The sequence below is a fragment of the Bos mutus genome, chromosome 24, assembly GCF_027580195.1.
Source record: "Bos mutus isolate GX-2022 chromosome 24, NWIPB_WYAK_1.1, whole genome shotgun sequence".
NCBI lineage: Eukaryota > Metazoa > Chordata > Mammalia > Artiodactyla > Bovidae > Bos > Bos mutus.
In genome coordinates, this window is record NC_091640.1 from 45,531,789 (window position 1) to 45,594,156 (window position 62,368).

General features: G+C 43.2%; 1 protein-coding gene across 3 annotated transcripts; it reads left to right on the plus strand.

Annotated features, from left to right (window-relative positions):
- Positions 1 to 2,399: 2,399 nt before the first annotated feature.
- On the plus strand, positions 2,400 to 26,881 carry SLC14A1 (solute carrier family 14 member 1 (Kidd blood group)). 3 transcript variants are annotated; one of them, XM_005892353.2, is made up of 10 exons: positions 2,400 to 2,482; positions 3,110 to 3,173; positions 8,356 to 8,509; positions 9,091 to 9,280; positions 10,468 to 10,596; positions 15,630 to 15,822; positions 17,790 to 17,937; positions 18,142 to 18,276; positions 23,114 to 23,163; positions 24,827 to 26,881. In XM_005892353.2, the coding sequence occupies exons 3-10, from the start codon at positions 8,374 to 8,376 to the stop codon at positions 24,998 to 25,000; spliced, it is 1,155 nt and encodes a 384-aa protein (XP_005892415.2). In that variant the 5' UTR covers positions 2,400 to 2,482; positions 3,110 to 3,173; positions 8,356 to 8,373; the 3' UTR covers positions 25,001 to 26,881. The 3 variants fall into 3 exon arrangements, with proteins under 3 accessions (XP_005892415.2, XP_070218163.1, XP_070218164.1); XM_070362062.1 differs by lacking the exon at positions 8,356 to 8,509 and having other exon boundaries at positions 2,468 to 2,482; XM_070362063.1 differs by lacking the exons at positions 2,400 to 2,482; positions 3,110 to 3,173 and adding an exon at positions 5,054 to 5,215.
- Positions 26,882 to 62,368: the final 35,487 nt, after the last annotated feature.

Here is a 62,368-nt window from a genome sequence, read left to right on the forward strand (position 1 = left end):
GGTTGCAAAACTTCATCACAGCCTTACAAAGGAGTCAACTTATTCAATTTTACAGTGAGAAACCTGAGGGCCAGACATGGTGACGCACCTCAGGGCACACGGGGACGAAGCCAGGATTCAAACTCAGGTCTGCCTGACTGGGAATCCCACGTGCTTTGTTCTACCTAGTCAGACCGTACAGCACGGCTGTGTTTTGTAACCAGCATTTAAGGTGTGCCTTTTCAAGGACCAGGGGAGAGGGCAGGGAGGAAAGGTGGGGAGGAGTTGGTTCCACAAGAAGACTTCAGACTCAGTAAACACCCTCCACCCCTGACCAGCCCACTCAGGCCACTGAGGCAGCAGGCGGTCTAGGTGCCGAGTGGAGCTGGCTTCAGGCTGAGGTCTAGAGATACATGTTGATGCTTGAGTTCATTAAGGTAATTAGTGAATTGAAGAAAAGCAACTAATGGGCAGAAGCTGGAAATACTGGATGATGCTAGGGTACAAAGCACGAACCTTGATGTTAAACCGGACAAGTGATTTAAATTCTGTGAGCCTGTTTGTGTTAGCTATTCAGTCACGTCCGACCCTTTGTGATGCCACAGACTGTGGCCCACCAGGCTCCTCTGTCCATGGAATTCTCTAGGCAAGAATACTGGAGTGGGTAAGCCATTCCCTTCTCCAGGGGACCTTCCCAACCCAGGGTTGGAACACAGGTCTCTTGCATTGCAGGCAGATTCTGTTTGCTCCTCTGCAAACTGGGAATAATGGCATTAACCTCATAGGACTTTTGTGATGGTTAAATGACTGACGCAGATCCAGTGCTCAGCTCAGTGCCCAGCACACAGAGTGCATGCCCAGCCATTTGTCCAATTCCAATACGTACTGTAACTATCACTGTTACTGTTATTATCACCGTCAGGGATGGTAGTCCATTTGCATAAAGAGCTCACAGATACACTAGTGTGATTCCTTTCGCTCCTATGCCAGGCTCTCAGTCTATCCTCTTATGATTCATTTTTCCCCTTCAGCGTAACCTGAGGAATCTTTACCAGGAAGAAAATGTTGGCAGGAGATTTGCCTGAACCTCAAAATTCTGGCCATGAACTTGGGTTTGTAGTTTTTCTCCCAGGCCCCAGATACACACATTGAGCCTCTGGGGACACTGGGAGGGAGGGAATCCCCAGGAAAGCAAGGAGGCTGTGGTTTGGCTGGTGTCCAGCGGGTGGAGCCAGAGAGTTACTGGCGGCCTCCCTGACAAGGGCTATCAGCTCGTCCAGGCAGGCAGGAGGCCCCACGGACACCTGCACAGCTTTCTGTGGGGTTTTCATTTTTCAAAATTGTGTGCACGACTGAGCGGCTTCACTTTCTCTTTTCACTTTCATGCATTGGAGAAGGAAATGGCAACCCACTCCAGTGTTCTTGCCTGGAGAATCCCAGGGACAGGGGAGCCTGGTGGGCCACAGTCTGTGGCATCACAAAGGGTCAGACGTGACTGAATAGCTAACACAAACAGGCTCACAGAATTTAAATCACTTGTCCGGTTTAACATCAAGGTTCGTGCTTTGTACCCTAGCATCATCCAGTATTTCCAGCTTCTGCCCATTAGTTGCTTTTCTTCAGAGTTGGACACGACTGAAGCGACTTAGCAGCAGCAGCAGAAGCATTCTACAGTTCACCTCACTTCTGTTTGTGTTCTCAAAACAGGCCACAAAATTGAAATTTAAGGGAAAAAATGAAGAAGAAAGGGATTTTTCTCTTGAATTTTAGATATATCTGCTATAGAATGTTTGCCTCCTGACTTTTAAAGGCAGCAGAGTTTGTCCTGGGATTCTCACCTGGAAAGAGGGGCATTCCAGGCCAACATTTATATTTTTGTTTCCCTCCTCACTGGGGAAAAGGGCAGGTTGGTTTCCAGAAAACACTCTGTGGACCCGGGTTCTCCCCACACTCACCCCACACCCATGGAACTTTCCTGGATTCCTACACCTGAGCAGAAACCACGTCAAGTCTAAGAGAACATTCCACCTGGGAGCTACCACTTAAACTTTAAAGTCTGCCGCACAGCAACCTGTCTCTATGTTTTCAGTTGAAGTGACACTCTGTTGATCCTTTTCAGTTACACGTCTTCCCCAGAACAACCCAGGGTGAGGGTAGGCTCCAGAGGAAACTGCAAGGGGAAGATAACCATGAGCTCAAGCAGGATTGCTGCTGGACAAAGACCTGGGAAGCCCCAGAAACGATGGCAAAGTTGCTGGCACCAAGTCAAGAACAGGGACAGACAGACAGAAGGTACAGGACAGGGGGCCCGCTCCTCGGCAGTGCTTTGGCCCTGTGCCTAGAGTGGGAGGAGACAGCCAGATGCACAGATAAGCAGAGTGGGTCCTGAGTGTAAAAGCTCTGGGTCCCTCCCCCAGCACCCTCCTCCTAAGCACCTCCCTTTTAATAGAGCCCAGCAGGGCTTTATCAGCCAGTGCCTTCTGCCCGGGAAGCCAGCTGCTATGTGAGTACTCCCCTGTGTCTGTTCATTTGCAACTGTTCATAGTGGGAGGGCTGTCGCCTTAGACCTCTCTAATTTTTCTCTTTTTAACGGAGATATATGTTCCAGATGATTGGAACTGAGTAAAAGCACAAAATTAGAATTCTGGTAGACTAGCAAACCATTTACCCAAATCACAGGCTTCTTCCTGGATGCTTGAAAGCTGTCTTGGTTCATAGTTTCTGCAGCAGGGTGGATCGGCACCAGAGCTCCGCGTGCAAGAGGGTTTCAGCGAGGAGTCCACTTGAGGTGCTCACCGACGCTGCATAGGAGTTTGAGGCTGTGTTCTTGAAATAAGTAAAATTGGAGATCTATCAATACGACTGAAAAAAAAAAGTGGGTATTGGGAATGGCCCTTTCCAAGTACAGTTTTCCAGATCACCCTGCATGTACCATCATGCTGGAGGGAGGACACTGGAACACGCTTTGGGAGAACGAGTCCCACTGCAAGCACAAATTTGGCAACTTCTTTTCAACTACACTTTCTGTTGTGGAATTCAGACCTCAAGGCTTCAAAGGGAGTGTGTTCCAAGGAGAGTGTTTTAAGCAAGAGACAGGATACCTGACAGCATTTTCTGTTTCTCATCACAGGTTTAGAGAAGGCTGAGCACTTCCCACAGCTTAGATTCAAAAACTGCCTAACATAACGAGTTCTGTAAGTATCACATAAATGTCAATGCTGAAGTCTCCTAATTATGACAGAGCATGAATGTTTATATGCTTTCTTCCATATCTATGTGCAAAACTTTGCATTATTTTTAAAACGGATACTTGAAGCATAGAAGTTAAAGACTCTCCGAGCTCTCTAATTATACAAATTTCTAATATATGCTGACAATAGAATGAGTTGTATTTCCTATAAGAAGTGTTGTTAAACTGAAATCTTGATATTTCAGAATGATGAGTCCTGCTTTGTGGCACTAAGTGATCTGTGCTATCAAAAGTGCTTTCTGACTTCTGTTGTAAGCTCACTGGGTGTAGCTTCTAGAATATTCTCGGGATATTAACCTCAACACACAGAGGCCTTGTTGTGGATATGTCTGTGATACAAGGGAGTGAGGCTTACTTGGGGGCATGGTGAGATGTTTGTTTGTCAGCAGAGTCACTGCTTCTGGCAAGGACACAGGGCGAAACAACCTTTGCTGTTGTTCAACACCCCCCTCCCCAGGGTTACGTCAGGGAGGCCATGAAGACAGACTGTGTCCACTATGTTACTGAGCCCTAACACCCGCTTGGGGACATCAGTATGTATGGTTCCAGCCTGGAAGACAAAGAACCACCAGGGCTTACCTGTTCTGTAAGGCTGTCCTGCTGAGTGAATATGGATGGTCCAAATTTTGGAGTCCAGTTTTTTCCTCTATAAAATGAAGGCTTGAACTATATGCTCTCCCAACTTCTTCTCTCTCTTGGCTCTTAGAAAATATCGATGTTGAGCTCAAGGATGTCATTTTCCCAGACATGAGTGATTTTGGTGCTGGGGAAACATGACAGGGGAATGTGACAGTCCTGCCTGTCTCTTTTCTTTTTCTTTCCTTCTTTCTTTCTTTTGTTTTTTAAACTAAATATGAGAGCCCTATTATTGGGTTTCTTAACGTTGCTCTTTGTCAAACAAAACTATGCATAATGCAACCCACCTGTTTGGTGTTAGCCAGATTGATTAACCATGGATAAATGTACATACACACACACACACAACTTTTTCCACAGACCTGTCAGTAAAGTTTTCCACAACTATGGATTTTTCTGAAACATTCTAGCAGAGTGTTAAGTTTTCAGATTTCAAACCAAGCCAGTGGAAGAAAGTAATTAAAGAGGAAGAAAAAAATAAATACCAAACATATGACTTTTCTGGAACTTCTAAAGGAAGAATGCTATCCTTGGATATAATGGAAGTTTTTTTTCTATTTTTTTTTAAGGGAAACAAAAGGTTGTCACACCTGTTGAATATAACTATGAATTGTTTGTTATTAACAAGGTGATGTCTGATTTTTACCAATTCTTATTCAGATAGAAGGAAAATAATGCCATTTAGCAGTCTCTTAGACTGGGGTTTTGCTGTGCAAGTGTGGCTAGCTAGCATCTTATTACAGAAAATAGAACCCATACCAGGGCTTCTTCTCACGTTTGTAAAGATCAAGGCTGAAGGAAATTGTGGCTCCATCCCGACATGGAGCCCTAAGAGTTCACCTGAAGTGTTTCAGAGCCCAAAGCCCACCACGCCCTCTGGAACAGGCTTCAGACCTGTCAGCTTCCTGCCAGTGGAGAAACACAGGAGCACAAGATCCGTACGTGGGTCGCGGTGCAGGATGGCTTGCCAGTTTTTTCTTCTGTTTTAAGCGAAGTAAAATGAACATTCGGTGTCTACAGTCAGCTCATCGTCTCTGCTGATGGAGCTCTAGCTGATGAAGAAGTCTGCCTTCTTTGTTGAGGTCTCCTCTCCCCAGGAACCCCCTAGGAGAGCTCTACCCTGCATTTCACATCACAGGCAGGGCACGATTTCTGCTGATTCATGTATTTTTGCCCTTTGTCGTATATGGAAAGAAAGGAAGGATGAGTGGACGGTCTTTGATTGGCGCTGCTGGTGACGCCTATCCTGGTCCTCTTTGGAGGGGCCCTTTTGGAAAAAAATCTGGTGAGGCAGCGCACAGAGTCTTCCCCTGGATAAACTTGGCCGTGGTCCAGGGGCCAGAAGAACAGGTATGCTACCTTCGTACAGCTTCTGTCTCTGTGACTCTGCTGTGTCTTTTCTGAACCGAGCCTGGGAAGTGGGGTCCTCATGCTCTGCTGAGCGGTGCAGCTTGGCCTGAGCCTGATGCACAGGGGTCTTGGTCTAGAAACTCACACGACACTCGTCTTGGTTTAGATGTTGGACCTTTGTGCTGCAGAGTTTGGACAACTATGGAAAAGCTAGGAAAAAAGCATTCTGGGGATTTTTATTTATCTTGCTTCTATTTTATAGAGTTCATTCCTTACATTTTCTTGTCCTGTCTTTTCAGGTGAAATTTAATGACCTACTTAGATTTGAGAAGTTTGAACTTAGTTCCTGCTTCATCACCTTGTATTGCCTACCCAATTAGGATATGTGGACTTTTAAAGTTCCCTATAGAAACACAAAGAGTGTAGCATGATTACATCCTAGGGTGAACTACAACTGTTACTGGTTTCTCACGACCAGTTGTCATGCCTGAGTTCTGGAACGACTAATCAGGATTCCCAGAGCTCTATAGTGTTCACTTCAGAATAAATGATTCCCTGGGGAATCAACTCATGAGAAGATCTATCCCTCTATTACACGGTAGCCCTACCACCCACCCCCATATATGGATACTAGAAAGACAAAGCATAGCAAGTCTTCTGTATGCTGGGCTGAAGATTCAGATCAATGGTTCAATCTTTACCCAACTTTGGGTGTCTGGGCAGGGAACTCTGGCCAGTCAGGTTCTCAATCGTGTCTGGCCAGTTAGAATATCAGGTTTTGTATCTGTATCTCCAAAATCTCTGAGGTGATGATGTATTGAAAACCCTCTAAAATAAATAAATAAATGCTGGGAATTTTGAGAACACGAATTTGTCCACCCTGGGATAACCCCTGTATCTACTTGCTTCTGTACTTAATGGAAAACGCCCACTTTAATCTTTTCATTCAGTGCTGCCTCTGTAGAGCTGGATCTACCCAGTTGCAGAAACTCAAGGCAGTTTCTTGTCAATGTCTGGACTGGAGCCTGATGCCTCTCATAGGATGTGTGACTTTGAGAACGGGGTCACGATAGCTAAGGAAAGGGCTTACCAAGCAATACCTTTAGTTACAATGTTTAAAGAGAGATAAATGAAAATAAATGATAGCTATCAGTTAGATTATGAAATAAAACCCAAATTTTTCATAATTTCTTAACAATTCAAAAGGTTTTCATTGTTTAACTTCAGGCCAGCTGAGCTCCACATAGACTTAGATTTGGTTCCTGTCCTCCAGCAGTTTTTAGTTTAAGAATCTCTTAATGCCAAGCTTCATTGGAAGTCTCACAAATGCTGGTTTCTATCACTATTTTGCCAAACCAAAATGACCTTGGTCTAGAATGCATTACATAAACAGCCTCTACTTTGTGGAATTGCTGGCCATCGTTTAAAAGCAGAATGGTTATTTGGCAGTGAATTAATACAATTGAAGTACAATCTTGACTCAATAAAAACTGAGTTACATGGATTTTTGTACTGGGATTAATAGAAGCCAAAACTGAAATCAGAATTGCAAAAAATAAAAACTTTAAAAGTCATAACTTTTATTACCTGTTAATTGGGCTTTAATAGCTTTTTGTTGGGTATGGTAAATGGAAGAACAGTGAGGCCAAAAATAGGCGTGAGAAACCCTTATTCACAGCCTGGTTGCAGGGAGAAGACGAGTTGGTTTAACTGCATGGGTTTTGGGTATTTCCTTGGTCACGTCTTACGTGCCTGTGGCTTCAGCATTCCACACTTGTGCCCCCTGGGGTCTGATGGTTTTGGTGTTCCCCTCCTGCACACTGGCCTGGCTGTGCTCTTTGCTTTTCTTGCAAACTCAAAGTGGTTTTGCCATGGTCTTTCTCCCTTTGCCTACCTCTGGGATGACATCATTGGTACTTTTATATCTCCCATCAGCACCATGAAACCTTCACTTTTGTCTACAGGGTACAATATTCTGATGATGCTGATGCTTTGTTATTGCACACTCAACATGAGAAGTGAAGAGTCTTGTAGTGAGCACAAGTTATGGTCATACTGTTAGTATTTCCCTGAGGCATGCTTACTGTAAGTATGCCCTGTACACTCTTAGAGTGTACAGCTCTTAAGTTGTAATTCTTTGGTTTTCAACAGCTAGCCCACTTCCACTTTTTCCATTTTCTATATCTTTGTGGAAGATTATTTTGCCAGTCTTTTTTCTAGTTTAGATTTAGTAAATTATATTTTTAAATGATACAGCCCAAATTCTCAATATTTTAGTGAACATACTAAATATATAATGTATATATTATGTATATAAATGTATAGTCCCCAATTTATGTCGATTTGCACATTTCATTTATTTAACTATTTTGCTCATTTAAACACTTAAATAAACACTTAAGTGTTATTTAAACACTTAAATAACAATTTCAAAAATAAAGAATATATGAAGCAGCTACCTGATGTGAAGATGTAGTCAGGACGTAATCTCTGATTTGGAGAGTGAATATTCTGTGGTGGGGCAGGGCACAGTTCTTAGGCTATATCAACACACACAAACTGTCTTGTAAACATTTCTTCTCTTTCAAACTTTTAAAACAAAGCCTGTTTTTGTAAAATAAAAATTGAATCTAAAATGGCTGCTTGTCTTAGAAAGTAGCTGGTTGGTCTGCATTAGTGAGCATCATTTTGTAACCTGACATCTGGCTCCTTTCATTGGAGCAAAAAGGTTAAGTACTTGATTGTAGCTATTTCTGTATCATTTTCTGACTCATTATGTTGAAATTAACTATTTTTAATTTTTTTCCCACTAGACTGAGCTCTTTGAGTGTAGGATATAGGTGCTCAATAAATATTCATTGAGCTAGAAACTGAACCTTATGAAATTAAAGACCAGAACCTTCTCATGGTGACATTAAAAACAGTGATGACAAAAGTAGCCTGGGGCTTGGGTTTTGATAATGATCTTCCTGACAATATTTCAAGAGGAAAATGGTGCTTTCTTAGTTCCGTGGGATTGTCATGGTCCAGATGAAGCGCCTTCAAACTCATCCTGTGTGGCTACTGTGGTCAAACCCCACACTGGCCAGTCCAAAGGGCTCTACATTAAGATTGTTCATGAGCTCCGTTCTTTCCTCAAGGAGCCAGAAGAGACATCCATGGATGACAACCCCACTGCAGTTAAATTGGACCAGGGTGGAAATCAGGCTCCACAAGGTCGAGGCAGAAGATGCCTCCCCAAGGCACTTGGCTTTATCACTGGTGACATGAAAGAATTTGCCAACTGGCTTAAAGGTATCTACGCCACCTTGGAGAAGTGGCGTTGGGGGAGATGGTTTGCTGGTTCTTCTACTAAAATCTTCAGTTATACTCCCCTATCTTCTACTGCTTTTCTTTCCATTTTTTTTAAAACTTTTTATCTTCTAACCTGAGACTTTCTTCCATTCTTTTTCTTTTTAATGGAGACAGTGGTCCTGTTCATGTCCGAGGAAGACACCTAGTTCCACCTTGTAATTTTGGTGCTTAAAAACTGAAATTTTACTCTTGGTGATTCATTCCTTTGGCTTAAGGGTGTAAACCTCTAAGCATACTAAATAAGTCCATTCAATGCTTTCTGGAACTGGGGTTCTAGTATGGACATTGTGGACTGAGCAGAAAGAGGATCTGGGTGTCACTAAAGCAGATCTGGATGCTTCCAAGGATCTGGGGGTCACTAAAGGGGAAAGAGTTCAGAGAAAAAGTTTCAAGGAATATCCAAAGTTAGCCTCACCTTGTTCTGAGGGGATTTTGCTCAGGGTAGGCTTGGGAAGGAGACTCGGGAAGGAGCCCCATTTGCCCCACCATTTCCTTAGCTCTGCCCATCTCATCTCTTCCAGACAAACCCCAGGCTCTGCAGTTCGTCGACTGGGTTCTTCGGGGGATATCCCAAGTTGTGTTTGTCAGCAACCCCATAAGTGGAATCCTGATTCTGGTGGGACTCCTGGTCCAGAATCCCTGGTGTGCACTCAATGGCTGTGTGGGAACAGTGGTCTCCACCCTGACGGCCCTGTTACTCAGCCAGGACAGGTAGGCATGTCCCTCCAAGCCTCTGCTTCTTGCTTGAGAACACAGGAGCCAACCAGTGACCCTGGGCAATAGTGATAAAGCCCCACCCTCCCTGGAGAATCAACCTTTATTCCACAGAATGCTTTATATTTGCCTTTAGTCAGCAATCAGGAAATCATTTATAGCCTCTTATTCATAGTACCCGAATAAGCAGCCAGATCCTTTTGGCAATACATGTGACCAGAATTAAGCTATAAGTAATTCTTATAAATAATAACTAAGGTATAAGACCCTACAGTCCAAAGGGAGTCTACTTCAATGATTGATCAATTATTTATCATCAGCATTTTATTTATTTGGACAAAAAAAATGCATATGAATTCAGGAAAAGTTTTAGTGGCTTAATAATTCCACTAATCCCATTATATCTTAGTTCCATGCTTAGTTTATCAAATTCATTCTTCCTGCACAGTGAAAAGGTTAGTTCAGCTTCCAGAGAGATAAATTTTAGTCCCCAGTTATGAAAAGGTACCATTTTAGCCAGGAGTAGAAACTTAATCCATAGGACAACATTTGGAAGTAAGGTTAAATGCTGGGAAGAAAGGGACCCAAGAAAAAAATTAGGTGCTAAAGATGCATATAGTTGAATGGAATAATTTGCCAAGTAAAAGGGATTGTTTTTCTTTGTAATAATTTGGAAATGTATATCTGGAAACAACAAAGTGGAAGAAGATGAAAGTATATTCTAAGTTGGAAGACTTGTGTTGATAAAATCAAAGACACTGTGGAGCTGAATTTACATTTCAAGAATCTTACACCTCTCAGCAAGGAAATCAGGCTTAGGGAAGAGTTTCAAATAAAAGCTCTATTCAAGTCAGAGACCCTAATGATTCAAAAGAAATAATAAATTTTGGAAGGAAAGGCTAGAAGGAAACAGACTACGTTGGCTTGCTGATTTCCTTTTCTCTACCCCTCAGCCATGTTGCCTCTGTAGTGGTTGTTCTATAAGTGCATTTGTATTTTATCCATGTATATTTTACTGTTTCATGCTTTGATTAGCATTTGGTTTCTAGAGACCTTGCAATAAAACCCTAAATATAATCTCTTTTTCAAATGTAAATATTACCTGGAAGTTAGAAGTGATATTCACGGGCACGTTCAGCCAACATCCGCCGGGGAGGTGTCCAAGCTGTGCCTCTCGCCCACAGGTCCGCCATTACAGCGGGGCTCCAGGGCTACAACGCTACCCTGGTGGGAATCCTCATGGCCATCTATTCGGACAAGGGAAACTATTTCTGGTGGCTGTTATTCCCTGTATCTGCTATGTCCATGACGTGGTAAGTTGTACCTGGTTTTCAAAATGCCTTTTTGAAAAAAAAAAAAATTGTCTAAGGGGCAGGAGGGGGTGGGGGGAGTTATTACCTAGTGAGCACAGGGTTTCTGTTTTGTAAGATGAGAAATATTCCGTGAACGGATGGTGGTGACGGTTGTATAACAGTGTGAACATACTTCGTACCACTAAACTGAACGTCTTAAAATGGTTTAAGTGGTAAATTTTATGTTATATATATGGCAATTTCTAGAAAATTATCTTTTTTATTTAGATTCAGGATATACCTATTGGAAACAGGAAGCGTTCAAACATACTGATGCACGTGGCTTCCCCTCACACCTCATCCCCCCCACCCCACATCCCCCCCCCACCCCCACAGTAACGTTCTGATATAATTGGTTTGGGGAGTTTCCAGGACACTGGGGATTTGAAGGCTCTTGGAGGATTCTAAAGTACAACCAAAGTTGAGAAGCACTCTCCACCATCAGGAGTCCTCAAACATGCACACTTTCAAGACCACCTACAGGGCCAGTTAAAACATGGACTACTGCTCCCTCCCTGAGGCTTCCTGATTCAGTCCATCTGGGATGGGGCCTGAGAATCTGCATCTCAACAAGTTCCCAGGTGGTGCTGAGGTGGCTGATCCAGGGACCACACTCTGAGAACCACTGTCCCTATGTAACCCCCCTTACCCACCTGCCCCTGTCCCCCTCAAAGCAATTCTTTACTAAATTCCATTCCCTCATAAGTCCTTCAAACTGATTTCTATATTGACACTGTCTTAAATCATTTTTTAAGCAAACATTTCCTCCTTACTATGATAGATTCAAAATATAAAATGCTGGCTCCACACACACGAGATGTGTGGCTCCACACACACGAGATGTGTGGCTGCATACACACAGCCAACCACGGACAGCGTGCCCACCCTGGCTGCGGCCACAGGTGCGTGCAGGAGAACCTGCCGGCACAGCCAACCTCCTCAGGAGAAACTCCCCACCTGTTCTGAAGACGAGGTTCAAGGACCAGAGGGATCACTGCACAGGGCCACCCACACCCTCCCCCGAGTTCAGGAAAACTGGGTGGGGGGGGGGTTCTAACTTCAAAGCCTTGGCTCCTTGATTGGGTCCACAAGTGAGGGAACGAAAAGGGCCCAGAGACCATCTAATCTGATATCCCAGTTTACAGGCAAGGAAACTGAGGGTACCTCCTTGCCCAAGGTCACACAGTTCAGCTGCTCAAGGACTTAAACCTCTGCCCTCCTGAGTTTACAGTCTTTTTCCTCCAGTACTAAGTTGAAGACTGAGGCTGCCTCTGGTGGGGAGGGAAGGGCATGTGATCAAGTAGTTTATACAGGGGCTTTTAACTGCTTAAACAATATTCTTTTCATCTGTCTTAAATACTTAAAAATATTTTTTTTTTCTTTTTTTAATATAAATTTACTTATTTTAATTGGAGGATAATTACTTTACAATATTGTATTGGTTTTGCCATGTATCAACATGAATCCACCATGGGTGTACATGTGTTCCCCATCCTGAACCCCCCTCCCACCTCCCTCCCCATACCATCCCTCTGGGTCATCCCAGTGCACCAGCCCCAAGCATCCTGTATCCTGCGTCGAACCTGGACTGGCGATTAGTTTCTTATATGATATTATACATGTTTCAATGCCATTCTCCCAAATCATCCCACCCTCGCCCTCTCCCACAGTCCAAAAGATTGTTCTATACATCCGTGTCTCTTTTGCTGTCTCACATACAGGGTTATCGCTACCATCTTTCTAAATTCCATATATATGTTAGTATACTGTATTGGTGTTTTTCTTTCTGGCTTACTTCACTCTGTATAATAGGCTCCAGTTTCATCCACCTCATTAGAACTGATTCAAATGTATTCTTTTTAATGGCTGAGTAATACTCCATTGTGTATATGTACCACAGCTTTCTTATCCATTCGTCTGCTGATGGACACCTAGGTTGCTTCCATGTCCTGGCTATTATAAACAGTGCTGCGATGAACACTGGGGTACACGTGTCTCTTTCCCTTCTGGTTTCCTCAGTGTGTATGCCCAGTAGTGGCATTGCTGGGTCATAAGGCAGTTCTATTTCCAGTTTTTTAAGGAATCTCCACACTGTTCTCCATAGTGGCTGTACTAGTTTGCATTCCCACTAACAGTTTAAGAGGGTTCCCTTTTCTCCACATCTTCTCCAGCATTTATTGCTTGTAGACTTTTGGATCGCAGCCATTCTGACTAGTGTAAAATGGTAACTCATTGTGGTTTTGATTTGCATTTAGAGGAAAACAACAGAATGGGAAAGACTAGGGATCTATTCAAGAAAATCAGAGATACCAAAGGAACATTTCATGCAAAGATGAGCTCGATAAAGGACAGAAATGGTATGGACCTAACAGAAGCAAAACATATTAAGAAGAGATGGCAAGAATACACAGAAGAACTGTACAAAAAAGATCTTCACAACCCAGATAATCACGATGGTGTGATCACTGACCTAGAGCCAGACATCCTGTAATGTGAAGTCAAGTGGGCCTTAGAAAGCATCACTACGAACAAAGCTAGTAGAGGTGATGGAATTCCAGTTGAGCTCTTCCAAATCCTGAAAGATGATGCTGTGAAAGGGTGCACTCAATATGCCAGCACATTTGGAAAACTCAGCAGTGGCCACAGGACTGGAAAAAGTCAGTTTTCATTCCAATCCCAAAGAAAGGCAATGCCAAAGAATGCTCAAACTACCATACAATTGCACTCATCTCACATGCTAGCAAAGTAATGCTCAAAATTCTCCAAGCCAGGCTTCAGCAATATGTGAACCGTGAACTTCCTGATGTTCAAGCTGGTTTTAGAAAAGGCAGAGAAACCAGAGATGAAATTGCCAACATCCACTGGATCATGGAAAAAGCAAGAGAGTTCCAGAAAAACATCTATTTCTGCTTTCTTGACTATGCCAAAGCCTTTGACTGTCTGGATCACAATAAACTGTGGAAAATTCTGAAAGAGATGGGAATACTAGAACACCTGATCTGCCTCTTGAGAAATTTGTATACAGGTCAGGAAGCAACAGTTAGAACTGGACATGGAACAACAGACTGGTTCCAAATAGGAAAAGGAGTTCGTCAAGGCTGTGTATTGTCACCCTGCTTATTTAACTTCTATGCAGAGTATGTCATGAGAAACGCTGGACTGGAAGAAACACAAGCTGGAATCAAGATTGCTGGGAGAAATATCAATAACCTCAGATATGCAGATGACACCACCCTTATGGCAGAAAGTGAAGAGGAACTCAAAAGCCTCTTGATGAAAGCAAAAGTGGAGAGTGAAAAAGTTGGCTTAAAGCTCAACATTCAGAAAACGAAGATCATGGCATCCGGTCCTGCCACTTCATGGGACATAGATGGGGAAACAGTGGAAACAGTGTCAGACTTTGTTTTTCTGGGCTCCAAAATCACTACAGATGGTGACTGCAGCCATGAAATTAAAAGACGCTTACTCCTTGAAAGGAAAGTTATGACCAACCTAGATAGCATATTCAAAAGCAGAGACATTACTTTGCCAACAAAGGTTCGTCTAGTCAAGGCTATGGTTTTTCCAGTGGTCATGTGTGGATGTGAGAGTTGGACTGTGAAGAAGGCTGAGCACTGAAGAATTGATGCTTTTGAACTGTGGTGTTGGAGAAGACTCTTGAGAGTCCCTTGGACTGCAAGGAGATCCAACCAGTCCGTTCTGAAGGAAATGAGCCTTGGGATTTCTTTGGAAGGAATGATGCTGAAGCTGAAACTCCAGTACTTTGGCCACCTCATGCGAAGAGTTGACTCATTGGAAAAGACTCTGATGCTGGGAGGGATTGAGGGCAGAAGGAGCAGGGGACGACAGAGGATGAGATGGCTGGATGGCATCACTGACTCGATGGACGTGAGTCTGAGTGAACTCCGGGAGTTGGAGATGGACAGGGAGGCCTGGTGTGCTGTGATTCATGGGATCGAAAAGAGTCAGACATGACTGAGCGACTGATCTGATCTGATCTGATCTGATAATGAGTGATGTTGAGCATCTTTTCATGTGTTTGTTAGCCATCGGTATGTCTTCTTTGGAGAAATGTCTGTTTAGTTCTTTAAAATGGATTAAAGATCTAAACGTAAGACCAGAAACTATAAAACTCCTAGAGGAGAACATAGGCCAAAACACTCTCCGACATAAATCACAGCAGGTTCCTCTATGACCCACCTCCCAGAATATTGGAAATAAAAGCAAAAATAAACAAATGGGACCTAATTAAAATTAAAAGTTTCTGCACAACAAAGGAAACTATAAGCAAGATGAAAAGACAGCCTTCAGAATGGGAGAAAATAATAGCAAATGAAGCAACTGACAAAGAACTAATCTCAAAAATATACAAGCAACTCCTGCAGCTCAATTCCAGAAAAATAAACAACCCAATCAAAAATATTTTTAAACCTAGATTTATAACTCATTGTGAGCAACCCCAGAGCATAATTTTCCACAAGCCAAATAAGCTGAGAGTTGACTTTTTACTTTGCTGCTAAGTCGCTTCAGTCGTGTCCGACTCTGTGTGACCCCAGAGACGGCAGCCCACCAGGCTCCGCCGTCCCTGGGATTCTCCAGGCAAGAACACTGGAGTGAGTTGCCATTTCCTTCTCCAATGCATGAAAATGAAAAGTGAAAGTGAAGTCACTCAGTCGTGTCCGACTCTTAGCAACCCCATGGACTGCAGCCTACCAGGCTCCTCCGTCCATGGGATTTTCCAAGCAAGAGTACTGGAGTGGGGTGCCATTGCCTTCTCCAGCTTTTTACTTTATGTAAGAATTATTTATGACAGGATTTATTCCAGGTGTGTTTGGGTTTGAGTATTTTTTTTTTCCTGTCAAAAGTTTGCCAACACAACACTTTAAGGACATATTTGCTAATGAAAAAAAAAAGCCCCTCTATAGCATAGATATTCCATTTATCAGTGTGGCTTGTCACATGCATGTTCCTCCATTCTATTCTGTTGTTTTTAGTCCAGTTTTCTCGAGCGCATTGAACTCCGTGTTGAGCAAATGGGACCTGCCTGTCTTCACTCTGCCCTTCAATATGGCGTTGTCAATGTACCTTTCTGCCACGGGACATTACAATCCATTTTTCCCAAGCACCTTGATCACACCTGTCACCTCAGTTCCCAATGTCACCTGGCCTGACCTCAGTGCCCTGCAGGTAAGATACGCGATCTTCTTATATCCCGTTCCGCCTCCCCTGGGCTCTGGAAGACACTTCCTGGTTAATTGTTGGTGGACATCAGACCTTACGAGACTCAGCTCTGGAGTACCCTTGTCAGTTTCTCTTGCTGTCTAAGAGCTTATTCGTTCTACTCCAAATCTTTGGGTTCTAAGGGATTTTTTTAAAGGACTATGTGGTCAAAACTAACTTTTCCTACTCTTTTCCTAACACCTGCAGTGCTAACTCCAAAGTATAGCTCCACTGGAATCCTGACACTTTGTTCCAGACTTTGCCCTTATTTTGGAGGGGCAGGGTATCTGACGGGGGCCAGCCCTTGAGGCAGGGGCCGGCAGCCTGGGGTTCTGTCCTCCCTGACTTACCTTCCCCAATCAAAAGAACTGGTTGCTCACTGTTAGATCCCATCTCAGAACCTCTCTATTTTGCTTTTTCTTATGGTGGATCTCCTAAAATATGTACAGTACTTCAGATTTCTTGACCTTTAGGGGCATCAGAGTCATTGTTTTTTAAATATTAACACAAGTTCCATCTCACACTCCCTAAATCATAATCATTGGGGTGGAGTCTAGGAATCTGTTTTAACAAGTTCCCCAAACAGTGATGTGGGCCAGAGTTTGAGAACCATTCTCTTAGGATGTATGCTGTAAATATAAATATGTATAGGGACAGTACTATTTTTTAAAAGCCTGCGTGACCCAAATAAAATTCCAGCTCTTTGTCTTGGTGTTTATTTAATAATGTTGTCTAAGTTTTCTCAAGTATTAAAAAATAAAGAAAACATTTGAAATCAGAAGAAGATCAACCTTACATTTTTTAGTGTCAAGAGACTGCCTTTCCTGCTCTCAGGTTATTAAACCCCTCTGCTGTCCTCTTTGCTGGGCAGTCAAAGCGTGAGGAGTTCAAATAGCCTTTTCTTTAGCTTTTGTACAGAAAATGAATGGAAGTATTTGGAAATAACTCAGAAGGAAAATTTAAAAATTTATCAGGATTACCCGTGAAAAAAGTAGCATTAGTTGAGCTGTCTAAAACTGCCCAATACAGAAGCTATTAACCCTACATAGCTATTTTAATTTAAACCATTTGTTAGCTTGAATAAAACCTTGTGCCTTCTTCTTAAGAACTCCCATTCTGTGAACACATTATCTGAGTTCAGAACTCAGCCAGAAAGCTATAATTAAGATATTTAAATATATTTTTGTGTTCTAAGGACTAACAGTTGTTGATAACTGAAACAAGCTATCTTGGTTTAAATTAATACATGCTCTCTGAAAAAAAAGATAAAAAAATAAATTAAAAGAATTTTAATTAATTTGTAAGATAAAATTATAAATAAATAAATTTTAAAAAATAAAAAATTTAATTTAATTAATGAATGTTCTCACTAGCAACAGAAATGTAAATATGGTCCTGATTCATGAACCTGCCAGTAATTGCTTCTGAGCTGTTCATAAGATAATCTGACTTTGGGTCTCTGACCGTAGCACTGACAGCTGAATTGCAAGGGAGTAATAACACTTCTATTGACCATAGAGATGCATTGATGTATTGGCCTGAGAACTGATGGAGAGTTGAGAATAGAAGTGTAAGAGGTGGTCCCTACCATCCTCGCTGGGAGGTGTGGCTGATCCTCACAGTGGGGAGCAGGAACCCCACATCGGGAGCTTATCAGCGACCAAAACTAGGTGTCGGTGCAGGCCACAGAGCCAGCGAGCGAAGGGATCTGGAGAAGGAGGGCCCAGCGTGCAGCAGGGAGAGCTGGTGGGTCTCTGGGGGTAAAGCGACTGAGACTTTTCTGTAGAGCAAGAGAGAATTGTAAATGTTAGTAACTCTGATCTTGAAAGATAAGATACGCTAAATCTAAAATGACATTGCACTGTGTTTGTGGGTATCCTATGGATTTCTGTCCAGTAGTTTTAATGGCCGTGTTTTCTAAATCTTTTCCTCAGCTGCTGAAGTCCCTGCCTGTGGGTGTGGGTCAGATATATGGCTGCGATAATCCATGGACAGGGGGCATCTTCCTAGGCGCCATCCTCCTCTCCTCCCCACTCATGTGCCTGCATGCTGCAATCGGGTCCTTGCTGGGGATAATAGCAGGTGAGTGTCAGACTTGCTCCCAGATACTGAGCACTGCCTCTGCCCCGTTGCTGTCTCAGGTATCTTCTACATTCCAGACCTTTCTTGAAGGCCTGCTTCCAAGGGACCAATGGGAGTTCTCAGACGCCTTCCCCACCCCCAGGCTCCTTCCAGAACATCCTGCCTTTAGTCCAAAGCTCTGACCCCTCCTGTCTTCTCTAATAGGACTCAGTCTTTCAGCTCCATTTGAGGACATCTACGCTGGACTCTGGGGCTTCAACAGCTCTCTAGCTTGCATTGCAATTGGAGGAACGTTCATGGCACTCACCTGGCAAACCCACCTCCTGGCTCTTGCCTGTGGTGAGTATTCCCTGAACGTGGGGAAAGTTGCTCGTGACTGTGGTATCAAAATCCAGAACAAACAATAAGAAAGGACTGTGTGAGAAACTACAGCTGGAGTTCTAGTGTGAGCCCGTGATACCTGCTAAGTGTGTCACCAGGGCAATGGGCCTCCCCTCTCAGGGAGGACCCAGGTCTGCTCTGCCTACCTCATTGCTCATGTTGAAGACTGGAGAGCCTGCTGGGTCATATTAACCATTTTACAATATGTATTTGGTGGGGGATACAAACAACTTCTCTATGTTCTTCATACTAATTGTTTGACCCAAGAAACTGAAAGGAAACAAGCTAAATACAGCCAGTTCTCCTGGCAAGTCTGGTGGTATTAACGGGTCCTTAGAGAATCACATTAATATGGCTGCTCTCAAACGGGAGCAAACATCAGAATCTCTTGGAAGCCTTGTTAAAACCCAGATTTCTGGGGCCTATCCCCGGTCCCGGACTCATTGTCTGTTAGAGCCGACCGGGGAGGCAGGGGAGGAGCTTGCATTTTTAACAAGGTGCCAGGCGGTGCTGATGCTATTCCTCTGGGGACCACATTTTGAGACCTGTAATATTAATCCTTTCCGAGCTCCAGGCCAGACTCAGGCTGTCAGAGCTAGAAGGGGTTCTGGAGAGCTCCATGACATCCTTCTCGTTTTACTGTTGGAGTTCTAAGAGCAGAGAAAGTGATGCACTGAAAGGCATCCATTAGGGGTAGATGTAAACCCAGAGTCCATACTTGCTAACAACTTCCAGAGTTACTCCCACTACGCTACTCTCCCTTCCTTCAGTACCATTCAAGCCCTTAGGTAAAAACAGACCTCAAGTGCTTCAGATTTGAAAAGCTAATGCATTTCCCAGGCCATTGCAAGGGGTGGCTTATTCACCCATAGCTTCCAGCATCCCTAATTCAACACAAGTTACAAGTATGTAAGATAATATGCTAGAATGAAAGGAATGATCCTTCCTGGGGGACAAAGGAGTGGAAGGATATTGGAACAAGCAAGAGTTTCTGTAATCTCATGGAAATATTTGCCAAGATTCAGTTAATCACCAAACTAATCAATCATTAGTTGGATGATTTATCACCATTAATCCAATAATGGCTGGATTTATCACCATTAATCAATCCAGCCATTATTAACGTGGTGGGCCACATGTCAGGCAGGATTTGGAGTGAGTTCTTGCATTGGGCAGGATGTGGGATAGGACCAAGGATTTCTAAGGCTTTATTCAATTTTGATTATCTGATGCTGTAGCAAGATTAACAGAACTCAGATGCTCTGGAGTTGCCATTCACATGTTATTTTGTCAGTTTCTTTATAGTTACATAACTGTTTCACCTACGAGCCGTGTCAAACCTTTTGCTCACTTGTTTACAAGCTTAGGGCAAAGGAGAAAAGTAGAGACAGATTATGTGGCCTCCTGAGCTCACGTGGGATAAACCCTTTTATTCTGAGATGAGTCTGAGGTTTCAAACCTTTATCTCAGGTGCAAACCAGTATCTTTTCTCTATTGGTAGCAGTAGAAAATATGTACTAAACATTCGTAGTACAATCCAGACAGTACTAGGAAGAGCTAGGGGTTCAGAAGCTTTAGATCCTAGGTGGCTCCTGTGTACAGACAGCAGAAGCCAGGCAAGTAAGAGAGAGAAGCCCGTGGGGACCACATGATGCAGAACCAAGAGACTCACAGGCCAGGAGTCCCTGGGGGAAATACAATTCAGAATCATCCAAAAGCACCTCCTAGAAAGGGTGGCTTTTCTGTAAGTCCTAAAAAGTAAGAGGAGGAATTCCAGTTGTTGCAAAGCAGGGTCTGGGCCAGTGTATGGACAGTCTGAGCACATCCTTAAAGATCAAGCAAAAACTGTCTTGGTCGCAGAAGTTGCTGATAAGGTCTATGAAGGTCTTTTCACAGATCATGGAAAAGGAGAAGACAAAGATGTTTACAAATGTGTTTCCCCAAAGCTGAGATATTTTCATTATTTTCTGTCTGTAATTTTATAGTAGTACAGAACTGTTGTACAAAACAAACAAAAATTCAATCAATACAGAAGAGTATAAAGCAGGTGAAAACACTTCATCCTACTCCCTAGATAGAAATTTCCTGCCTCCTTCTTATAAGGACCTCATGATTACATTGGATCTACTTGGCTAAGGTTAATCCCCTATCTCAAAATCTTTAACTTTATCATAGCCGCAAAGTCCCTTTTGCCATGTAAGGTAACATATCACAAGTTCTGGGGATCAGGACGTGGACATCTTTGAGGGCCTTCATTTTATCTATTATACCTACCTTCCTTTGGATAGATCCAGATTTCCTTTATTAGTTCAGTGGTTGAGTCAGTATAGAATTAGTTAAGAGCCCAGACACTGGTGCCAAAATCCTAGCTCCCCGTATTTTCAGCAGATGCCAAATGCACCCGACAGAGGCCGTGTGAATTTGCCGTGCCACTGGCAGGGTGTGGGAGCGCTGTTCCATCCACGCTGGGCACAGTCCTCAGTCCTTTTTATCTTCGGATGTAAACTTTTGAGACAGACCTCCAGTCCCTCTTGTAAAGCAGATCTCACAGTAAAATACACAGCAAGTTTCTGCCTGCCCATATCACCAAACAAAAGATCAAACTTGTCAGCCAAGGTAAATAAATAAAGACATTTATCATAGAGCTCCTCTTTTATTAACTCCTGTGGCTTTATCAGGAAGCAACATGGGAGTCTCTGATAGAAGCCTGGTATATCTGCCTTCCCTGTGCCCCTAAGCCAGAAATTGCACAGCCAGAGAACTCCTCAATTTTGTTATTTTCTCACTGCAAACTGTAAACACATTTTGGATCTCTTCTTACAGGTTGCGTTATCATCGTAGGACTTTCATATGGAGGTCTGTGGGGAGGGATGTTGTCTGTGAAGAACTGGGATTCAGTCTTCCCTTCCATTGAGGGAAGCAGAGGGCCTTTTCTCTCCCTCAGCTACTGAACACACTGTTAGGGGCATCACCTCCAAACCACGATGTCCAGAACTTCACCTCTACTGTAAGGCTTTTCCAGCCCAACTCAGCTCATCTTAATGATGGGCAACAACTATTAGCTAGTCTGATACTCTTACTATAGAAAGAAAAGCAACATGGAATTGAAAGAGCTTAAGCACCAACAGGGTGCTGATAGGTATGAAGCTACTGTACTCCTAGGAGAGAAATGCAGTGAGGACTCATGTGCTCAGGGGCGTGTCATAAAAGAGCCGGTGCTCAGGAGAGCAGGGTCAGGGCGTCTCCATACTTAGCCAATGGCTAGTGAATATTTCTTGAATGAATGAATGAACTAAATGGGGAGGGTGGGGATGAAATTATCCAAGCCAAGCAGAGAAAATCTTCCAACCCTTCTGCTCAGAGCAGTACCTCCTTTTCTATGATGACAGAGATGAGTTTATAGCTGCTGCTTGTGAAAGTACATAATTTCATTTAAGAGTCATTACTCCCTATAAAGAACCTCTTCCAGCTGCCTTTTTACAATGAAACTAGATTCCTAGTTCAGTGACCTGTTGTCTAACAAACAAAATGGCAGAGCTGCGATTTGAAGCCCAGACCATTTCCAAAGATGAGCCTTTCCTGTTAGCATGAGACACTTCATATGTGAAAGAACTAGGTATAATATTGAACAAAAAACATCAGGATAAAAAGATAAAATATCAATAAAAGGATGGAAATCTATAGTAAAGTAAAAGATCATAGAGTCTCTCCCACCACCCCACCCAACTCCCCCAAGTAGCAGATGTGTTTCTTGATGGACATGAAGACCATATGGTGAGTGTGGGTGGCCCAGTTGGCCATGTGGCCATTATAAGAAGGTCATTCTTCAGGTGGTCTCTGTGAACCCTAAGGGCTTCCCTGAGTCTCCTTGGACCCAAGAATTGAGAGTTAGTTAGCTGAGCTCTTTGTTTCTGTTATTTTACATTGAAGGCCATACATATACTCAAATTCAGTCAGTTCAGTTCAGTCGCTCAGTCATGTCCGACTCTTTGCGACCCCATGAATTGCAGCACGCCAGGCCTCCCTATCCATCACGAACTCCCAGAGTTCACTCAGACTCACATCCATCGTGTCGGTGATGCCATCTAGCCATCTCATCCTCTGTATTCAAATTACCTACTCTCAAAAATTCATGCTCAAAGTAAATAAAAACACAGGATGTTAACTCATTGACATGTATGCTGACCTTAACGGTTTTAGGGAAAATGTTCATACAAAGAGGAATCCAGGTCTGTGGTCAGTTTCTGCTGATTTCTGAGTTACTATCTCCTTCTATATACATATACCATGGCTTTTTTTAAGCTGTGATTTCTAACCATTGATCTGAGAATCTCAGATGCCGTGAGATTGTATGTTACTTCAAGGAACATTCATAAGTTTCATTTTAATTATGCTTGGGTAAAATAATGGGGAAATGTATTTACTATGGAAGGCCTTTTCCTTAAGTATTATATTAGCAATAACAGCAAAAAAAGTAAATAGTACCACAGAAAAGCTACCTTTCTTGAGTACTTACTGTGTGCTAAGCCCAAGCATTACCCTCTTTCACACTCACATCAACTCTTGAGAGCAAGGTTTCCATTACCCCCTTGTACAGGTGAGGAAACGGGGGCTTTGAGTGGAGGCTCCAAGTTCCTAAGGGGTGGAGCCTGGATGCAAACCCAGAGCTGCTGACTCTAAGCTCAGACTTGTCACCAGGGTGCTGGGCTCACTGGTAAAATGCACAAGTTTACATTCCAGGGATTTATATTGAAAGGAGTCCAAGCGCTCTTTCTTTCCCTTTTCTTTCTCCTAGCCCTGTTCACTGCCTACCTGGGAGCCAGCATGTCACACGTGATGGCTGTGGTAAGTTTGCTCTAATCTCACTTTCTCATCCGTGTGATTGGTCAGTTTTCAATGATACAGAAACCCTCTTGAAGTCCACCTCAATGGCGTCCCAGGGCAGGATGCTTGACAGATAATCACTGTAGTCCATCTTCTGGACCCACCTGTCCTCATTTACCCTCCAGCATCACAGTAAACCTTAGCCCAAACTATAATCGTCAGGCTTGCTAAAAATATCAGATTGTTTGTCTTAAAGAAGTGAAACTTAGCATGTATATTATCAAGTCCATACTTTAACTCTGAGTGTCAAAAAGTTGACTTTAGAATATCTTTTACTTAAACAGAAAGCTGGGACTATGTAGAGGTTGAGAAATCAGAAGAGGAAAGAAAAGGATAATTGGCTAAAGATCCAGATTTCTTTTTAATTAAGCCAAGACTTTTTTTCATACCCTTAGTCTTTAAAAAAAAAATCCCCAGTCGGTCATCAGTAAGACTTTTTCAGACCCCTGTCCTAAATTATTTAATAAGCAAAATCATCACCTATTAAGTGCCTCTGGCCACTTCTCCTTCCTTTTCAGTACTGTTCAGCCCTTTGACTTTCTCCTTCCCCTCCCCTGAGGAGCCCAGTACCCCCGGCTGCTCTGGGGCCCCCCACCTCTCAGTTCTCTTCCTCACCCACCAGTGCAGGGGATGCCAGGCCAGTTCCTGGTAACTGCCCATCCATACAGACGTGGTCATGGCTGCCAGTGGGGCAGGACCGCATCTAGTCCTCTTCACAGCAACACAGAGAGCTGACCTGGGAGGGTCCTTCTGGATACACAGTTATCTTTATGGTGGAATGTCAAAGCCCTGTTACAGGCATGATGAGATGCCTTAGAGCTTGGGGGGCCCTTCACACCCCAACAAAAGTTCACAGACCTTGGCCTGTGAGCCAGAATTGGGCAGGCTACAGAACGGAGTCAGCTAGGGAGATTGTGAAAAATCCCGATCCTCGGGCCCTGTACCTTGGCATTTCTGGTAGAGTAGATCTTATATGATGCTTGGTTATCTGTGTTTTTTTTAAACTCTTCCAGATGATTCTGACGTGCAGTCAAGTTTGGGTACCATCACGCCCGGGTTGGTGGCAGGGGAGTCTATAGGGCCAAACCTAATCAAGTACATGATGTATGCTCAGAATTGCTTGAGTTGTCATGGACGCACAGAAGGAGGAGCTACCCTCAAGGAGTTTAGAGTCTGTTTGAGAGATGAAACAAAAAGAAGTAAAGCAAATAGATTCCAAGACCTGGTCTGGGCAGAGGCCAAGGGGAGAGAGAGCTGAAGTCATCAAAGACAGCCTCATGGACGTGATGAGTGGTCGGGAGCTGTTGGTGGTTGCTAAGTATCATCTCTAGGGGCTAAGTGTCATCTTTGCACATTCGCTGGAATGTGCACATTCGCAGGAAGTCTGACTGTGTAAGAGGGAGGGCAGGGCATGCATCATCCCTAAGGAGTGCATGCTGACATTTTAGGAGCCGAATGTCCTGAGATCTTAGACTCAGTCTCCATGGGGACAAGCGGAGTCCAGAGTCGTGCCTCCAGAGAGTTATCTCCTGAGCTGAATGACAGTGGTGTGAAGCCTGTGCTTTGTGCAAGTTAGCTTTCCAACAGGATCTTAAAGAAGTGTGTGGCTTGTCTCTTTCTGCAGGTCGGATTGCCATCTGGTACCTGGCCCTTCTGTTTAGCCACACTACTGTTCCTCCTGCTGACCACAAAAAACCCCAACATCTACAAGATGCCCATCAGTAAAGTCACTTATCCTGAGGAAAACCGCATCTTCTACCTACAATCCAGGAAAAGGACGGTTCAAGGGCCTTTGTGAATGCAACCCCCATCCACAGCCGTGGATGGTCACAAGTCATTTCTGACGAGCTGCCCCATTGACTTCCAGAGCTTCAAAACTGTTGTTTTTACTAGTAACAAATTTCATACTAAACCATTAGTGATCTGTTCTTATGCTCACTTTGTATCTCCTTCAGACTCCAGAACATCCCTGAACAAGTGACAAGACACACAAAGGTGATGTCCTCTGGCTGTGGAATTTTAAACCCTAGTGGGGCATTGGCGCTAAGACTGTACTATACTTATAGAGTCAGAATGTTCCAACAGAAAGAGGAAGGAAGACCAAAGCTAATTATTGATATTTATTGATATTCTTGGTGTTTGACTGTACATGAGGTTAACAGTATTAATTAAAAATTAATCTCTATAAAACCAATCTCTTATAATCTTTATAAGCCTTAAGTGAATGGAATTCACAGTCACAAAATCAAAGTCAGCCTACAATTCGCAGACAAGCCATTGGGCAGATTTAAAATCAATGCAAGTTACTCATTACAACTGTGGTCAACATCACAGGGCCCATCACTGAGCTCCCTCCCCAGGTCCTCAACAGAACAGCCTTCACGCTGTCCCCCGTGTGTGGCATTCTCTTACAGGAGACAGTGGGTTTGTTTCAGGCTGGCAGAGCTGCAGGAGGGAGAATGGGATCCCATCCATCAAAATTATCCTGTATTATCACTTTTCTTGGTTATTGCAAAGGGTTTTTTTAGGTAGCTTATTATCTTTTTATTGTGAGAATGGATTTGTTTTCAGTGAGGTAAAATAAAAGAAGTTCCTGGCTATAAAGCCTGGCTATAAAGTTCCTAGATATTAAAGAAAAGTTAAATTTTTCTAAAATATTCAGCATAGCTATTTTCATTTTATTCCCCAAATTGATTCTGTAAAGGCCACAAAAACAGGGGATCAAATATCAAATCATCAACATCCAAGGGCCCTTTAAAGCCACATTTTCAATTCATCTAAGGATGTCATGTATTACAAAGACTGAAAGTTAGTGTCAGATTGCTTCTGAGTGCTTAGAAGTTGCTTAATTCTTACTTTTAAAAAAATTCACTATTTTCTAAACACTTACAATATTCTCACTCAAAAACCAATGGTATTTGAACCACCAAAAAGAAATATGGATAAAGAAGCCTCCAGTGGTGCTTTGTTTGTGTAAGCTCTCAGTCCTGTAAAGATTCTATAACCTAACGTGCTGAATACAGCAGTGGGAAGCTTCAGAATTTTAGAGGATTGGAAAGTGAAACTGGAATCTTAAAGGTTTTTTCTTCTTTGAGTTTGAAGTAGTCAGTGCAAACTATAGGAACAGAAGGGAAGTAAACCCACAATTATTTTAGGGAAAAGTTCACTTTTTCATTTTCTCAGGAAAACACTGTTTCAATTTAAAAACCCTGTGACCTTTTGAAACCATGACTTTGCAACTGTCATAGAGTCATGTACATTTCTGTGAAAAAAACTAAATTTTCAGTGTTTGAAAAATCTCTTTTGTTGGGGAATTTGAGAAATAGGAGTTCAGAGGGGACAGACAAAAAAAGCAAGCAGACCAAAGATCACCAGCCCTGGAGACCCTGGGCATGGCTAAGCGAACCAGAGCCTCTTTGTGTCTCCAAGCCCATCTTCACACTGAAGCCCTCGCAGGCTGACTTTCTTCCCATGCCCACACACAGACTTGCAAACAGGAACAGTTTCAAACCTTCTAAGTTGTCTAAATAGTATTCATTTTCTCAAGCTATTTTTGTTACTAAGTATTATCCTAACAATTTTAGCAAATATTTTATTGATTTTCTTAGGGGGCATTTGTATTCTTTTCTATTGCCTGTATAATAAATTTCTATGTAAGAATATGAATAAATTATACTCACAGCTCAGTTTTGTGTGAATTTTGTTTCAGTCATATGTCTTTTATAGCTATTGTACATATTAACAATCACCTGCATAGGTGTGTATGTATTAATACTAGAATCCTTCTCCCTTTCTTTATACTTCATAATAGCACCAGATGCATAGTTGAAAAAACCATGTTCAATTTCTGATTTATGAGCTCTTCTCCCTCAATATCCCCTCAACTACCCACTGGTCTCCTTACTCAAGAATTAGAATGCATTCCTGAGAAAAGTCACAGATGTTCAGGGCATGCTCTTAACACTTTGAGAAGAAGATCCTGGGAGCCAGACAGGCCCTGGGCACCCATCAGGACTGACCATGGGCCATGACCTGCCTCAGGGGTCAGTGTTCCAGGATAAACTACTGTTCAGAATGTATTATCCTCTGAGGATAAATGCCAGTGCTTGTCTCTGCCTCCTTTCTCCCAAGCTTAGCATGTGTGAAAGAAAACAAGGTAAAAATGGAAATTTAGTCCAACCACTTTCAAACGTTGCCCAAACAGGAAACAAAAGGAGGCTACAGTGGGCTGGTCCCTTGAAGTGCCCTCTGTCAAACAAAACCACTCCCACATTTGGTTTCAAGATAGTAAATCTACAAGAGTGACCTGCCCCCTTCGGTATGATGTAGAAAACAAAGAGATCACCTCCCAGGCAGTTCCGTGGTGAAGAATCTCCCTGCCAGTGCGGGAGATGCAGGAGACAAGGGTTCAGTCTCTGGGTGGGAAGATCCCCTGAAGGAGGAAATGGCAACCCACTCCAGTACTATTACCTGGAAATCCCACGGACAGAGGAGCCTGGTGGGCTACAGACCATGGGGTTGCAAAGAGTCAGACACCACTGAGCAACTGAGCACACAGCACAGAAAACAGACAGAAGGTTTAGACGCTCTTTTGCTAAAGACTCCAGACACCATATTCCTTTAGGAGTTACAGGTCCCAATCTTCTTGTTACCCAGACCCCTGATAACTGTGGCATACATTGAGATGGAAGGTTAAGTTCCAGGAGATCAGGAATTTCCGGGGGGGGGTAGGGGGCGAAGCTTGCAAGAATATTTTTGAGGTTGCTAAGTATTAATATCCCCTGGAGAAGGAAATGGTAGCCCACTCCTGTATTCTTGCCTGGAGAATCCCCATGGACAGAGGAGCCTGGTGGGTTACAGTCCCTGGGGTCGCAAAGTAAGACACAACTGAGCAACTAAGCACAAGTATTAATACAGAATGAGGTTTTACACATGTGAATGTTGTCAGCCTCCCCTTTATCTAACATCTTTCTTCCAAAAGGCTTTAATCTTTAGTTAAACATCCTTCTTAAACCTGCACTGACAACCCCCAGACCATTAGAAGGCTTGTAGCTTCAGAGAGTTCCATATGATAAAACAATTCTAAAAGTAGGAAGTTCTGTTCCAAGTTCCACGCAGTTGCTCAATGATGTCATCAAAGATGTGATCTCTTTCCATCATCAGTCTCAGCATCCTCAGACAGCTTCACTTGCATCCCCAGGTTTTTTACCTCATGGTTCCAAAATAGCTGCCTTATTTGCAAACATCACAACCTTATCAGGAAGAAGAAGGCAACCAGAGCTGCAAGAGAGTCAGTTTTTCATGTTTCTCTCTTATCAGGGAGAAAAATCTTTCCCAGGAGCTCTCTAAAAATACTTTCACTTGAGTCCTTCTGGCAGAACTGGGTCATATGGCCAGTCCTGGTTACAAAGGAGTCTGGGAAAGTGACCATCTGGCATGCCTCTTTTATATATGCAGGACACTTGTCAGCCTCTATTACTGCAGAGGTGGTGCGCTCCTCCATATTGCAGCAAAAGCAAGAGGAATGACTATTGGACAGGTGCCAACATTCCTGCCCTGGTTGGTATATGGCACCACCATACAGCACACAGCGCCTATGTGCCCAGGGCACACTGGTGAGAATCCATGATGACAGACAAGGCTGTCTACTGTGGGATTCACAAAGATTTGGGACAAAGACCTCAACTAAAACCTTTCAACACAGTGATTCTTTGTTGAATACTTACTGAAATATTCCAGAATACCTTAGATACCCCAGCCTCATACAAGGTTTTATAGCCTCTGACTAATTGGATTCTAAACAAAGGATGAGACAACCAGCGATAATTATCAAAGCTAGGAAAGTTTAGGGTCCATTCATGTTCCAATCAGCCTTCTTAATCTAACAGTTGACTCCTCTAAATCATTCCACATTGGAAGTCCTGTTTGGAAATTGTAGAGTTTAAATTCAGTTCTGAAGTATTGAAAACAAGTGTCTTGACATTTTCTACTTCGTGGTTCCAAACAAACAATGAAAAAGCCAGTTTCCTGTTTGGATTGGGTCCATGGGATCCTAGCCCATAGTAGCTTTGAATTATAGCACAATGGCATGCAAGGACTTAAAGGGGAAGAAATGAAGCTCAGAGGAAAGCATGGGCACAATACCAGGAAATCTGGCTGAAGTTAAGTCCATCAGACCAAGGAAACAATAAAAGCCAAGACACGAGTTACTGGCCCAAGAGAAAATGCATCCTAGGGCAACGAGAGCACACGTGGGCCAGCCCCAGGAAAAGCCAATCTAATGAGGCCTTTCTACACTATGAGACCCCAGGTTGGCTTCTCATCAAGAGGCTAGATCTGTGAAAGCAACTAGCCACACACAGCACTTGAAATAGGGAAAGTGTTAGTCGCTCAGCTGTGTCCTGCTCTTTGCAACCCCATGGATTGTATAGCCTCTGTCCATGGAATTCTCCAGGCAAGAATACTGGAATGGGTTGCCATTCCCTTCTCCAGGGGATCTTCCCAACCCAGGGATTGAACCCAGGTCTTCTGCATTGCAGGCAGAGTCTTTGCCTGAGCCATCAGGAAAGCCAGCCTAAATAGATGTAGGCTTTAAGGATACACACTGGATTCAAGCATGAAGGACAAAAAAACATGTAAAATTTCTTGATAACTTTTTGACTGAAAGTTGAGATGAGAACACTTTGAATACACTGAGTTAAATGAAATATTAGTATATCATTAAGTTAATTTTACCTTTAAAAAATGTTTAGTGTGGCCACTAGAAAAATTTAAATTATATATAAGACTTGCATTTGTGACTCACATTGTATTTCTGTTGGGCAGTGCTGGGCTAGACATTACCCAAAGCCTTTGTGGGAACTCAGAGAGCACTGAGTTGTTGGTTGGAACTCAACTTTCAGAGAATCTGTCCTTCCCTTCAAAAGAATGAATGAGTAAAAAGCCTTTTCTCTATTACACTGCTAGCTAATTCTTGAGTCTTTATCTCAAACCTATGAGTTCAAAGACTATAAACATTCATTTCAGGCAAAATTTTATACCTTTCCAGACTACTCTGTGCACATCAAAGGTGTCATTTAAAAAAAAAAATTATTATTATACAGCTACAGAATGAGGAGACTGATTTTCTTGTGTGTGGTATGAAGCTGTTCTGAAGTTAGAACCTGAAAAGCATCCTCAGAAGCACTCAGAGCTCGGGCAGCACCACTGGAATAAAGGGTGCCTCCCAGTGTGTCCATGTGAGGGATGCCATCACCCAGATGTGCCAGGGCCCATCAGTCACAGACTAGGAAGAATGGACCACCAGGGTATAAGGCATCAGGGAATGGTGGGGAACTGTGGCAAACTGAAGACTATACCACTAAATGCTAAATTTCCTCCATGGGCTCCCTTTTGCAAATTCTATTCCCCGGCACCTCTTATAAATGCTCTACAAAACTTCTTGACCAAGGGCATTTTTTCAGAATTATGGGTGAAGAGCCTTTGAAAAAATGCAATTGCCCCCATCCCATCCTGGACCCCATGAATCTTTGGTGACTCCACGGATGATTCTAATGTGCCCTCCTACATAAAAGTGACTGCAAGTTCAGAAAACTCAGACATCCTTGGAAACTGGAGTAACTAAGAACAGCTTCCTAGAGATGTGACTCTGCCCTTTTTCTGACAAGTTCCCTCCCTGGCTCACCTGGACTTGACCTTGGAAACTCATTTGGGTTCCTCCTGGATTCCCTGACTACCACCCTTTCCAGAAAAATTGCTAGGGTCCAAAGACATGATGCTCTTACCAAGGGGCCATGTTTTGATGGGCCCTGATGTTGACAGTGTAGACATGTATACAGAAAGTGGTCAGGGAAAAAAGGAAGCCCCTGTGGAAGAGAATCTGTTTCCTTTAAGTGCGCAAAGCTTACATACGTTGTGTCAACTGGTATTGACCATCATTGCTATCACACTCTCACGCTTAACCAAGGCAATGGCACAGAGTTCATCTTGCCCACCTTCGTGGGCTACTCCTTTTCATCTGTAAGAATGTCCTAGAAAGCCAAGCAGATTTTACATAGATGCAAGAAAGTCAAAGAGAAGAAGACTGATACTGTGATTCCCCAGGCCCTGCCCCTTCCTCTTTACCCCTCTATTCATCGTGTAAGGAAGACTTGAGCTTCTCTTTCCTTCTACTAGGGACCTCCCTCAATATCCACACCTGTCCCACCTTTCATTCCCCAACCAATCACTTGCAGCCCTGTGTGTCACTGATCATCACAGGACCTTCAAAGGCTTCAAGACACAGGCTTATTACAGTGAGAGGATCCCCTTTCTCAGCATCCTGGATATGATTGGCTGGTACCCTGACCAGACCAGTTGATAATCTTTTCGAATATCGACCTGGAATACATTTGGTCAAGTGAGCCAATGCAGACAGACTTTGTGTGTCTAATGCTGGTTATAATTTAATGCAAAGCATTATTTCTTTCCCGGCTGTGAGGTGGGGTCTAAGGACCCAGGATTCAGCATTAGGTGCTAGAGGGACGTGTGGTTACACCTGGATCTGATCAGGCCAGCACTACCACGATCTAAGTAAGAGGAGCCAAGACCCTGAGATGCTTCGACCAGCAGGCTTTCACCTTCCCTTAGAGCCTGAAATTTCTCCATTGAAGTCTCAGTGAAAGAACATTACATTGTGACGACAGCCATTTATTAGGATCTGAGATATTAAAGCCCTAGGGGAATTAGTTTATCTGGTCTCTTTTCACCTAATAGCTGGTAAGAGCAAATCCTATAAGCAAAAGACTCTAGAAGGATTAGTTTTGATGGGCAAATCCAAGGAAGATGGTTATCTAGAACTGAGAAAGTGATTGTACAAAAGAAAGAGGAGGGGAGACAAATAAAAAGAAAGCAAGAACAATGCATGATTAAAACACATTCCCCACTGAGCACAGCAACATGAATTGAAAAGGCAGTAGGCAAGGACCAGAGAGTGCAGTCAGGTGTGTGCCTGTGCCAGCAGTGTATGGAGTCCACGTGGGCTAAGAAGCAGTTTTCCTCCTCATGCCATTTAGAACATGATTACTTCTCGTAATCTTGAAACCCCAGCTTGCCTGACATAAAGGCCATTTGTTGTTTTTATCTCCCAGACGTAACTTCCCACTTTCTTCTAGTAACAGCACCTCCCTTTCCTCAGGAAATGTTTCTTCCCCATCCATGGGATTCTCTCTACCAGCCTCAACACGTTACTCTTAGGCACAGAGGAGTCAAAGGACTCAGACCTGGTTTACCAAATACTTTAATCCCCTGGCCACAGGGATTGGCCCAGGGGAGAGCCACCTGACCCAAGCAGGAATTCTTGATTCAGATTCTGCCCTGCAGGAATTTGCAATCCAAGCAGACATCCCAGGATAGAAAGAAATTGGATTAAGGTCTGACAACAGTGATCTGGAGGAAGCCTCTGAAATACTCAAGTCAGCATGGCTTCTTCCCTCAGCCCATCCCCTGAGGCCAGATTACTATTACTTTCATGTAGTGAACTATCTCATCAATTCAGTTCAGTTCAGTCGTTCAGTCATGTCCGACTCTTTGTGACCCCATAGACTGCAGCACGCCAGGCTTCTCTGACGATCACCAGCTCCCAGAGTTCACTCAAACTCATGTTCATTGAGTTAGTGATGCCATCCAACCATCTCATCCTCTGTCATCCCCTTCTCCTCCTGCCTTCAATCTTTCTCAGCATCAGGGTCTCCAATGAGTCAGCTCTTTGCATCAGGTGGCCAAAGTACTGGAGCTTCAACTTCAATATCAGTCCTTCCTATGAATATTCAGGACTGATTTCCTTTAGGATGGACTGGTTGGATCTCCTTGCAGTCCAAGGGACTCTCAACAGTCTTCTCCAACACCACAGTTCAAAAGCATCAATTCTTCAGCACTCAGCATTCTTTACAGTCCAACTCTCACATCCATACATGACCACTGGAAAAACCATAGCCTTGACTAGGCGGACCTTTGTTGGCAAAGTAATGTCTCTAGGTTGGTCATAACTTTCCTTCCAAGGAGTAAGCGTCTTTTAATTTCATGGCTGCAATCATCATCTGCAGTGATTTTGGAGCCCCAAAAAAGTTTGACACTGTTTCCACTGTTTCTCCATCTATTTCCCATGAAGTGATGGAACCAGATGCCATGATCTTTGTTTTTTGAATGTTGAGCTTTAAGCCAACTTTTTCACTCTCCTCTTTCACTTTCATCAAGAGGCTTTTTAGCTCTTCTTCACTTTCTGCCATAAGGGTGGCGTCATCTGCATATCTGAGGTTATTGATATTTCTCCCGGCAATCTTGATTCTTCTCCCAGCTTGTGCTTCTTCCAGCCCAGCATTTCTCATGACATACTCTGCATAGAAGTTAAATAAACAGGGTGACAATACACAGCCTTGATGTACTCCTTTTCCTATTTGGAACCAGTCTGTTGTTCCATGTCCAGTTCTAACTGTTGCTTCCTGACCTGCATACAGATGTCTCAGGAGGCAGGTCACGTGGTCTGGTATTCCCATCTCTTTCAGAGTTTTCCAGAGTTTATTGTGATATACACAGTCAAAGGCTTTGGCATAGTCAATAAAGCAGAAATAGATGTTTTTCTGGACTCTCTTGCTTTTTTGGTAATCCAGCATGTTGACAATTTGATCTCTGGTTCCTCTGCCTTTTCTAAAACCTACTTGAATATATGGAATTTCACAGTTCATGTACTATTGAAGACTGGCTTGGAGAATTTTGAGCATTACTTTGCTAGTGTGTGAGATGAGTGCAATTGTGCAGTAGTTTGAGCTTTCTTTGGCATTGCCTTTCTTTGGGATTGGAATGAAAACTGACCTTTTCCAGTCCTGTGGCCACTGCTGAGTTTTCCAAATTTGCTGGCATATTGAGTGCACCCTTTCACAGCAGCATCTTTTAGGATATGAAATAGCTCAACTGGAATTCCATCACCTCCACTAGTGATGCTTCCTAAGGCCCTCTTGACTTTGCATTCCAGGATGTCTGGCTCCAGGTGAGTGATCACACCATCGTGATTATATGGGTCGTGAAGATCTTTTTTGAACAGTTCTTCTGTGTATTCTTGCCACCTCTTCTTAATATCTTCTGCTTCTGTTAGGTCCATACCATTTCTGTCCTTTATCGAGCCCATCTTTTCATGAAATGTTCCCTTGGTATCTCTGATTTTCTTAAAGATATCTCTAGTCTTTCCCATTCTGTTGTTTTCCTCTATTTCTTTGCATTGATCACTGAGGAAGGCTTTCTTATCTCTCCTTGCTATTCTTTGGAACTCTGCATTCAAATAGGTATATCTTTCCTTTTCTCCTTTGCTTTTTGCTTCTCTTCTTTTCACAGCTATTTGTAAGGCCTCCTCAGACAGCCATTTTGCTTTTTTGCATTTCTTTTCCATGGGGATGGTCTTGCTCCCTGTCTTCTGTACAATGTCATGAACCTCCATCCATAGTTCATCAGGCGCTCTGTCTATCAGATCAAGTCCCTAAATCTATTTCTCACTTCCACTGTATAATCATTAGGGATTTGTTTTAGGTCATAGCTGAATGGTCTAGTGGTTTTCCCTACTTTCTTCAATTTAAGTCTAAATTTTGCAATAAGGAGTTCATGATCTGAGCCACAGTCAGCTCCCAGTCTTTTTGCTGACTACATAGAGCTTCTCCATCTTTGGCTGCAAAGAATATAATTAATCTGATTTCGGTGTTGACCATCTGGCGATGTCCATGTGAACTATTTCATACCTTTCCATTAAACTTACGTGGTACTTAGGTGAGTCAGAATCTGTTTCTGTTGTTGCAACCAACAATCAAAACTGATACAGAATATTGCAAATGACATATCTAGAAGATGAAATAAGCTAAGTCAAGATGGGGTGGGGAGCTGAGGGAGGACCCTCACCCTCATAGATCCCCATCCCAGGCAAGGAATATGATAATCCCTGCTACATGGTTAAACTATTAACCATGTATGATGTATATCATGACCCAAACCATGTGTTCTCATGGTTAAAGCTTTAGAAAACACTTGGCAGAAAAATGTTGGCACACTGGAATACTCTGGTTACTTTTGTGTGCTTACATTAAAGAAGGGTGCATGGGCTTGTTGAGATTCTCTTTCTGCCTTCAGCGAATGCAACAGAGCCCTGGGGTTGAATAACTGTGCACTCTCCTGTACACGTTTTCAAGCTATTGTCTCCCAGTTCCAGATACATCCTTCTGCACTCTGCTCTGTGATGCCGGGCTGGGACTCTGAAACCCCTATTTCTCCTTTGCCTATTGATTTCTGCTGATGAGGTGGGTCAGAGAGAGGCTAGGAGGCAAGATGAAGGGAGAGGGATTTGCCATTTTCAGCAGTAGTCTATAGTTTTTTTGATCACTCCCCAAAATCTGACCTAGCAGGCTCCCTAAGAGGTCCCTTCCTCAGCTGAGTTCTGTCTCTGTGCTGAAATTAATGTCCTGACTGGGAAACTATCTGGGAGGATGAAGAGAAATAGGGAAGTCTGATTCCCAGGCTAAACACCTTCTATTATAAATTCACCCCAGTTTCTAGCCACGATTGTATCAACTGCTAGGAAGCAGCCTGAGGACAGAAACAGTACTGGCTTTAGACCTGAGCAAGAAAAGCCCTGTCTTGATCACACTCTCATGCTTTAAAGCGTCCTACTCTGACCTTCCTCTGGCCATGCCCTTCCCCATGGGAATAATAGCCCAGGCCCACGGGACACGTCCACCTGGAGCCTGGTTCCTCCTTCGAGACATGCTTCAAGCACCTCAGGTCACAGAATGTCCTTCCAAGTGTCCTGCGGCTGCTTCCTGGGCCTGTGAAGGCCACTGCCCTACAGCATTCTTCTGAATGGACCACGTGCTTCCACGTTACACACCCCTTGACCTGCTGCTGCTGAGAGATGGCTGACGGAGGGCGGGGCAAACAGAGCTTGGATATACCCACTGAGTTGACTACATGCGGGCATGAGGCCCTGTTTAGCAGAGTTGAGTGGAAGGAAAAACTGGGAGACCATGGGCCTCTTTTTGAGCTCTTGCTGCAGCCCCATAAATGTTAGGGGAGGGCCTGACAGGAAGCAGATGGTCCTGGATCCAAGGCAAAGGCAGACAAAGCCATTAAAATTAAACTGAGGACGGGGGAAGTGAACTAGGAGATAGAAATGGAAGGCCTGGGTTCAGACTCAAACACCATGACTCACCAGTCAATGAAGCTCCCTCAGACGTAACCAGTGAGAATTTTATTAAGCTTTACTGCCAGACACTGCAGGCTGGACACACAGGAGCTTATGATTTTCAACCTTAAGGCAAACTCGGGCCCCAGAGCCAATGCCAGGAGGGAGTAGGCCTCAAGGCAGGCTGGTCCCAATAGCAAAACCTGCCCAGTTGCCCCTCAGGTGTGGCTGGGGCGCGCCCTGGGAGGAGAGTCAGCCTGTAGAGCACAGGAAGGCCACACTGGCTGACCGAGGACTCACCCTCGGCCAGGGCAGTGAGTCAACAATCACGTCTGCGTACTTAACTCACCGTTCCTGGCCAGCCAGGGGCTGTCATCTCCTCTTGCCTTTCCCCTGTTTTAAGTGGAAGCTTTCATTGTTCTCCTGCTCCTCCCCCATCATGGCTACATATTGGCTATGCTGTGGGAGGCACATTTATCCTTTCTCAAGATTATGAGGAATATGTTTACCCAGACCTAAGGAGAAGGGTATTCGATGGACTTCTGATTTCTCCTGTGGTAAAGAGGTCTGAGCAGCATGGTTTTCTCTCAATCAGGGACACTTCTGAAGTTGTGTATATGGGAAGAAGAGGGTGTGTACACTGAGCAGCAAAGTGACCGTGGTCTTTGTCCAGTGTGTGCCCATCTCTCACTTCTGACCCTCTGGTCACAGCCTTAAACCCCTGACCACGGAGGGCCCTAGGAACCAGGTTAGAACAATCACTGCACTTAATCACAGTTGTAGATTCAGAAGGTAATAGGACAGCAGCTGCTGGAGCTGGTGGGGAAAGAGCTCCTTTCTTGCTGATGCAACTGCTGTCAGCCGCCATGTTCCTCAGTGTCAGAAAGTCCCCCCAGGAATAAGAGAGATAGAGGAACAGGTAGAGACAGAAACTGTGTTCTAGAAGGCTCAACTCTCTGATTCCACCCCCCTCCCCGAGGCCCCTATAATTCCCCTGATTCCTACGCATCTTCCTCACCTTTTGATTTTTTGAGCTTCCTCACCTTCTTTGCTTAAGCTCATGTGGAAAGACAACTTGTCTCTTTCACCTAAGACTCCCAACTAATCAATCAATGCTGAACATTTGAGTTGAACTTTCTTAAGCCATGGCCTTTTACAAAGTTATTCATTCTGTATGTATGTCTTTGACAACCAAATAAATTTTACTGAGCTTTAATTTCACTAGTTTGTATTTCAAAAGAAAAGAGATATTTGTATTAACTAAAATTAAGTAAGAGTACAAGTGATGGAAACTGAAAATAACAATGACTTAAACTGGAGGGATGTTTCTCTCTCCTTGGTGGAGAAGTCTAGAGGTAGGCTGTCCATGACTGTTGCCCCCAGCTGCTCAAGAGTCCAGGCCCCCTTCTGTTATTCCCAAGGGAACCAGTGGTTTCGCCATTCCTGGTCTCAGGGTGACTGTTTTAGATCAGCAGTTCTCAATCAAGGGCATTCACCCCACTCCAGAGGACAATAGGCAAAGTGTAGAGACATTTTTGATTGTAACAGTGCAGAGTGGGGGAAGGGGGAGCTGCCACTGGCATCTAGAGGTAGAGCAGCACATCCCAGAGAATCACCCACACCCAGAATGTGAACGGTGTCGGTGCTGAGAAAGTGTTCCAAGTCTAGCTAGATAGCACCAGCGATCCAAGAAGCAGGGAAGCAGACAGAAGAACAGGACAAAAGGCATATGCCAGTTTTCTTTTATGGGATGTTTCTAGAAGCTGCCACACAATCCAATTTAGATTCCATTCACCAGAACTTAGTCATAGCCACAGATAGCTGCAAGAGAGCTGCGAGAAAATGCAGCCCTTATTTTCAGCAGTTTGTGCTGAAAACATACACGAGCTGCTGGGAATGAAAAATCGGGGGCCAACGATCAGCCTGTGATGCAGTAATTACATTGGTCATGATATTTTTCAAATCACATTTGCCTTCCAGAAAATGTGTTAATCCTAAGAGTTGGAGGAGTTGGAGGACACTGGTCAGGAGAACCAATACACACTAAGGCCTGGAAGTAAAGTATCCAGTGTGTGACCTGTAGGCAGTTCAGTTCATCTGATCAGGTAGGAGGCTGTGAGGAGTAACTCCAAATACGTGTAGAGAATGGCCTGGGGCAAAGCAGTGCTCCAACTAGGGAGAGCAGTCAGAAAGCCAGTGCAGTGAGCTGGTAAGAGATGATGGAGGTCCGATCCCAGGATATGGCACTGGAATAGATAAAACACTGGACCCACACACCTACAACTGATTAACCTTCAGCAAAGGGGCAAGAATATACATCAGAGAAAATACAGTCTCTTTGGCAAGTGGTGCTGAGAAAGCTGAACAGTTATATGTAAATCAATGAAATCAGAACACACCCACACACCATACACAAAAATAAGCTCAAAATGACTTAGAGACTTAAATATAAACATAATACCATAAAACCCCTAGAAGAGAACATAGGCAAAACATTCTCTGACATAAATTGTACAAAAGTTTTCTTAAGTCAGTCTCCCAAGGCAATAGGAACAAAAGCAAAACCAAACAAATGGGACCAAATCAAATTTACATGCTTTTGCACAGCAAATGAAACCATAAACAAAGAGAAAAGACAACCTATGGGATGAGAGAAAATATTTGCAAACAATGTGACCAACAGCAGTTTGACTTCCAAAATATACAAAAAGCTCAAATAACTCATCAACAAATAAAAACAAACAACCCAATCAAAAAATGTGCAGAAGACCTACATAGATATTTCTCCAAAGAAGACATACAGATGGTTAACAGGCACAAGAAAAGATACTCAACACTGCTAACTATTAAAGAAATGCAAATCAAAACTATAGTGAGGTACCACCTCACACCAGTCAGAATGGCTATCATTAAAAAGTCTACACTCTCGATCTGATGGAGATTTGATGATTTGATGGAGGTTTGATGCAGAAATCAAAAGCCTTACAGACAAGCAAGAGTTAAGACAACTCAGCACCACTAAACCAGTTTTACAACAAATGCTAACAGGACTATGTCTCAGCTGACTGTGCTTGGATCATGAACTTCCTATTGCAAAATTCAGACTTAAATTGAAGAAAGTAGGGAAAATCACTAGGCCACTCAGGTATGACCTAAATCAGATCCCTTTAGATTATACAGTGGAAATAACTCAAGGGATTCAAGGGATTGTATCTGATAGAGTGCCTGAAGACTTATGGACGGAGGTTTGTAATGCTGTACAGGAGGCAGTGATCAAAACCATCCCCAAGAAAAAGAAATGCCAAAGGGCAAAATGGTTGTCTGAGGAAGCCTTACAATAGCTGAGAAAAGAAGAGAAGTGAAAGGCAAAGGAGAAAAGGAAAGATATACCCATCTGAATGCAGAGTTCCAAAGAACAGCAAGGAGAGATAAGAAAGCTTTCTTCAGCGATCAGTGCAAAGAAATAGAGGAAAGTAATAGAATGGCAAAGACTAGAGAGCTCTTCAAGAAAATTAGAGATACCAAGGGAACATTTCATGAAAAGATGGGCACAATAAAGGACAGAAATGGTATGGACCTAACAGAAGCAGAAGATATTAAGAAGAGGTGGCAAGCATACATAGAAGAACTGTACAAAAAAGGTATTAATGACCCAGATAACCATGATGGTGTGATCACTCATCTAGAACCAGACATCCTGGAGTGTGAAGCCAAGTGAGCCTTAGGAAGCATTACTAAGAATAAAGCTAGTGGAAGTGATGCAATTCCAGTTGAGGAATTTAAAATGCTAAAAGATGATGCTGTACTCAATATGGCAGCAAATTTGGAAAACTAAGCACTGGTACAGGATTGGAAAGGGTCAGTTTTCATTCCAACCCCAAAGAAGGGCAATGCCAAAGAATGTTCAAGCTATCGAACAATTGCATTCATTTCACATGCTAGCAAGGTAATGCTCAAAATCCTTCAAGCTAGGCTTCAACAGTATGTGAACCAAGAATTTCCAGAGTACAAGCTGGATTTAGAAAAGGCAGAGGAACCAGAGATCAAATTGCCAACATCCGTTGGATCATAGAAAAAGCAAGGGAATTTCAGAAAAACACCTACTTCTGTTTCAATAACTATGCTAAAGCTTTTGTGTGGATCACAACAAACTGGAAAATTCTTCAAGAGATGGGAATATGAGACCACTTTCCCGCCTCCTGAAAACCCTTGTGCAGGTCAAGAGGCAACAGTTAGAACCCAACATGAAGCAATAGACTGGTTCCAAATTGGGAAAGTAGTACGCCAAGAATGTACATTGTCACCCTGATTATTCAACTTATATGCAGAGTCCATCCTGCGAAATGCCGGACTGGATGAAGCTTAAGCTAGAATCAAGATTGCCAGGAGGAATATCAACCACCTCAGATATGGAGATGACACCATGCTAATGGCAGAAAGTGAAGAGGAACTAAAGAGTCTCTTGATGAAGGTGAAAGAGGAGAGTGAAAAACCTGGCTTAAAACTCAACATTCAAAAAAACTAAGATCATGGCCTCTGGTCCCATCACTTCATAGCAAACAAATGAGGAAGAAATGGAAACAGTGTCAGACTTTATTTTCTTGGGCTCCAAAATCACTGCAGACAGTAACTGCAGCCATAAAATTAAAAGATGTTTGCTCCTTGGAAGAAAAGCTATGATAAACCTAGGCAACGTATTAAAAAAGCAGAGACATCATTTTGCTGACAAAGGTCCATATAGTCAAAGCTATGTTTTTTCCAGTAGTCATGTACAGATGTGAGAATTGGATCATACAGAAGGCTGGGCACCAAAGAATTGATGCTTTTTAATTGTGGTGTTGGAGAAGACTCTTGAGAATCCCTTGGACTGCAAGGAGATCAAACCAGTCAATCCTAAAGGAGATCAACCCTGAATATTCATTAGAAGGACTGATGCTGAAGCTGAAGCTCCAATACTTTGGCCTCCTGCTGAAAGAGCCGACTCATTAGAAAAGACCCTGATGCTGGGAAAAATTGAGGGCAAGAGGAGAAGGGGATGACAGAGGATAAGACTGTTAGATGGCATCACAAATTCAGTAGACATGAGTTGGAGCAAACTCCAGGAAACAGTGAAGGACAGGGAAGCCTGGCCTGGTGCAGTCCACGCGGCCATGAAGAGTTGGACATGACTTAGCGACCAAACAACGAAACAAAGGAATTTCTCCAGGAAGAAAACATAAGAGAAGGAAAACACCTACAAAAAATAAATCATAAATCCAAAACAATTAAGAAAATGGTGATAGGATCATACATATTGATAATTATGTTAAATGTAAACGGATTAAATGCACCAACCAAAAGACATAGACTGGCTGAAAAGGTGAAAGTGATAGTTGCTCAGTCATGTGTAAATGATGTCTCTGCTTTGAGACCCCATGGACTGTAGCCTGCCAGGTTCCTCCATCCATGGAATTCTCCAGCCAAGAATACTGGAGTGGGTAGCCATTCCTTTCTCCAGGGGATCTTTCCAACCCAGGGATCAAACCCAGGTCTCCCACATTGCGGAAAGATTCTTTACCATCTGAGCCACCTGGGAAGCCCAGACACTGGCTGGGTGGATACAAAAACAAGACCTATATATATGTTGTTTACAAGAGACCCACCTGAGACCTAGGGTCACTTACATTGCAAGTAAGTGGATGGGAGAAGATATTCCACATAAATGGAGCTCATAAGAAAGCTGGAGTAGCAATACTCATATCAGACAAAATAGACTTAAAAAAAAAAAAAGAACAAGTCAAATAAACTGCCAGAGAGCTTCACATTTTGGCATAGTCTTCTAAACTTGGTATATTTATCTACTCCAGATCTGGATTCTGAATCCCGTACGGGTCATGGGTTATTTGTCAATATCGTACCATCCACATTCCCTTCCCCTTCCCTCCTGGAAGCTGATGCTACCTTTCCAACAGATAAGAGGATCCTCTTGACAGTACGCCCTGGGAGCTTGTGACTGGGTAGTACTACAAGTGCTTCTACTTCTTTGGCTGGGTGATGAGCTCCAAGTTTAAGTGGCTGGAAAATTTTGTGACATAGAAATCCTCTTTCTCCACAGATGATACAGTTTCAAGAAAACCCGAATGAAAGAAACACAAAGTTACTGGTGGCCTTGCATGTCGTTAGCATACTTAATACATAAAAAGGACAGAAATATTTTTTTAAAAAGGCTACAAATAACAAATGCTGAGAGTGTGTAGAAGGGAACCCTCCTACACTGTTGGTGGTGATGTAAGTTGGTGCAGCCTCTATGGAAAACAGTATGAAGGTCCCTCAAAAAAACTAAAACTGGAGTTGCTATATGATCCAGCAATCCCACTTCTGGTCATATATCCAGACAAAACCATAATTCAAAAAGATAACATACACCCCGATGTTCATAGCAGACTATTTACAATAACAAAGACATAGAAGCAAACTAAATGTCCATCAACAGATGAATAAAAGAAAATGTGGCATATATATAATGGAATACTACTCAGCATAAAAAAGAATGAAATAAAGTTATCTTTTTTAGCAACATGAATGGACCTAGAGAATATCACACTAAGTGAAGTAAGAAAGAGAAAGAGAAATACCAAACATAGCATATGTGATATCTACTTACATGTGGAATCTAAAGTATGACACAAATGAAGTTATTTATGAAGTAGAGATAAAGAGAACAGACTTGTGGTTGCCAAAATAGGGGAATGAGGAGGGATGGACTGGGGAGCTGGGATTAGCACTTGCAAACTGTTATATAAAGAATGGATAAACAACAAGATCCTACTGCATAGCACAGGGAACTATATTGAAAATCCTATAACAAACCATGATGGAAAAGGAAGAAAAGCTGAAAAAGTGAAAGTGACTCAGATAGATAGTAGAAAGGAGAGGAAAAAGGGAGCCATGGAGTCCCTGAGGCTGCTTCTATTTGGGGAACACAGTGAGGTAGAAGAATCAGCAAAGACAGAAGGTAAATAAATTTGAGTAAATTATAACTTAAACACTTTAAAAAAAATAAAGCAGTTTGGGATATAGAATTAGGATTTAGTGATCAATTTCACATGGGAAATAAAACAATAGGGATAGTCAAGGATGACTGTCCTGGACAACTAAGGTCGTGGTGACATTCACTGAAAAGTGAAACACAGAAAAGAATCAAGTTGCTAGAGTTGGGGCAGCAAAATCCAAATATGTAGAGGCTTTCCAGAGGCAGTGGCCACAGTGCTCTGAGCCTTGGGAAAGCAATTTGGACTGCAGGTGATAATTCAAACCACAAGTCAATAAAATGACCTCAAGGGAGCATGGGGAATGAGAAGATGAACAGGGGACCCCAGAGAAAATCAGCCTTTAAGCTACAACAGAAGGAAAACAGCACTAGAGAGGCTGAGGAGTAACCAGGGAGGTGAGAGAAGACCCAAGAGTGTCGGCACCATAGAAGCCAAAGCAGAACAGATTTAAAGAAGAGAGTACTGATCGTGGCTTCTGTTTCCAGAAGAGATTGTCCATGAGATTCTGCAACAAGGAGGTCCCTGGTGACCTTGGGAGGAAGAGCTTAGCATGGTGGGAGCAAAATCTGGCGAGTCCTGGATTTATGGGGAATGGGGGATGCAAGTAGAGACAGTGAGTTGGAAAATGTTTGCAAATCTGTAGTTTCTTAAAAGAGAGACAGAGTGCAGTAATTAAAGCTGGATGAGAGAGGAGACAGCAATTACTTTAAAGATGGGAGACACTTGGGATAATTTAAATGACTTAGATTTTATTGAGCACTCATCTGTGATCTCATTTGAATCTCATAACAACCCCACCTACAGATATGACAAATGACACTTAGAAAGGCTGTTACTTTAGCAAGACGATGTGATTGGGAAGAGATGGGGCCATTTTCATTTCAGTCTGTGCTCTCAGCCTCTGTGCTAAGGAGATCCTCAATAAATGTTTATTGGCTGACTTTTCCTTTTTTATTTCTTCCTCTTAAAAAGGTAGCAAGTACCACCAAGTGACCTTCATGGACTCTGCACGGAACAGAAGAATCACCCAGCAGAGCCCCAACCCCATTTCTGACCCACAAAATCATCAGGTAGAAGTGGTTATTGATTTAAGCCACTGAGTTTTGTTGTAGCTTGTTCAACAGCAACAGAAAGCTGGGAAACCCTCATGAGGTCTGAAAAAGCTACCTCCTCATGTGTGCTCAGTTGCTTAGCCATGTCCAACTCTTTGTGACCTCATGGACTGTAGCCTGCCAGGCTCCTCTGTCCATCGAATTTTCCAGGCAAGAATACTGGAGTGGGATGCCATTTCCTATTCCAGGGAATCTTTCAAACTTAGGATCGAACCTGCATCTCTTGTGTCTCCTGCATTGGCAAACAGATTCTTTACCAGTGGGAAGCTCCCCTCCTCACAGTTGGCACATAACGCTTTTTTGTTTTATAATCAGACTGTACATTAGGCAAAGTTTGTGTCTAGTGCCCTCCCAGCTCCTTGTCAATGCCTTTGCCCAACACTCAGTACTTTTTTACTGCCACACCCCAGTATCTCCCTGAAGACACCCTCCCATATCTCCCTCCCCAAGATACCCCACACCTCAGAATCCTTCTTATCTCCATCCTTCTTACCTCCCTTTCCCACTCTCCTGTTATCCTTCCCCTCTCTCCATTAAGGAGTCTTCCAGGTATTTGTACTTTAAAGGAAGACTTTGGCAACCCCAAAGACACTCCAAGGTGGAGACTAAAAAGAGATAAATTCAAAGAGCTTCTCTTGGGGAGGTTTAGGAGGAGAGAGCTTGAGCATTCAGCAGTCTCCCTAGTGTGTTTTCTCCATCTTCTGCCCATAGCCTCTTACACCAACCAGAAGAAAATCATCAATTTTACACTAGAAGTGAGAAGATGCCTACTCCCAGCCCCCTCCGTTAGCACGAGGTTCTCATTAACACTTGAAAAAAAGTGAAAGTGAAAGTCACTCAGTCATGTCTGACTCTTTGCAACCCCCTACACTAAACAGTCCATGGAATTCTCCAGACCAGAATACTGGCATGGGTAGCCTTTCCTTTCTCCAGGGGATCTTCCCAACCCAGGAATCGAACCCAGGTCTTCCACATTGCAGGCGGATTCTTTACCAGCTGAAATCTAAAGAGGACTTGACACTTCCTTTCCTTTGAAGTCAGGGAGAGAGTCCATTAGGATAAATAAAATATTAATATTTTTCAGAGCCTCTAGGAAACATCAGTCTTTCCCTGGGAAAACTCTCTCTTCCAGCCCTGCTCTGATTATTAACTAATTAAAGAACCCATTGAAACTGAGATTACCTTCAGTCCTGCCTAACTGGTATATGAATAAGCCATTCAGTTCAGTTCAGTTCAGTCCATGTCCGACTTTTTGCGACCCCATGAATTGCAGCATGCCAGGCCTCCCTGTTCATCACCAACTCCCGGAGTTCACTCAGACTCACGTCCATCAAGTTCGTGATGCCATCCAGCCATCTCAACCTCTGTCGTCCCCTTCTCCTCCTGCCCCCAATTCCTCCCAGCATCAGAGTCTTTTCCAATGAGCCAACTCTTCGCATGAGGTGGCCAAAGTACTGGAGTTTCAGCTTTAGCATCATTCCTTCCAAAGAACACCCAGGGCTGATCTCCTTTAGAATGGACGGGATCTCCTTGCAGTCCAAAGGACTCTCAAGAGTCTTCTCCAACACTACAATTCAAAAGCATCAATTCTTCGGCGCTCAGCCTTCTTCACAGTCCAACTCTCACATCCATACATGACCACTGGAAAAACCATAGCCTTGACTAGACGGACCTTTGTTGGTAAAGTTAGCAGTGTCTAAACAGGCCTTAGTAAAAAAACGATCACCCTGGAAGATAAATGAGGCTGCCTGTAAAACCCCAGACAGCTTCCTGCTTTCCAGTTTGGATCTCCTGCATCCACCCCAGGGCAGGTACCATTTCCCCCAGTGGCTCTGATGGAGGCAGAAAAGCCAGAGCCCACAAAACTGCACTGATCACTCTTTGTCCTAGGTGTCAGGTGTCACATCCAGTGGCCTTACCAGGGTCACTTGAAATACAAAGGAAGGACTGTATCTGCTAGAAAAGAGGAGGTTTCACAGGCCAGCACACACCTTCCACCGACCTGAGGCTCCCTCTACCCCCACCCTGGTCCTACCTCATCATTCCTCAGCTCACCCACTCCCCATCTGGAAAGGCACCCCTCCTGTCCACCCTGCCAATGGCTACTTATTCCTTGAAGTCCATTTCAAGCCCCACCTGCTCTCTGAAACCTCTGTTGCCCACTCCTGTGACCCTTCCTTTCAACACTTACACTGCAGATGCCAACATGTGTCTGGTTTGCGTGGTTCCTGGTGGCACCTCCGGAGACCGTGAAATAGAATGGAGGCTGAACTCTGCCCAGGAACTATTTCCCGACATTAAGTTCCTGGAAGACAAGAGTGGTGCTGCCAGGGGCCCAGCAAAGGGCAGTGTATATGGCAGACACGTGATAAATGCTTCCGACTAAAGAGAAAGGGGATGGTACCGTCCAGTCGTTTGTTCACAATATAATCAGTAATATTAGTGGCTGTTATTAAGCCTGTGGTGGACTGCAGGGATCAGGACAGACTTGGGAGACGCCCTCCAAGCTGTAACAGTCCGAGAACTCCGCGAGCTTGAGAAACCGCCCTGGGGAAGGATGCTGCCCTCGCTGGGCGCCCAGAGGCCGAGAGGTGGGGACCCGGGGAGGGTGTAAGATCGGGGCGGGCAGCGGTGGGGAAGGAGGGACCTCGCCCGTCCCCGCCACGCCCTGCCCCGTCTGCAAAGTCGCTCTTACGGCCAAAGGACTCAGGCCCCGCGGAGCCTGCGGCCGGCACTGGGCCGTGCCAATCCCCGGCGCACAGGTCTGCGCGGGGAGCGACCGAGGCGGGAGCCGGGCCCTAGGGCCCGGTCCTCCCAGCCCGGTGGTCACCGTCTGCAAGGCCGGTTTTCCCGGCGATTTGTCGGGAGTCACCCGCCGCGATGGTGGCTGAAAACCTGCCCGTTTAGATGCATTTTCTTAGGTTCAAACGTTGCCTTCCTTAGGGACCTTCTTTAAAACTGAATTTTAGTATAAATTGGGACCACCAATTTCTTTCCTTCCTAAATGGCTGAAAGAGGAACTCTGAGAAGAAAGCATTCTTGGGGCGGCGAGGGGGTGCGGTGGGCAGGGCAGGGCGGGGCGGAGGTGCTTTGGTTGCTTGGCTAGTTGGCCTTGCTTAGCTGTGTGGACTTGGCTCGTGCATTTCCCCGTCTGGGTCTAACGTGTTCATCTGGAAGAAAGAGAGAGATCGGACTAAATCAAACTGGCCCCCTTGACCTAATCAGAAACTCAGTGGTGAATCAAGCAAACTGTCTTTCAACAGGTCCTCCAAGAGATTTGATTGATGCTCAAGTCTGCGAACTGATGGACTAGATGACCTGCAGAGTCCCTTGGAGAGAAGACAGCTCATAAGTCTTAGGATCTTAAGGCCCCTTCAGGCCCTTACTAATCTGGTGCTCATGAAACTGTCCAGTCCCTTAAGTCAACAGACCTACTCAGATACATAAAACTGCCAAAACTTTCCTTAAGGAGACTTATTCTTTGAAACTGTGTTTTATACCTTGTTCTTCCTTCTTCTGCTATTGTCTATCTCCTGTCTGTCCTTCAGGACTGTTTCAGTGATCGCCTCTCCTAAGATGCCCTCCTAATACCTCTGTTTCCAGGTCAGGTGTCTCCCCTCTGTGCTCTTTCAGCACTTTAGAAACATCTCTGCTACATCACTTGCCACCTTTTTATGGTCCCTGTCAACTAATTATTCACAACCTGAAAGCTGAGAGTTATGTTCTATTCAGTGGGAATTTTTAGAACCTCAAACCCAGGATGCAGCATCTCAAGTAACCCTGAGAACTGCTGCAAGGAGTCGAAGGGGGAAGCCAGGATGTATAGGAGTTTTTCAACAAAGGGCAGGTCTTCTGAACATCAAAGATTATTTTTAATTAAAACCAGACATCTCAGGTCAAGGAATTTAGCATTTTTCTATATATGGGAAGAAGTAAGAGCCTGGGCTCACTGAAATCATTCCTTTTATATGCACCTCCACTATCTGGGGCCAGTATTTTGTTTTCATATCCTAGTTTCCTTAGGGTTCACCACAGGGAGTGGCTGCAGTCTGATGGCTGCTAGATGGCAGGTATTCTTTTCCTTCCTGAGTTCCCTCAGGGCTCACAAGCTCACCATAGACTGTGGCCACAATTGCTAGTGACTGTGACATCCTTTGTTTACTGATGTAGCAGGCACTATTTCATTTCTCATCCTTCAGAGACTAAGCTGGGCATGGGCAGAGACTGGTTGCTTTTGCACACTCAGTGCCTGACCCAATGCCAGGCACATAGTACATCTCAGTAAACATTGCATGTATGAGTGAATGGATGACTTAAATCCTGATGCCAGCTACCTGAGGGCTCAGAGAATGACTTTTGATTCTTATTAATCTCTCATCATTGAGTGTTTAATGCTCATGATATAAATACCCAGTAAATGCTTAATCAATGCTTTATAGAAAATTTATAATCCAAGTACTTTCACATCTGTTAGCCCATTTGATGCTCTTAACAATTTAATGAATTAGGCTACGCAGTTACTCTTTTAACCATTTTACAGCTGAGAAAATGACTCGGATAGTAAATGTCTTTCTTTGGTTACCTATTTCTGCAAATATTATTTATTTAGTGTCTCCTGAGCATAGAGAATTGCAATAAACAATGGGAGATACAAAAATTATTAAGGACATGATCTTTGTCTTCCAGAAACCTGTATTCTAGGAAAAATAAACCACAATACCAAACAATGTGTAATAAATCCAATCTTGAGTCAGTCCATTAAGACTCTAGAAAGTTTGGTAGACACAGGGGTCATGGGTGGTAGAGTGGCTTGTGGCAGAGGCAGAAATTGCCCGAAGACTGGTCAGAAGAGGATGTGAATACATATGAAGAAGAAGGTCTCTGGAGAGAAGGAACTAGATTAATAATTTAACAGGGATAGGAGACGCAGCATTGTCAGAACAGTGACTGACAGTTGTTGCAGAAATCTTATAAAGGGAGCTATGGGGCCACCACATGTACTGCTGAAAGTGGGCTTGATGGCATTGCTCATTTGCTTGGTTAGTTTTTATTGTGTATTGGAAATTATGTTTGAAAAATTATCAGTAGAAACCATTTGAGACCTAGGATGCTAGCTTCTTCCAGATAGAATTTTTACTTGCTCTGCCAGGAAGCTAAGGACTTCAGCAATTCAAGGTCAGGTTAATCCCAATTCAAGGCTTCAGACACTTTGGGCCACCTGTGTGACTCAGCTTAGCTGAACTCCGTGTGAGAGCAGGTCACTTCTGGTTTACCTTAGTGCTACAGTGCAGCCCTCTGGGGCTTCAACACTAAGTGCCAAGTAACTTGCCTGGGCACCTACTCTGGACAAGAAAGCATAAACAATACAGTCCAACTTTTGGACCCCTAGCCATTCTGTCAAAATATAGTGCATTTCTCAACTTCCTCTGGAGCAGCAAGTGCTCCCCTCCCAGGTAAAAGTAGCCCTAAATGCCAAACTCACCTTTCTAGATTTACATCTTCTAGATTTTGGCTTGTTAATTCCTCCTTTTTGGTGTTCTGCAGGGAAATATTTTTGTCAGTATTTTCTTCAGATTTTTTTAGTTGTTTTCAGAAGGAAGATTACCAAGTTACCTAATCTTCTTCGAGAAGCAGAAGTCTTATATATAGGCTCTGGACAGAGAATTTTTGAGGAATGGAGGGACACAAGCAGAGAAATTCATCAGAAAGTGTTGTATAGCTTGTAGAGCAACTATGTCTCAATTTTTTTAAGTTTTTAAAAAGTAAAAAGAACGTGGTGTATAGGATTATTTGAGGAAGTTGTTGAGGGAGTCATTCAGTTCAGTTCAGTTCAGTCGCTCAGTCGTTGTCCAACTCTTTGTGACCCCATGAATCACAGCACGCCAGGCCTCCCTATCCATCACCAACTCCCAGAGTTCACTCAAACTCATATCCATCGAGTCGGTGATGCCATCCAGCCATCTCATCCTCTGTTGTCCCCTTCTCCTCTTGCCCCCAATCCCTCCCAGTATCAGAGTCTTTTCCAATGAGTCAACTCTTTGCATGAAGTGGCCAAAGTATTGGAGTTTCAGCTTTAGCATCATTCCTTCCAAAGAACACCCAGGGCTCATCTCCTTTAGAATGGACTGGTTGGATCTCCTTGCAGTCCAAGGGACTCTCAAGAGTCTTCTCCAACACCACAATTCAAAAGCATCAATTCTTCGGTGCTCAGCCTTCTTCACAGTCCAACTCTCTCATCCATACATGACCGCTGGAAAAACCATAGCCTTGACTAGACAGACCTTTGTTGGCAAGGTAATGTCTCTGCTTTTGAATATGCTATCTAGGTTGGTCATAACTTTCCTTCCAAGGAGTAAGCATCTTTTAATTTCATGGCTGCAGTCACCATCTGCAGTGATTTTGGAGCCCAGAAAAATAAAGTCTGACACTGTTTCCACTGTTTCCCCATCTATTTCCCATGAAGTAATGGGACTGGATGCCATGATCTTCGTTTTCTAAATGTTGAGCTTTAAGCCAACTTTTTCACTCTCTACTTTCACTTTCATCAAGAGGCTTTTGAGCTCCTCTTCACTTTCTGCCATAAGGGTGGTATCATCTGCATATCTGAGGTTATTGATATTTCTCCTGGCAATCTGGATTCCAGCTTGTGCTTCTTCCAGCCCAGCATTTCTCATGACATACTCTGCATAGAAGTTAAATAAGCAGGGTGACGATGTACAGCCTTGATGTACTTCTTTTCCTATTTGGAACCAGTCTGTTGTTCCATGTCCAGTTCTAACTGTTGCCTCCTGACCTGCATATAGGTTTCTCAAGAGGCAAGTCAGGTGGTCTGGTATTCCCATCTCTTTCAGAATTTTCCACAGTTTATTGTGATCCACACAGTCAAAGGCTTTGGCACAGTCAATAAAGCAGAAATAGATGCTTTTCTGGAACTCTCTTGTTTTTTCCATGATCCAACAGATGTTGGCAATTTGATCTCTGGTTTCTCTTCCTTTTCTAAAACCAGCTTGAACATCTGGAAGTTCACAGTTCACGTATTGCTGAACCCTGGCTTGGAGAATTTTGAGCATTACTTTACTAGTGTGTGAGATGAGTGCAATTGTGCAGTAGTTTGAGCATTCTTTGGCATTGCCTTTCTTTGGGATTGGAATGAAAACTGGAGGGAGTCATTCGAGAAATAAAAATAAAGAAATATGTCCTTTTTATCCGTTTCCTTCCTTTGCTCTAGCCAGTGAGCATGCATGCATGTGTGCTCAGTCGCTCAGCTCTGCCCAGCTCTCCACAACCCTGACTCTCCGTGATCCCATGGACTGTAGCCTATCAGGCTCCTCTGTCCATGAGGTCTTCCAGGCAAGAACACTGGATGGGGTTGGCATTTCCTTCTCCAAGGCTCTAGCCAGCATAAAGGATCAAAGAAAGTATTGCGTTAATGCTCAAATTTGTACTTCTAATCCTAGTTAAACTGATTGGACTTAAAAAACAGGCAGCTTTGTCTAACTTATTGCTTCCTTGTTGGGGAGCCTTCAATTCCAACTGTAAACTCTGCCAAGAGGAAAGGGAAGCCTAAACCACAGACAGATTAACCCCACTCCAGGACCACTCACCCAGACAGTGTTCCTGCTCTGAGAGCCACCTCAAGCCACACTGGGGCAGTGGGTGAGCTTGGGGAACTGAGGCAGAAGGTCAAGGGCCCTTGGTGGACCCCCAGGCTACCTGCTTTTCAGGACTGTGGGTGCTGGAGGCTTTGCTAAATGGAGAGGGTGGCAGGCCCTGCTGCTGAGGCAGCATGGCACCCACCTTCCACCTCCTTTCCTTTGCTCTGGCCACTATGGAGGGTAAGATAGCTAAATATCTAATGTCTGGTCTACCTTCATCTTCGAGTGGTCCTGTGATACAGTTCTGGCCTTGTTGTTCAGTTGCTAAGTCATGTCCAACTCTATGTGACCCCATGGACTGCAGCATGCCAGGCTTCCCTGTCCTCCACTGGCCATGAGATGTAATCAGAAGTTTGGTGGGAGGGTTCTGGGGAAGCTTTGGCTTTCTTGATGAAAGAGGCTGAACCAATCCTGATACCAATTCCAGAATGGAATGCATATGTGTTGCCTGGAGTTGAGCAGCCATCTTGTGAAGAGACACCCTGAAGGGGAAGGCCCAGAAAATCTCTAAGACCCAAGGCCTGACATTGCATTCTTCTTATATGAGGTAAAAAACAAAACAAAACACTATTTGTTCAAACTTTGGTGATTAAGTTTTCTGTGATTTGCAAATGAAACACTTCTAACTGATGTAGGGAAATTTCAAATGCTGGGACCCAACATTAGAGCAAAATCACCTCTGGCTTTAGAATGAAAACACAGTCAAACAGCAAATGTGAATTGAACCCTCTGTGAATCTAGTACTGAGATAGCTGGCGTTGTGGAAATCACCAAAGTAGCAAGCAGTGAACAATAAGGTGTTGACTAAAGAAAATTGCCATGACCTAAAAATTGAGAGTTATTTTATTTGGTGGAAATTTTCAGGACTTAAGCCCAGGAAGCAGCATCTCAAGTAGCCCTCAAGTAGTCCTCCCAGGAGCTGGGGACAGGGGGGAAGGGGTGGAGGAGACAGGTTATATAGAAGTTTGCAACAAAGAGCAGGTAGTCTGAACATCAAAACTGTTTTTGTGAATTAAAGAAAACCAGATATCCCAAGTTAAGGAATTCAGTGTTTTCTATATATGGGAAAATGAAAGAGTCTGGACTCATTGAAACCATTCTGTTCATATGCACCTCAGATATCCTGGGGTCAGTATCCTGTGTTTTTATACATCCTAAATTCCTCAGGGCTCATCACAAGGAGTGGCTGCTGCCTTGCTATTGTTCAGTTGCTAAGTCATGTTTGGCTTTTTGACTGCAGCATGCCAGGCTTCCCTGTCCTTCACTATCTCCTGGAGTTTGCTCAAACTCATGTCTATAGTGTCAATGATACATCACTCCCTTCCCTTCCCGCTCTCAGTCTTCCCCAGCAACAGGGTCTTTTCCAAAGAGTTGGCTCTTTGCATCAGGTGGCCAAACTATTGGAGCTTCAGCTTCAGTCTTTCCAATTAATATTCAGGACTGATTCCCTTTAGGATTGACTCGATCGACCCCCTTGCTGTCCAGGGAACTCTCAAGAGTCTTCTCCAGCACCACAGTTCAAAAGCATCAATTCTTTGGCACTTAGCCTTCTTTATGGTCCCACTCTCACATCCATACATGACTACTGGAAAAACCATAGCTTTGAGTATATGGACCTTTGTCAACAAAGTCTCTGCTTAATGGTGTCTGCTTAGTCTGCTGCCTAATGACTGCCAGATCATGCAGGTATTCTCCTTCCTGTGTGCCCTGGAGGGTTGGAATCTCTGATGACTGTGACATCCTTGTTTACTGATATGGCAGGAAATACTTCATTTCTCAAAGGGACCTCACACTTAATTGGGAAATATACTTAATACAAATAAAACCCATTTATCAAGTGCTGGAAAGGCTTTTAAACTTGATGGGTTTTGACATCTTTTTCTCCATGGTAAAATCACAGCAAAACACAAAACAGAAACTCACATCTGCTTTAAGAATTGGTACTTAGGAGCCAGTCTGATTGGCCTCTCCAAGTCTTTGATGATTCATGGTTGAAGTTTTTTGTTATTTCACTGAGTTTGATTTGACAATTGAGGAAACTGAGGGTTCTCTGGCAGAACAGAAGCAGCTTGTTCTTAAAAATGTAATAAGTTTGTTGTGATGCCTGAAAGAAATCTACATCTCAGGGCCATTTTTGAGGCTGTCTTCCCATGGAGATCAAAAGACAGGAGTAGAAGATGACACGTTAAGTTCCATGGCAGCACCACTCACTGGCAGAGGAGACCGAAGAAAGGCATAATCCTCAGAAATAGCAGGAGCCAGAGCAAGGTTCGTGGAAAAAGTGGGACTTGAGTAAGTTTACGAAAGATGAATAAACCCCGAGTGGATCCGTGGTTCCATTGCCCATCAATGGATATTTGGCAATGTCTAGAGACAATTTGAATCTCAACCAGTGGCAGGGGTGGCATCTAGTAGGTAAAAGCCAGAGATGCTCCTAATAGCCCCCATTGGAAGTGGTGAATAGAACTGCATAATAGAAGAGAAACAGAAAGCTCCTATTACCCTACCTACCTTTCTTTCCAGGATCAAATAGTTTGCATCCTATTATTTTAGAAGAAAAGCTATGACCAAACTAGACAGCATATTAAAAATCAGAGACATTACTTTGCTGACAAAGGTCTGTCTAGTCAAAGCTATAGTTTTTCCAGTGGTCATGTATGGATGTGAGACTTGAACTATAAAGAAAGATGAGTGCCAAAGAACTGATGCTTTTGAACTGCGGTGTTGGAGAAGACTCTTGAGAGTCCCTTGGACTGCAAGGAGATCCAACCAGTCCATCCTAAAGGAAATCAGTCCTGAATACTCATTGGAAGGACTGATGCTGAAGCTGGAGCTCCAATACTTTGTCCACGTATTGCGAAGAACTGACTCATTGGAAAAGACCCTGATGCTGGGAAAGATTGATGGAAGAAGAAGGGGATGACAGAGGATGAGATGGTTGGATGGTATCACTGGCTTGATGGACATGAGTTTGAGCCAGCTCTGGGGGTTGGTGATAGACAGGGAAGCCTGGCGTTCTGCAGTCTATGGGGTCACAAAGAGTCGGACATGACTGAGTGACTGAACTGAACTGACTTTAGAATAAATGTCCAAAGTGTCATCAGATTCACTAACAATAATGCTTGATAAATTATAGAAAATAGAACACATGCCAAAAGGAGACATATTTCCTCAAGGGGAACAAGTTGTATTTTGAAAGACCCTCTGGAAAACCCCCAACACAGAACATAACATCCCCCTGACACTTCCTTACAAAGCTCTTCTCCTTCTCCAGGGAAGTAAATTTGGATCAATGATTGTCATTGTCAATTGTTCTTCACTAAGATTCACCAAGGCCACTGTGCCCCTTCCAAGGAACCAATTGCACATGTAACAGTTATGTACGGTGAGGGAGACAGCATGAAGCATTTACAAACCTACTTTGTACAGTGTCCCTTTTGTTTAGAAGTCACACTGGTCTTGTTTCTACAATGAAATAGTGCAAAACTTGTCTATCAATGTTTAAAAGAAAAAGAAAATAAGGTTGTGTTTGGATACCATCTTCAAACCTTAACGTATGCCCTGAGGCCATAATAAAAGAATTCAAATCCTTCTTACCACTTCCCCCAGGTATAATCAGTCAAGGGACAACACTGGCCTCAGGGAAGACCTTGAACAAGCCTCTGCCTTCTCCTTCACTGTGGAGTGAGCTCTTTTTATACCTGAGAGTGCATTCTGGTTGCTAGTAACCCCCAGGGAAGCAGGGAAGGATAAGACAGCAACACCAGGCATTAAAACTAACAGGGAATAAAGGCAGTTTATCCAACCAGCCTCAGATTCTTGGGTTTTCAGTATTCTCATTCATTACAACAAAAGAATTAAAAGAGGACTTGCCCGCTTTTAGTTGAAGATGGTGGATTAGAAGTACGTACGCTCATCTTCTCCTGCCAGACCACCAAAATTGCAACTGCTGAACAACCAACAAAAGGAGAACATGAATTCACCAAAAAAAGATGTCTTGGGTCCAAAGACAAAGAAGCCTCAGTGAGACAGTAGGAGGAGCACAATCAAGATAAAATCAAATCCCTTACCTGTGACCCACAAACTGGAGAACGATAATACCACAGAAGTTGTCTCACTGTTATAAAGGTTATGAACCCCACATCAACCTTCCCATCCTGGGGACCTGACAAAGGGACTTGAGATCACCAGGGAATCTGACCTTGAAGGCAGTAAGATTTGATAGTAGGGCTTCCATAGATCAGATCAGATCAGTCGCTCAATCGTGTCTGACTCTTTGCGACCCCATGAACTGCAGCACACCAGGCCTCCCTGTCCATCACCAACTCCCGGAGTTCACTGAGACTCACGTCCATCAAGTCAGTGATGCCATCCAACCATCTCATCCTCTGTTGTCCCCTTCTCCTCTTACCTCCAATCCCTCCCAGCATCAGAGTCTTTTCCCATGAGTCAATTCTTCACATGAGGTGGCCAAAGTACTGGAGTTTCAGCTTTAGCATCATTCCTTCCAAAGAAATCCCAGGGCTGATCTCCTTCAGAATGGACTGGTTGGATCTCCTTGAAGTCCAAGGGACTCTCAAGAGTCTTCTCCAACACCACAGTTCAAAAGCATCAATTCTTTGGCGCTCAGCCTTCTTCACAGTCCAACTCTCACATCCATACATGACCACAGGAAAAACCACAGCCTTGACTAGACAAACCTTTGTTGGCAAAGTAATGTCTCTGCTTTTGAATATGCTATCTAGGTTGGTCATAACTTTCCTTCCAAGGAGTAAGCGTCTTTTAATTTCATGGCTGCAGTCACCATCTGTAGTGATTTTGGAGCCCAGAAAAATAAAGTCTGACACTGTTTCCACTGTTTCCCCATCTATTTCCCATGAAGTGGTGGGACCCGATGCCATGATCTTCTTTTTCTGAATGTTGAGCTTTAAGCCAACTTTTTCACTCTCCACTTTCAGTTTCATCAAGAGGCTTTTGAGTTCCTCTTCACTTTCTGCCATAAGAGTGGTGTCATCTGCATATCTGATTTATTGATATTTCTCCTGGCAATCTTGATTCTGGCTTGTGCTTCTTCCAGTCCAGCGTTTCTCATGATGTACTCTGCATATAAGTTAAATAAACAGGGTGACAATATACAGCCTTGACGAACTCCTTTTCCTATTTGGAACCAGTCTGTTGTTCCATGTCCAGTTCTAACTGTTGCTTCCTGACCTGCATACAAATTTCTCAAGAGGCAGATCAGGTGTTCTAGTATTCCCATCTCTTTCAGAATTTTCCACAGTTTATTGTGATCCACACAGTCAAAGGCTTTGGCATAGTCAAGAAAGCAGAAATAGATGTTTTTCTGGAACTCTCTTGCTTTTTCCATGATCCAACAGATGTTGGCAATTTGATCTCTGGTTCCTCTGCCTTTTCTAAAACCAGCTTGAACATCAGGAAGTTCACAGTTCACATATTGCTGAAGCCTGGCTTGGAGAATTTTGAGCATTACTTTACTAGCGTGTGAGATGAATGCAATTGTGTGGTAGTTTGAGCATTCTTTGGCATTGCCTTTCTTTGGAATTGGAATGAAAACTGACCTTTTCCAGTCCTGTGGCCACTGCTGAGTTTTCCAAATTTGCTGGCATATTGAGTGCACCCTTTCACAGCATCATCTTTCAGGATTTGGAATAGCTCAACTGGAATTCCATCACCTCCACTAGTTTTGTTCATAGTGATGCTTTCTAAGGCCCACTTGACTTCACATTCCAGGATGTCTGGCTCTAGGTCAGTGATCACACCATCGTGATTATCTGGGTCGTGAAGATCTTTTTTGTACAGTTCTTCTGTGTATTCTTGCCATCTCTTCTTAATACTTCTGCTTCTGTTAGGTCCATACCATTTCTGTCCTTTATCGATCCCATCTTTGCATGAAATGTTCCTTTGGTATCTCTGATTTTTTTGAAGAAATCTCTAGTCTTTCCCATTCTGTTGTTTTCCTCTATTTCTTTGCATTGATCGCTGAAGAAGGCTTTCTTATCTCTTCTTGCTATTCTTTGGAACTCTGCATTCAGATGTTTATATCTTTCCTTTTCTCCTTTGCTTTTCACTTCTCTTCTTTTCACAGCTATTTAGGACTGGGAGAAATAGAGACTCCAGCCACTCCAGTATTCTTGCCTGGAAAATCCCACGTATGGAGGAGCCTGGTAGGCTGCAGTCCATGGGGTCGCTAAGAGTCAGGCATGACTGAGTGACTTCACTTTCACTTTTCACTTTCACACCTTGGAAAAGGAAATGGCAACCCACTCCAGTATTCTTGCCTGGAGAATCCGAGGGACAGAGGAGCCTAGTGGGCTGCCGTCTATGGGGTCACACAGAGTCGGACACTACTGAAGCGACTTAGCAGCAGCAGCAACCTTGCACAGCAAAAACAAAATTTTGCATGCACCAAGACCCAGAGGAAAGGAGCAGTGACCCTACAGGAGACTGAACCAAAATTACCTGCTAGTGTTGGAGGGTCTCCTGTGAAGATGTGGATCAGCAGGGCTCACCACAGGGATGGGGCGTTGGCAGCAGCAGTCTGGGAAGGTCCCCCTTGACATAAGTCCTCTTGGAGGTCACCATTAACCCTACACCACAGGGATGTGTCGCCTCAGGCCAAACAATGAACAAACAGGGAGTGTAACCCCACCCATTGCCAGGTAATTGGATTAAAGCTTTACTGAGCAAGGCCCTGCCAACCAGAGCAAGACCCAGTTTTCCCACCGTTAGTCCCTCCTGTCAGGAAGCTTATATAAGCCTCTTAGCCTCATCCATCAGAGGACAGGCAGAAGAAGCAAGAAGAACCACAATCTTACAAATAGAACAAAAATCACATTACAGAAAGTAAATCAGGATGAAAAAGCAGAAAATTACGTCCCAGATGAAGGAAAAAGATAAAGCCCCAGAAAAACAACTAAATGACATGGACATAGCAACCTTCCAGAAAAATAATTCAGAATGATAGTGAACATGATCCAAGATCTTGGGCAAACAATGGAGAAGTTGCAAGAAATGTTTACCAAAGACCTACAAGAACTAAAGAACAAACAAACAGAGATGAACAATACACTAGAAAGAATCAATAGCAGAATAACTGAGGCAGAAGAACACATAAATGATCTGGAGGACAGAAAGGTGGAAATCACTGCCACAGAATAGAATATAGAAAAAAGAATTTTAAAAATGAAGACAGCCTAATAGCCCTCTGGGACAACATTAAATGCACCAACATTCACATTATAGGGGTCCCAGAACAAGAAGAGAGAAACAAAACAAAGGACCTGAGAAAATATTTGAAGAGTTAATAGCTGAAAACTTCCCTAAAGCATGGGAAAGAAAATAGTCAATGAAGTCCAGGAGGCACACAGAGTACCCAAGGAGAAACACACCAAAACACATAGTAATCAAACTGACAAAAATTAAAGACAAAGATAAAATATTAAAGGCACCAAGAGTAAAATGAGAAATAACATACACAGGAACTCCCATCAAGTTATCAGCTGATTTCTCATCAGAAACTCTATAAGCCAGAAGGGAATGGCATGATATATTTAAAGTGATGAAAGGGAAGAACCTACCACCAAGAATACTCTACCAAGAAGAACTCTCAATAAAATTTGATGGAGAAATCAAAAGCTTTCTAGACAAGCAAAAGTTAAGAGAATTCAGCACCACCAAATTGAACTGAACTGAAATCAGTTTTACAACAAATGCTAAAGGAACTTCTCTAGGCAGGAAACACAAGAGAAGGAAAAGATCTACAGAAAATAAACCCAAAACAATTAAGAAAATGATAATCAGTTCAGTTCAGTTCAGTCGCTCAGTCGTGTCCGACTCTTTGCAACCCCATGAACTGCAGCATGCCAGGCCTCCCTATCCATCACCAACTCCCGGAGTTCACTCAAACTCATGTCCATCGGGTTGGTGATGCCATCCAGCCATCTCATCCTCTGTCATCCCCTTCTCTTCCTGCCCCCAATCCCTCCCAGCATCAGAGTCTTTTCCAATGAGTCAACTCTTTGCATGAGGTGGCCAAAGTACTGGAGTTTCAGCTTTAGCATCAGTCCTTCCAAAGAACACCCAGGACTGATCTCCTTTAGGGTGGACTGGTTGGATCTCCTTGTAGTCCAAGGGACTTTCAAGAGTCTTCTCCAACACCACAGTTCAAAAGCATCAATTCTTTGGCGCTCAGCTTTCTTCACAATAGGATCACACAAATCATAATTACCTTAAATGTAAATAGATTAAATGCACCAACCAAAAGACATACACTGGCTGGGTAGATGAAAGTATCTGCATCCATGCACTTCCACTTACCACATCACTCTGCCTGACCCCGTAAATTGTATGTAATTATTTTATATTGTTAGGTTAATCATGTTCCCATTATGGCTTGCAATTGTAATTATCCTTTTTTTTTTTTTTGGACTTCCCTGGTGGCTCAGATGGTAAAGCGTCTGCCTACAATGTGGGAGAACCAGGTTCAATCCCTGGGTCAGGAAGATCTCCTGGAGAAGGAAATAGCAACCCACTCCAATGTTCTTGCCTGGAAAATCCTATGGACAGAGGAGCCTGGTAGGCTATAGTCCATGGGGTTGCAAAGAGTTGGACACAACTGAGCGACTTCACATTTTTTTTTGGTCTGGCTATTGATTGTGAAAATTGATAAACATCTTTTACTATTGTGACTATACCTATTACTCACTTAATACCATTGTATCATAATCAGTCAACAGAAAAATAATAGAATTCTATATCACCAAAACTATCATTTAATTTAAAAAAACTGTAATCTCTTTTCAAAATCCAGGTGCATAGCAGAATTATCTTGGAATTTTTGAGAAATAAAAATGCCCATGTATTGCTTTTTTTTCTCCAAAGTTCCAGATATGTGTCTAGTGAGCAGACAAGTTTAAAAACAACTGGATTATATAATGATCTTTTACTTTTATCTACTTTGTTTCACATTTTCTATTTTTTAATTCAGTGCTCCCATTTCATTCAGGTTTTCCAATTTTTCCATCTTTTTTTTTTTTATGTTCTTTCTCAAAACTTTATCAAGCATAGCAGAAAAGCTTTTGTGTACATACATATAAATAGTATGTGGTAAAATATATTTTAGAAAACTTATGAACTTGTGCCTAACTAAAAAATTTATGTTATTTTGATTCTACTTGTTTGACTTAGTATGAATAGAATGCTAGATTTCTCATTTAAAAGATAGATATACAAAAACCAACAAAGGTTTACTGCCTAGAACAGAGAACTACAGTCAATATCTTGTAATAACCTATAAAGGAAAATAATCTGAAAAATAACATATGTGTATATGTATAACTGAATCACCTTGCTGTTCACCTGAAACATTGGAAGGCTACTCTACTTCAATAAAATATATGTTAAGCATAAAACATGGACCCCAGTGATAATAATTCCTCAATAATGGTCCATGAGTTGCTACAAATGTCTTCTGCTAATGTAGGATATTAACAGTCAGAGAAAACTGATATGGAATACACAGGAACTATTTGTACTGTCCTTATAATTTTTCTGTAAATCTAAAACTATTCTAAAATTAAAAGTTCTTTTAAAAAAAAAAAAAAGAGGGGGGCAATTTGCCTAGGAGGGCTTCTCCGGCTTTGTCTGACCCATAAACAGGAAAATTCTCAAAACTACAAAAATTTTAGTTTCGTTTGATTCCTTGCAAAAGTATAGGATGATTTGTTGCCTAACACACATTATCAAATATTCCTTTACTAGAACACCACACTGCTGGGAGGCAGCGTAGTTGGTTTGGAGCATAGGCCCAGTTAGTGATGAGGTATATTTATTGTCATTTGCAAGTGTTCCTTGTGGGTACAGTTCTCTCAGGAACCTTGTGGAAGGAAGACAGAGTAGACATCAGCAATCTGGATGCTCTGCTCAAATATTTAATGTCTAACAGCTCTGCACAATTTCACTCATTTCACATGCTAGCAAGGTAATGTTCAAAATCCTTCAAGCTAGGCTTCAACAGTAAGTGAATCAAGAACTTCCAGATGTACAAGCTGGATTTAGAAAAGGCAGAAGTACCAGAGATCAAATCGACAACATCCATTGGATCATAGAAAAAGCAAGAGAATTCTAGAAAAATATCTACTGCTGCTTCATTGA

Coding starts and splice junctions, on each gene's coding strand:
- SLC14A1 (XM_070362063.1), top strand. CDS start 5,069: ATGAGTGGACGGTCTTTGATTGGCGCTGCTGGTGACGCCTATCCTGGT. Junction 8,510..9,090: donor ATTTGCCAACTGGCTTAAAG/GTATCTACGCCA, acceptor CATCTCTTCCAG/ACAAACCCCAGGCTCTGCAG. Junction 17,938..18,141: donor CTTGCTGGGGATAATAGCAG/GTGAGTGTCAGA, acceptor CTTCTCTAATAG/GACTCAGTCTTTCAGCTCCA.